The sequence below is a fragment of the Geotrypetes seraphini genome, chromosome 4 (genome assembly GCF_902459505.1).
Source record: "Geotrypetes seraphini chromosome 4, aGeoSer1.1, whole genome shotgun sequence".
Lineage (NCBI taxonomy): Eukaryota > Metazoa > Chordata > Amphibia > Gymnophiona > Dermophiidae > Geotrypetes > Geotrypetes seraphini.
The window spans coordinates 236,924,843-236,996,931 of NC_047087.1; the positions used below are offsets into that span (position 1 = coordinate 236,924,843).

Consider the following 72,089-nt stretch of genomic DNA (forward strand, 5'->3'; position numbering starts at 1 on the left):
TGCAACCAAACAGTTCCATCTGGGGGTGATAGGAGACAGTGACACCCAAAGTGTGTTCCTTATGTCATAGAAACATAGAAACATAGAAGATGACGGCAGAAAAGGGCTACAGCCCATCAAGTCTGCCCACTCTGCTTACCCACCCCCTGTCTATGCCCTAATGACCCAATTTCCTTATCTTGACCCTCGTAGGGATCCCACATGGGTATCCCATTTATTCTTAAAGTCTGGCACGCTGTCTGCATCGATCACCTGCACTGGAAGCTTGTTCCAATGATCAACCCCTCTCTCTGTGAAGAAATACTTTCTGGTGTCGCCATGAAATTTTACGCCCCTGAGTTTGAGCGGGTGCCCTCTTGTGGCCGAGGGTCCCTTGAGAAAGAAAATATCATCTTCCACTTCGACATGTCCCGTGAGGTACTTAAATGTTTCGATCATGTCTCCCCTCTCCCTACGTTCCTCGAGAGTGTAGAGCTGCAATTTATTCAGTCTCTCTTCGTACAAGAGACCCTTGAGCCCCGAGATCATCCTGGTGGCCGTCCGCTGAACCGATTCAATTCTGCGCACATCTTTACTGTAATGTGGCCTCCAGAATTGCACACAGTACTCCAGATGAGGTCTCACCATGGCCCTGTACAACGGCATTATGACTTCAGGCTTTCGGCTGACAAAACTTCTATTGATACAACCCAATATCTGCCTTGCCTTAGATGAAGCCTTCTCCACTTGATTGGCAGTTTTCATGTCTGCACTGATGATTACTCCTAAATCTCGTTCTGCTGAAGTCCTAGTTAAAGTTTCTCCGTTCAAGAAGTACGTCCTGCACGGATTTCCGCTTCCGAGGTGCATGACCTTACATTTCTTAGCATTGAAGCCTAGCTGCCAGGTTGAGGACCAACTTTCCAATGTAAGCAGGTCCTGCGCCATATAATTCTGTAAAATGCATTCACTTACTATATCACATAGTTTGGCGTCATCGGCGAATAGTGTTATTTTACCTTGAAGCCCTTGAGTCAGATCCCCTATGAATATGTTGAAAAGGAGTGGACCCAGGACCGAGCCCTGCGGCACTCCACTGGTCACCTCCGATGTTTTAGAGAGGGTACCATTAACCACCACCCTCTGAAGTCTGCCACACAGCCAATCATTGACCCATGCAGTTAGTGTCTCTCCTAACCTCATCGATTCCATCTTGCTTAGCAGCCTGTGGTGTGGGACACTGTCAAAAGCTTTACTGAAGTCCAGGTACACGACGTCCAAAGACTCTCCCAAGTCCAACTTTCTTGTTACCCAGTCAAAGAAGCTGATGAGATTGGATTGGCAGGACCTACTCTTGGTGAATCCATGCTGACTGGGATCCCGAAGATTCCCTTCATTCAAGATCGTGTCCAATTTTCTTTTATTTAGTGTTTCCATGAGTTTGCACACTATTGATGTGAGACTCACCGGTCTATAATTCGCAGCCTCTGCCCTGCAACCCTTTTTATGCAGAGGAACGACATTAGCTAATTTCCAGTCCAGGGGAACTTTCCCCTTACTTAGGGAGAGATTAAATAGCTCAGCCAACGGTTTCGCCAGGACATCGCTCAATTCTCTGAGCACTCTTGGGTGCAAATTGTCTGGTCCCATGGCTTTGTTCACCTTGAGTCTTGCCAGTTCACTGTAAACTTCACCTTGTGTGAACTCAAAATTCTGAAACGGGTCTTCTGTGCTTTGTGTTGCCTTCAACTGAAGACCGTGTCTCGGTGCCTCACAGGTGAAGACTGAGCAGAAGTATTCATTCAGTAGTTTGGCTTTATCGGAATCTGCTTCCACGTAACTTCCGTCCGGTCTTCTAAGGCGTACTAGCCCGCCTGTGTTCCTTTTTCTGTCACTAATATACCTGAAGAAGGATTTGTCCCCCTTTTTAATGTTTTTTGTCAGAATTTCTTCCATTCGAAGTTTTGCCTCCCTAACTGCCATTTTGACCGCTGTAGACCTGGTCCTATATTCTACCTTTGTCTTTCTTTTCTCCGTGCGCTTGTAGGAGAGAAACGCTGCATAAAACCCCGCTTCACAAAGATAGGATGTTGGAAATGAAAGCAGGGTTTTCAATGCTTTTGTGGCGATCTCAGGATATTCTACCTTAACTTTAATCTAGAACGTATGGAGATTTGAAGTTGTCTCAATATTCATTCCTACCAAAATATCTGGCCTTGGTCACACATGCAGAAGATAGATAACCCCTATGCAATTACAAGACCACAAACTGAAAGTACTAATATACACAGTTGAAACCATAAGATGCCAGTCTCTATATGCAGTATAACTGCAGAGAAACAGAAAGAAATTAATTTCTTCCTGAATAGTACAAAATATAGACTGCAGATATAAATTCTCAAAACTGACACATTTCAATCACTAAATTGAAAATAAAATCATTTTTCCTACCTTTGTTGTCTGGTGATTTTATTTTTCTAATCATCTTTTCCCAGTCTCTGTCTGTGCTCTTAACTGTGTTTCCAGGGCCTTCTTATCCATTTGCTGCTTTTCTCTCCTTCTTCACTTTCTGCCCTACATCTATCTTTATTAAAGAGGCATACAGGGATATATATGAATACTAGTCAGTGAAGTAATTGTGATAATAAGTGGGAGACTGACTATAGTAATAATAAATACCAGTGGGGAGAGAGCAAATGCCGCCTAGAAAAACGCTCAGAAAAAGTGAAACTCTGAAGGAGGGTGAATACCTCCCCTTGGTAAAAGAGTTTACCATCCAATCATTGCATTTACTTTGTGAAACATCACTCTCTGACCATTGGTAAAAACTTCAAAAGTTTAAATAAAGTTGCTTAATCGACAAAAATGTTCAAAATTGTCATATACAGGAAAATCTCTTGCTCAATGAAAGAAAAAATACCATGCACTTATCTGTGCAGACTTTAAAGTTTGTGGATGTAAGGGCTCTGGGGTCTCAACGTGGCCCCGTTTCGATAAACTGCTTCAGGAGACCCAATACTACACACTTGTATAATCGTATCTTTCCAAGAGATAATGATTTGTGAACAATCTGTGCTGCTTGTTGGCAACCTAGGAGCAAGGAAAAAGCACTGGGAAAAACTCACGTACCGTTTGCCTAAACTGAAAATTCCAAACGACGGAATTTTGAATTCCTCCGTCGTTTGGAATTTTCAGTTTAGGCAAACGGTACGTGAGTTTTTCCCAGTGCTTTTTCCTTGCTCCTAGGTTGCCAACAAGCAGCACAGATTGTTCACAACGCATTATATAAGTGAGTTTTTTGCGCTGTGACTGATAAATCATTTGTTGTTAATTTCAGATCATCTCTTGGAAAGATAAGATTTTCAGTTTAGGCAAATGGTACGTGAGTTTTTCCCAGTGCTTTTTCCTTGCTCCTAGGTTGCCAACAAGCAGCACAGATTGTTCACAACGCATTATATAAGTGAGTTTTTTGCGCTGTGACTGATAAATCATTTGTTGTTAATTTCAGATCATCTCTTGGAAAGATACGATTATACAAGTGTGTAGTATTGGGTCTCCTGAAGCAGTTTATCGAAACGGGGCCACGTTGAGACCCCAGAGCCCTTACATCCACAAACTTTAAAGTCTGCACAGATAAGTGCATGGTATTTTTTCTTTCATTGAGCAAGAGATTTTCCTGTGTATGACAATTTTGAACATTTTTGTCGATTAAGCAACTTTATTTAAACTTTTGAAGTTTTTACCAATGGTCAGAGAGTGATGTTTCACAAAGTAAATGCAATGATTGGATGGTAAACTCTTTTACCAAGGGGAGGTATTCACCCCCCTTCAGAGTTTCACTTTTTCTGAGCGTTTTTCTAGGCGGCATTTGCTCTCTCCCCACTGGTATTTATTATTACTATAGTCAGTCTACATCTATCTTTGGCATTAACTTTTATCATTCAATTTTCTTCCATTTTTCTGCTTTTTTCTCAAAAACTATCTACTTTTCCATGTCTTCCTTTCCCTTTCTATCTATCCATGTGTACCATCTCCTCCCTCTTTCTTCTTCTCTATTCCCATCTATTCATAAGAAGTATTTCTTCTATATCTCTCCCCTTCCCTCCCTGTGCACCATCTCCTCCCTTTCTCTCCCCTTCCTGTGGTCTGATATCTCTGTATTACTCCTTTCCCTCTCTCTCCTTCTCCCATGGTCTGACATCGCTGTATTTCTCCTTCCCCTTCCTATAGTCTGGCATCTTTATTCTCCCCTTCCCACAGTCTGACTTCTCTCTCCTCTCCCATGGTCTGACATCTCTCTCCTTCCCTTCTCCCCTTCCCATGGTCTAGTGTCTCTCTCCTCTCCTTCCAGCAGTCTGGCATATCTCTCTTCCCTCCTTCCTTAGTCTAGCATCTCTCTCCTTCCTTCTCTCTTCCATTTTTAGTGATATGATATTGCTCTCTCCCTCCTTCCATTACCCTTCTCTGGAATCTAACATATCTCCCCCCCCATGTAATATTTCTCCCTCCCTTCCTCCTTTCTGTCCCCCCTCCCAGATCAACAGTTTTCCCTCCTTTCCCTCCACCAATACAACATATTTTTTTTCTCTCTTCCTCCTGCATGCCACATCTCCTCTGGTCCTCATTCCATCCCCCAACCAACATATTTCCCTCTCCATCTATGAATTCAACTTTTCACTCTCTGCCCTCTCCCCTTCCCCTTCCCTCCTTTCTGCCCTCCCCATCCAATATCTCTCCCTCTCTCTCTATGAGTCCAACACTTTCTGTCTCCTATACACTTTCTCTCTCTCTCTCTCTCTCTCTCCTCTCCCTCTTCTCTTGAGTGTGACATTTCTCCCTCCTTCCTGCCTTTCCAGTCCATCTCTCCCTCTCTGTCTCCTTGTGCACTCTCTCTGCCCTGGCTCTTTTTACCCTGTCCCACGATCTACCTTCATTTGCTGCCCAAAGGACATCGCCAGTGGCAACCAATCATATACGCTACCCTGATGCCGGCACTGACATCTCTTCTCTATTGTGAGCCCCACCTCTGGTTCCCTCTGATGAAATGGAAGTTATATCTGAGAGGGTGAGCCACAGTAGTGAGAAGACACCAGTGCCAGTAGCAGGGCAGTGTATGAGACTGACTGCCAGCGATGTCCTTTGGGCTGCAAATGAAGGTAGGACCACCCCTGCTCCAGATGATGATCCCCTGTTCTGATGCCTTTGTTGCAAACTAATGTAAATAAAATTAAAATAGTCTTTCTGTGCGGCCCAGTTCAGCACAGCCCATAGCCCAGTACCAGTCCATAGCCCAATGGTTGGGGACCCCTGCCCTAATGTTTCTCCAGGCCATATGGTTACTTCAGTTTCTAAATATACTCAGGCTAAGGTGATCTTTAAATAATATTATGACTAGGTAGCGCCTTTTGTTCTTTTTTTTTCATTTTAATATATTGTAATTGAGTTTTTTGCCTCTATTTGTGTTGGTCCCCTCCCCCCCTTATCTTGTGGGTTTTAGAGGAATCATGTTTAATTTATTTGCACTGTATTACTGGTACTGGGATAGTTTTCAAATCACACAAGCCATGTGTACAGTTTTCTAGGGTAATGTTTCTTGGCCCAGTCCTCTGGGCACATTCAGCCAGTTGGGTTTTCAGATAGCTGTCCATGCACTGCTTCCTTTGTATACATCTCTCATGCATATGCATTGTGGATATCCTGAAAATCAATTGGCTGGGTATGCTCTGACGACTGGGGTAAAAAAAGCCCTGTTCTAGGGAATGCCAAAAAAGTGGGTTTGGATAAGCCTAATAAGCAAATTGATCACGGTGTGCTGAAAACTCCTTAGAAAAATATACATAAGGCATGTGGTATGTTTTGCTGTCAAAGAGTTTATGAAGGTATCACTCTTTGTAGAAAAGCTCAGTAGGAGCTAGGTTGCATGTACTTCTGATAAGAATTGTATTATTCCTGCATTAAAATGAACACTGACCTATCTGCTCAAGAAACATATGCCTGCATGATTTTGTTATAATATTTCATAAAAACAATATCATTGGCTCTTGCCAGCATAAACTCAACATTCTCACTGCACAAATATAGACCGCACCTTAGATAGGTAAAAATACAACCCCAGGGCCGAGGAAAAAATAATTTCACTGGCTCCTTGAGGTTCCATCTGTCTTATCTTGAAGATACCACAAGAATATAGCAGGTCAGACCAATGGCCCATTAAGCCTAGCCAGTCCAGTTCCCTTGAAAGTTTATAGCAGATCTTAAAAGGGAGATCCATTCTATGTTGCACTTTCTAAGAAGCAAGAGATTGCTTGCCTAGATTTTGCCCAAATTTTTTTTCAAACTTCAAGTTTCAAGTTTATTAAAAGTTTGTTGTACACGATAATGTCAAGTACTTCAATGCATATGACAATTTAAAATTAGGAGACAAAAAATTAAACAAATTATCCAAATAAACATACAATGTAATGTACAAATAATTACCGATACAAAAGGAGAGAGGGATGAACTACAATCTTTAAAGAAGATAAAGGTACATTTAGGGAAAAAACATCTGGAGGCTTATGGCTAAGCCTAAAGGAGAGGGTAAGGGATATTGTTTTTTTATTACAATTTCCTATATTACATATTCACAAACAGATACACTTGAATACAAGCTTTGACCACATCCTCTGGCAACAATTTCCACTTTAACTCTCTGTATTTTTCTTTTAACATGCAAGCCCTCCGGGGACAGAAAAATATCACATCAATAGCCTTTAGACTTGCAGATTTCTTATACATTCAGGTGCAGTAGATATTTTTCTGCTCCTGGATGGCTCACGATATTTAAAAAAAAAAATCATAAGGAGCTGAAGTGGGATTTCAACTTGGGTCCCCTGGTTCTCAGCCCATTGCTTTAACAATTAGGCTCTTACCTTTTGTGGCCGTTTTATAACATAGATATTTTTATGCTCTCACAAAGACATCTATGTCCCTTGTTTTCTCCTGTTCACAATTTGGACATCTCAGTTTGTAAAATTAGGGTTACCAGATGTCCGGGGTCTGGATGGCTTTTCAAAACCTGGCACTTTGTCCAAGATTTGAAAGGCCTCCTCAAATCGTGTCAAGCAAGGAGGAAATCCGTGCATGTGCCAAAGACCCAATATTTAAAGCGATTTAAATGGCTAGGAGAGGCTCCTTACTGTTTAAATCACACTTGCTCTAGGTTAACCATCTATATTCAATGGCATTTAATCAGGCAGTGCCACTGAATATTATTATTAAATAGCCAACCCCTAACCAGCAAAGTTAGGGGCGGGCCATGGGTAGAGATTAGGCAGAGCAGTGCCCTAGTCAGCTAGTGACAATGTAGAGGCTGCTAACTGGCAAGGTAAGTGCATAAAGTTAGAAAAGAAAAAGGCTAACTTTCTGTGCCAATTAATTGGGCACTGGTTTCAATATCGGCCAGTGCCCAATTAAACTCCCTTAATATTTTGTGAGACCCCTCCCAATCCCTGAAGAAAATAGAAAGCTGTCCCAGCCCCCCTTCCCTCTGTAGGCCCCAAGGCATACCTGGAGATGTCCATATGAATAGCTTTACTGGGTCAGACCAATGGTCCATCAGACCCAGGAGTCCGTCCTCATGTTGGCCAATCCAGGTCACCAGTACCTGGCAAAAACCCAAGGAGTAGCAACATTCCATGCTACTGATCCAGGGCAAGCAGTGGCTTCCCCCATGTCTTTTCTCAGAATATGGACTTTTCCTCCAGGAAATTGTCCAAACCTTTCTTAAAACCAGCTACGCTATCCGCTCTTACCATAACTTCTGGCAATGCGTTCCAGAGTTTAATTATTCTCTGAGTGAAAAAAAAATATTTCCTCCTATTGGTTTTAAAAGTATTTCCCTGTAACTTCATCGAGTGTTCCCTAGTCCTTGTAATTTTTGACGAAGTGTTAAAGCAATCCACTTCTACCTGTTCTACTCCACTCAGGATTTTGTAGACTTCAATCATATCTCCTCTCAGCCACCTCTTTTCCAAGCTGAAGAGCCCAGACCTTTTTAGTCTTTCCTCATACTAGAGGAGTTCCATACCATGAATCATCTTGGTCGCTCTTATACGAGCCTTGGCTGAATATCACCTGGGACCTGCATGAAACTTTGTAGCCACCACAAGAACAATTAGGCCAATATATTTGATGCCAGTGGCTGGATATGTCCTGGCACCGAACATCTGGAGCTAATTTAACCGGCAATAGTCAGTGTTTTAAAAAAATCTCTAACCGCTGCTGGTCCAAAAGTCTTCAACCATGATTTAAAACTTTTGAAAAGCACAGTTCAAGGATTAGTACAAGTGGAAGAACATTCTGAAATGATGAGGTAAGGTAAGTAAATTACTGTGTATTTGTGAACAGGCGATCTACTTTTTCATCTGTTCACTGACCAGTCTTGAACATCCCGAAAGGAGCGAGGTAACATTTTGCACTAGATATTCTTCTCTTAAATCTTTCTTTCTCTAATTATATTCTGGGCATTTTAATATTTTAAAGTACATTATCTAGCATGTCAGTCAAATGGCCAGTGGTCAATAACTAGCAAATATGACAACTATGTAAAATTTGGTTTGTTGTGCTACAAAGTTCAAGCAAGTAAGAAAGTGCACCTCAACATAAAAAAAGTTGAGAAGCACTGTTTTAGGGTGCTAAATATCCATGTGCTGGCCCTGGGTATACACCCCAGTTCTGGAAAAGAAGAGAAAAATGAAATTGCAGAGCTATTACTTGTCATCTATAACCTATCATTAAAATCTGCTACAGTCTTTGCGGATTGGAGGGTGGCCAGTGTAACACTAATTTTTATAAAGGGCTCCAGAGGTGATGTTGGAGACTATAAACCGAAGAGTCTGATATTGGTGCCAAGAAAAATGCTAGAAGCTATTTTGACAAACCAAATTATTGACCGTGTGGAGAGGCATTGCTTAATGAGGCAGAGCAAACATGAATTTAGCAAAGGGAGGTCTTGCATTACCAGTCTGCTAGGTTGTTTGTTTGGTTTTTTTTTTGCTTGTTTAATGTGTTAATAAGAGTGTGGATAAGGATGAGCATGCTGATACACAAGCACACACACACACACACACACTGTATATATTTATTTATTTTTAATATTTATAAACTACTTATAGCCTAAGTGGTTACTCAAATATATTTCCCTATCTGTCCCGGTGGGCTCACACTCTACATAATGTACCTGGGGCAATGGGGGATCAAGTGACTTGCCCATGGTCACAAGGAGCAACATGGGACTTGAATCCACAACCTCACAGTGTAGAAGCTGTAGCTCTAACCACTGTGCTGGAAGAAAGGGAGGAAAAGGAAACGTGCTACACACTGGAGGGGAGGGTGAGATGGTGTATGGGGAGAGAGTATGTTGGGTTGGGGGTGGGAAGGAGGGATGCCACTCAAGGGAAGAGGCAAGGACAGAGAGAAAGCATGCAGGAGGCAGTTGGGGAAGGGGGAGAGGGCAGAGAGTGAAAAGTTGGACTCATGGAGGGAGTGGGAGAGAGAGAAATGTTGGTTGGGGGAGGAAAGGAGGACCAGAGGAGAAGCATGCAGGAGGAAGAGAGAAAAAAATGTTGGCCTGGTGGAAAGGAGGGAGAAATGTTGGACTGGGAGGGGGGCCAGAAAGGAGGAAGGGAAAGGAGATGGACTGCAGAGGGCAGAAAGGAGGAAGAGAAAGAGAAATGTTACACGGGAGGGGGGGAGGAGAGATGGCTAAAGGAAGGGAAAGATACTAGACCAAGGAGTGGAAGGGAAGGAGGGGAGTCTGGTAGTGCTATAGAAATAATAATTGTAGTGGTAGTTGAGAGAGATGCTAGATTATGGGAAGGAGAGAGATGCCAGACTGGGCAGGGGGGAAAGGAAGGAGAGAGATGTCAGACTGGGGAGAGAGAAGGAGGGAAGGAGAGAGATGTCAGACCATGGAAATAGGGAGGGAAGGAGAGAAAGATAGGAAGGGAAGGTAAGACATGGAAAAGTAGATTTTCAGAAGAAAGCAGAAAAATGGAAATATTGAATGTTAAGTTAATGCCAAAGATGGATACAAAGTAGAAAGTGAAGAAGGAGAGAAAAACAGTCAGTGGATAAGAAGGCCCTGGAAACATAGTTAAAAGCACAGAAAAATAAAGTCACCAGACAACAAAGGTAGGGAAAATGATTTTATTTTCAATATAGTGATTGAAATGTGTCAGTTTTGAGAATTTATATCTGCTGTGTTTATTGTGTGTATATGAAAAATGAATGGAAAAAATTGCATTACAATTAGTAGAGGGGTAGGATCTGGGAAAGAGCTTGGGTGGATCTAGGGTGGAGTTTGGGAGGTCTGTGTTTGGGGGTACTCAGTTGATATTTGTTAGACTTCCCTGCGGGCACGCCCTACTGGCATTTAAGGGTGTCTAGAGGGCCTCTGCACATGCATGGATGTCAGTGTGATGATGTCACTCATGTGCATGATGTCATCACGGCGACATCCGCACATTTTTAGGTTCCTTGAGCCGTGGCCACTACCTTTAGTATGCCTCGGCTTGAAAAAGTTTGAGAGACACTGATATATACAGTACATATACATATACATATATACTGATAGATTTTCAAAGGCATTTGACAAAGTCCTTCATGAGAGACTCCTGAGAAAATTAAAAAAATCATGGGATAGGAGACCATGCCCCATTGTGAATTGAGAACTGATTAAAAGATATGAAACAGGGAGCAGGACTAAATGGCCAGTTTCTCAATGCAGAAAGGTAAATTGGGACCTGACCTGGAGCTAGTGGTTTTCAATCTATTTATAAATGATCTGGAAAAGAGAACAATGAGAATAAATTTGCAGATGATGCAAATTATCCAAAGTTTCTAAATCATAGAGCCTGGTAAGGCTAGGGAGGATATCTACATACCAGATTAATTTAACACCCCCTCCCCTTTTATCAAGCTGTGCTGCTGATCAGTGCATGCTAAATGCCAAGCCCGCCTAAAAGAATAGAATGGGCGACTTGGCATTTAGCTTGCGCTGCTTGGCAGCACAGCTTAATAAATGTGTGAGTGGGGGTGGGGGTGGGGTTTAGTAATCAAGGTGAGATGCAAGGCAGGTTTTTACCGCACCTTGATTTACCATGGGAGTCACCAACGTGTGGTATCTCAGTACCATCAGTTGGTAACTTCCAGGGTAAATGAAAAATGCTGCCTCACAGGCAGTGTTATTCCATCGCCCTGAGAGCATCAGGCCACTAAGCCACAGCCCAATGCTCCCTGGGTGCACGTTAAAGGAGCCAGCAACCGTAAGAAATAGCAGTGGTCAGAGTAATCTACAGACCACAGAGATATTTGGCTGGATGGTAAGCTGCAATAGCATAGTAGTGCTGTAAAGTTTAAAGACAGCCTAGTCCAATTTAAAGGGACCTTTTCTTCCTCTTTTTATGACATTGATACCATTGAACTCAGAAAACCTCAAATGTAAAATGCAATTAGCGCATCTTGATAAATTCTCCCCTAACTGGTTAACCCCCTCTTTTATCAAGCTGCACTAGAGGTTTTTAGCGTGGGCTGGCGAGGCAAATGAGTGTCAAATATTTACCGTGCCATCCCGTGCTAAAAACCTCTAGTGCAGTTTGATAAAAGGGATCTTAACTATTGCTGAATATCAGCAGATAGCCCTGCACAAGCAATTTCCTGTCCAGTTAAATTGCTTTAAATATTGACCCCATATTTTATTGACCTTACATCTAAAATTATACAGTCTCTGTCTCCACCACTTCTTCCGGGAGACTGTTCCATGCATCTACCTCACTTTCTGTAAAAAAAAAAAAAAAGTACTACTTCTGATTCCAAAACTTGAGGATCTAGTGGATGGCTGGCTAACAGTTAAGCTCCCTCCTCTAAACATCATTTTTAGTCCCTAAAGTTACAATTTTTCTCAACTCTCAGTTATCAAGGTTATATCTTTTAACAATGGCTTCTAATAAGCAGAAGTACTTGGAAACACAAGCAAAATCAGCAGGAAAAGTTAAAAGACTGAAAGAAGATCCACAAACTCCAAGTGGGTCTCCTCTGCCAATGGATGCCTTAGACATAATAGAGGTAATGGAAGGAATTAGAAACATCAATTTAAATATAAGTGAGATGAGGAAGGAGATGAATCTTATGAACAATAAATTGGATATAGTAAGTAATAGAATGGATAAAATTGAAAATAGAATGGAAAAGATTAAACAAATACAACAAGATCATAAAGAAGATCACAGTATAATAAAAGGAATGAAGGAAAATTGATAGATATGGAAAATAGATCCAGAAGGCAGAATTTAAGAATTTTTGGGTTAAAAGAAGGAGCTGAGGGGAAAAACATAGTAGCTTTTTTGGAGGAAGCAATACCAAAAATTCTATCTATTAAATTTAAAATGCCATTAGAGATAGAGAGAGCACACAGAATTGGAGGAAGAAAATCTCAAAATCAAGAAAGACCTAGACCAGTTATATTAAGATTACTAAGGCTTCAGCAGGTTCTAGAAATTTTAAAAGCAGCAAAAGAAACAAAAAATCCAGCATACAAAGATTCTACACTGATATTTGTACCAGATCTTGCCAAAGAAACTGTTCTGCTAAGGAAACAATTTTTACAACTGAGACAACCGTTAAGAGATATTGGAGCAAAAAATGGATTGTTGTATCTTGCTTTGCTGAGAATTACATATAAAGATAAAGTTCATCAATTTGATGATCCAGAAAAACTCAAAGAATTCCTTTCATCTCAAGAAACACCCATGAGTTAAAGAGTTTTTAATTGAGAAGAAAACTATTTCATATAGATTTTATTTATTACCTTAATCTGATGAACTATGAAAAATATAGATTTAACTAAACATTTAAAATATTTTTACTTGATACTAAGATGGATGCCACAACTGATTCCTAACTGAAATGGAACTAATGGAACAGTTTTAATTTACAATAGAGGAAGATTCTGCACTTGTAGAAAATTTAGATGATGTAGCTAATATATTCAAAATTTTACCTGACGTCAAGAGAATTTGGAGGTCAGAATTTTTCTGATGAGGCAATGCTGAGAATTTGATAGTAATCATGCTTTACTGGCCGTGGGTTGGGGAGACGGCTAAAGTGATGGCATCCTACATGCTACATGTGGCATCCTTCCTGACTCCACGGATATGATGTGTGACACTGACGTGGGCTGGCTGAATTGAAAGGTCAGTCTGTATGTGCATATACGGAGTCCCTGGGCCTCCCTCCCCAATGGCTTACCTGCGGCTTGGAATAAATCCACCACTGCAGAGTTCTTCAATAACGGTCGGTTGGATCATTAGAGGGGCCAGAGAGGATTGAGAAACTGAAGGGAAGGTCCTGCGACTGAAGTTTGTGAAGAGGCATCTGAACGGATGTCTGATCGTACATTTGGGAACGGAAGTCACAGACCTCTCAACGATGCATCTTCCGGGGCGAGCGCATTACTTCCTGGTAACGCCTTCATGGATTCTTACGGCAGAGAGGGAAACCTCAGTTTGGCTGGTGTGATCTACACCATTGCAAGGAGTTGAATTCTGCAACTACGGATTGTATCCTGCAGCTATGGGCTCAATTGGTGTAGAGGACATAGATGAGAGACGCTGCTTCTGTTGTCGGATGCTTTCCGTTGCCGGCGAGCGGGCGGGTCCCTGCATTGAAGAAGCCATGTGACATGGAACCGATGCTGGTTGGATGGACTAGCTGGGCGCTGTGCTCGGTGCAGAAGGGAGGGTGCAGATTTAGCAAAATGGCGCTGTGTGTTGAAGATCTTAGACTATACCCCTTCTCATCTTACCATCATAAAAATGCTAATGTGTTGACACGTTAGGCCAGCATTTCCCAGCAGCATGGCATTGTCCTCATTGTGGAGACCGAGGTGTTGCCTGATGGGGGTCATGATCTGAAGCGCTGACAGTATTTTACACAGAAGATCTTGGCTGCAGTCTAAAAGGCTCTGAGCGTTCAACATATTTACCTTGAGGGAACCTTATTGTAACCTCAACATGATGACCCTTGGTTATGCCTGCACTTAGGAATTTACTCATGAAGAGGTTGCTATGGTAGATGTCTCTGCCCTGCATCACATCATTCCCCCTGCAATTGGTGGAATTACTTTCCTATCTGGAAAACAAAGTGAGGAGGAGGCCACAATCCATCTGAATGCCATAAACAAGTGGCCTCTGCATAAGCCTTGGTCTCTTTCCTTTCATTTGGTCATGCCCTGCAGGCCTCTGATCTCATGATTTGGGCAGGCAAGAAAGAGAATGTTAAAACTGCACAAGAGGCTAACAGCCAATTTGCCCAGGACAAATATGTTCCAAGTGGACATGTTGGAGTTGTGGAATGGAGAATCCCTCTCTATTTCCAAATATGCCTATTGAATCATCCCCTCTGTGTTATCTTTTCCTCTGCACCTAAAGTGTAAATGTGTGTATATGTTATACTATCAAATATCTTTTCCATTTCACCACCTCTCTCCCCCCCCCCCCCCCCATTTGTTTAGTATACGTTATGAACTTTATGGGAATTTTTTAGGGAGAGGAACATGATCTCAATCAGAGTGCCTAGTCTTTGAGGATTAGGATGGTAAGCCAAATAAATTGATGACTTTTATGTACCTCCTGATTAATAATATCTTGAGAATAGATAATGTTAACATAGTTCTTAATATGTAGTAACTAAAGATTTTAATTTAAAAATAAGGGGAAATAGGTTTTTGATTATAAAATATCTAATTTACATTAGTTCAAAAAGTGATTACATTACAAATAAATTAAAGGGCATTCTTTTTTCAATAGTAAACGTACTTTTGTCCTAAATTATCTTAAATACTGACAAGGGAAATTTATATAGAGAATTCTTATATATTTTAGACAATTGATTTGCAGTAATGAACATAATGAATTATTTATGTTGTATGTTTGTATGTGGAAATGTATTCATATAAAATAATAGAAAGCTATGTTTTATTAAAAAGAGAAGGAAAAAATATATATTTAAATATGATTGATTTTTAAAGTATAAAAGAAATAAAGTAGATGTAAGGGGAAGGGATATGAAGGCCAGTCTGATTTTATGTCTTCAAGTTGTCGTAAAATAAAAAGGGAGGGTTTATGGGATGCCATAGGGAAGGGATTTGGAGATCTTAGAATTACAATATTTAATAGAATAAGGGGTTTTAGGGTTGTTAATCAGAATGAATTAAGGGGAAATGGATATATATTGAACAATTTTAAATATATTAAAACAAAGTATTTGATGTGGCTCAAGTGTATAGTAAGTAAATATCTTAATGGAGCTTAAATTATTCTCACTAAATGTTAATGGCTTCAACCATCCAATAAAAAGAAAGAAACACTTATTTAAAAACAAACAAAAACGTAGATATATGTTACATCCAAGAGGCTATAGAGTCTAAAAAATTAGAAGGGGATTGGGTTAAACATTGTTTTTTTGCCCCAGCTGTAGGGAAAAAGGCAGGTGTAGCAATTTTAATTAATAAAACTTGTAATGCTTTATTTAAAATGATTAATGCAGATCCTTCAGGACGATGGATACATGTAGACATGAGCATGGGAAATAATACCATGGCGCTATTCAATAAATATGCACCTAATTCGAATCAATTTGAATTTTTTAAATCTATATAACAATTGTTGTTACCACTGGCTGCTTCTAATTTAGTTGTGGCAGGGGATTTTAATATGGTTATGGATCCTTTATTGGACAAAAAACCTAGTAGAATTATGAAATCATTAGGCTTAGATAATTTGGTACAAAACTGTGATTTGAAAGATATATGGTGAATATTTCATTTCAATGCTCGGGAATTTTCATTTTGCTCCCAAGTTCATAAATCTTTTTCAAGAATAGATTATATTTTTGTTTCAAATTCCTTAGTACAACAAGTATCACAAGTCTCCATTGATCCAATTATTTTGTCTGATCATGGAGGGGTCTAGATTAAAATTAAAATAAGTGATCAAGATAATAGTAAACCTATATGGAGATTTGATAATACATTGCTTACAGAACCAAATATTATTGAGAAAATTCAGTCAAAAATAAATGATTATTTTCAAATTAATAATACTGAAGATATCTCTATAGAAACTATTTGGGATGCTTTTAAGGCAACTATAAGAGGTCAAATTATTTCTTTTTCGGCTTATACTAAAATACAAATTAAAAAACAATTTTCAAGTTTGGAACAAGATATTAAGGTTTTAGAATCAAAATTGATTGAGAAATGGGAATACTCTACATTACAAGATCTCTTGAAAGCCAAGGAAAATTATAATGAAATTTCTTCTAAACTGATAAGGAAAGACTTATTTTCTCAGCAGGCAATGTATTATAGAAATTCAAATAAGGCGGGAAGATTATTGGCAAATTATCTAAAAGCAAAAAAACAGAAAACGAAAATAGCGATGGTGAAAGATGAACAAGGGAATACTTATTCTCAAATATTCTTCTGAGCCTTATTCAGATAAAGAAAAGTAAGGATTAGAATTTTTAAATTTAATTAAGGGACCAAAAATTCCTGAGCATATAAAATAAAGCTTAGAAAAGCCAATATCACTAAAAGAATTACAAACAGCATTGAAGTCCCTTAGAGTTTGATCCGCTCCAGGTGGTGATGGTTTTACAGTAGAGGTCTACAAATCATTTCAAATTACCCTGTTACCATATCTGTTAAATTTATATCAGGTACAACTAACTACTGGTTGCATAAAGGGTAATATGGCAGAATCAGTTACTATAGTTTTACCAAAGCCAAATAGAAATCCCACGTTGGTTTCAAACTACAGGCCTATTTCCTTAATTAATGTGGATGGAAAACTTTTGGCTAAAACAATGGCTCTATGTTTAGCTAAAGCTCTCCCTTTTATTATTGGAATGCACTAGACAGGGTTTGTTGCTCAGAGACATTCTTCTGATAACATCAGGTTGGCTTTGCATATGTTAAATTTGTCAAAAGCCATTAATGATCTAGCCTTTTTTGTATCCTTGGATGCAGAGAAGGCTTTCGACTGAGTGGAATGGACCTTCATGTATCAAACAATTGAATGGTTTGGTATTAGATCGGGATTTATATAAATAATCCAAACATTGTAAAGCTCCCCTGTTGCTAGATTATATATTAATAATAATTCTTCAGAATGATTTTGTCTGAAGAGGGGGGTTAGACAAGGCTGTCCCTTATCTCCTCTGCTTTTTGATATTGTATTAGAACCCTTGTTATTAGCTATTCAGCAAGCAAAGGAGATACAGGGTATTCCTTATTCAGTTCGAGAATATAAAGTCTCTGCTTATGCAGATGATATTTTGCTTTATTTGAGAAATCCTGAGACAACTATTCCTACCTTACTTGAAATGATTGAGAAATTTGGAAAATTTTCAGGTTACAAAATAAATTGGAATAAATCTGAAGTTCTTCCACTTAATGTCTATTGTACAAAAGGATTATTCAATTCATTTCCCTTTGTCTGGAAAGACGAGGGAATAAAATATTTGGGCATATGGATAAAAAACACACTGGAAGAAACAAAATGAATGAAAAATGTTTATTATAGAAGGTTACAGAATTATGTGAGCAATGGAATCCTTTACATCTATCCTGGTGGGGGAAGAGTCCAAACTATCAAAATGATGATTTCTCCTGTGGTTTGTTACCAAATGGGTATGATACCAGTTTTTTTTCAGGGGTCTTTTTATAAAAAATTAAATAGTATTCTTACCAAATTTATTTGGCTGGGTATACTTGCTAGAGTCACCTTAGTATCTCTACAAAAACCAATTGCAGAGGGAGGGGTAAATTTTCCAAATTTTTATAGGTATCATCAGTCCTATATTATGCGCCAGGGTATGTATTGGGTCCTCCCAGAACTCATGGAAAAGCTCCCAGATTGGCTGAGGTTGGAATGTCAGCTCCTGTTTCCTCTGAGGCTGTGTCATGTTCTTAGCATCAAAATGCCTAGGTTGTATAAAGAAAACAAAATATTAACAGATACATGGAAAACTATAAGATATATTAATAATTTAACACCTATTCCAATACAAAATTCTACAAATCAAACTATATGGCTTAACTCCAAGATCCAAATTGGCGGATTTAAGGTCGTCTGGAAGCATTGGATAATAGCAGGGATATGTATTTTAGAAGATATTATATCTAATGGTAAACTGCTTGATTTTTCACAGTTGCAACATAAATTTTGTCTTGATAAATTGCAAAGTTATAAATGATTGCAACTGAAGCAGGCCATTCAGGCGGGGTTCCTTGAATGGAAAAATCTTAATAATCAATATAGTTTAGAGTTCTTATGCTTTCAGGCGGACTTTCTGGGGCACCAGGCCGCACAGTGATACAAATTAATATCTGGATTAATTATTAAAAAACCAAAGAATGGTCTTAGAGACATTTGGAGTATTGAGATTAAGTATCCAATTACTGCATTTCAGTGGCCACGCATTTGGTCTTGGAGAATGAGATGTACAGTGTCTGCATCTATGAGACAAACATGGTTTTTCCTGTTGCATAGAGTCTTCTGGACCCCTGTTCGTTTAAAAAAATTAGATAGCTCTAAATCTGATAGATGCTGGCATTGTCATCATGAAGCAGGGACTTTAGACCATTTATTATTCTACTGTCCATTTATTATGGAATTTTGGAAATCAATTTGGAGCCAGATAAATTGCTTATTAGAAAATCATGTGGCTTTAACATATGACACAGTATTATTCGGCATGGCAATAAGGGCCAAGAGCCAAATATCCTCTAATAATAATAAACTATTGCTCATTTTGACAGGGGTTGCCATACAACAAATAATACATAATTGGGAAAAGTTGGAATAGACTGAACATTAGTTTTTGGTAGAATTCAGTATGCCATATTTATAAAATGGAAAGAGCATTAGCCATTCAAAAAGGGAATTTTAATAAATTTCAGGATGTGTGGAGGCCATTATCAGAATATTGTAAAGAATAAGTATATATTTTTCTTCCCTGTTAAGTACAAATGAAAAATAGGGCGGGGGGAGGGGGGATTTTATTATTGAAGACAATGATTTTATGAAATATAAAATGTAGGGAGGGAGGGGGATACATTTAATATGATAAAGATCAATGGTATAATCTCAAGTGAATTATCTATGTTACAATGTTAATATCAATATTGATGTACTTTATGTAAGTTATAAAATGAATAAAGATTTTTTTTTTTTTTTAAGTACTTCCTTTGATTACTCTATCACCTCCTAACTTCATCCTATGCCCTCTCATTCCACAGCTTTCTTTCAGTTGAAAGAAACTCGACTCATGCACATTTACGCCACTTAGGTATTTAAATGTCTCTATCATATCTCTCCTCTCCCGCCTTTCCTCTAAAGTATACATATTGAATTCTTTAGGTCTGTCCCTATATGCCTTATGATGAAGACCACGCACCATTTTAGTAGTCTTCCTCTGGACATACTCCATCCTTTTTATATCTTTCTGAAGGTGTGGTCTCCAGAATTGTACACAATATTCTAAATGAGGTCTCACCAGAGTCTTATACAGGGGCATCAATACCCCCTTTTTCCTACTGCCCATACCTCTTCCAATGCACCCTAGCATCCTTCTAACTTTCGACGTCACCTTTCCAACCTGTTTGGCCACCTTAAGATCATCAGATACAATCAAACCCAAGAAGGTGTAAAACTGGTCTGAACAAAAGTCAGTGCTTAACTGGCCAAGTGCTGACTCCATCTCCAGAACACCCCAAAATAACCAGGTTTGAATTGGGTACTAACCAGAGATTTTCAGGTGCACTATCCCAGTTAAGTGTAGGAACCATTTTGAATGCAAGCAGAATCTTTCTCACTGTTCACCACATATTAGATTCTCCACTTACTCACAATTATAGGACCCTCATGGACCCCTGAAGAAGACTTTTTGGCTAAACGTGGACCGTATTGGGTCCTGCGCCCCAACACGGACCACGTTTTTTATGTGGATTACTTTAGTGTACTTTGGAACTTTGACATTTACAAATAAAGTCTTTTTAAGGAACATCGTCACTCCACAGAGTTTCTTTTGCTTACCAGAGACCATTAACCATGAAGTGGGATTACTCAGTCAGCACTGCATTCCTGATGCAGTCCATGTAGAATAAAACAGGGGATAAAGTTAGGCTTCTCCCTCCAAAGCAAGGCAATTTTAGCAGTCTCCAGGCATTATCCAAATACTGAAATAAAAGCACACTTTATAGCTAATCTTGCTGCAAGTGTAAACCTATACGGTCAGCCTGCTATTTCTACATGAGGAAACATTCTAACTTGTTACCATTTAATATTTCTGGTTTCATTTTTCAATATTTCCTTTACATGGATTTAGAAGAAAAACATTTCAGCTCAACAAAACACGTATCATTTATTTTTCCCACACACTTCATTACACTGAGCCACACGCTGGCGAGATTGCTTTGGAAAAATGTAAAAAAAAACAGCAAGTTAAATTATGTGTCAAGGAAGCCTTTTCTCAAAAAGAACAGACCCAGAGTATTTTGAACTTCAGAAATCAGATTACCAAGTTAACCAGCCACCCTTTTTTATTTTTATTTTTTTACAAAATTGCGGCTAGCGTTTTTAGCGCCAGTCAGGGCGGTAACAGCTCCGATGCTCACAGAATTCCTGTGAGTGTTGGAGCTGTTAACGCCATGGCCAGTGCTAAAAACCGTGCTGTAAAAGTTAGGGGGGGGGAGGTAAATGAACAATACCCCTGATATGCATACGATAACCTAAATGAACAGATGTTTATTCCAAATGATGGACTCTGCCACTATACATTCAACCGAAGTATTTCAGAATGAAGACCCCTTATTCTCTAGCATGCTTGAATTTTGATTTATGAAGCCAAAGTAAATGACTTTCTCTGCCAAACATAAAACAAAATAAAATCCTCTGCAAATCCATTTTTTTTTTCCATCTCATTTTTAAAAGTGTCTGAAAAGAACATGTGCTGTACAGTCCTCTAGAAGTGTTCCTTAGAAGTATATTTACATTTGGAAGGAACAATTTCAGATAGAAAAAGGCACACTTACACAATCAGTCAGAATGATAGAAGACATCATGATTCATGTGTGGACCATTATTATATGTGGTGAGCCACAAAGAAAACTAAATATCACTCTTTAACTGGTAAAATAAGTATTGTGCTTTCTCTCACCAGATGATTAGAGCAAATTCCTGGATCTGCAACTATAAATTAAATCTGCAGCCTCTTTCAATTTGGCTAACAGAATTGAGGTGGGATAGATGGGGGCAAGCTTGTTTCTAATAATTCCTTAGATTCTTGTGAATGGAGAGAAAGACAATCGGGATCATCAGACTTTAAGTTTATCAGCACCAGTCCCAGGGCAAAGACAAATACAAAACACCACTTTGGGGTAGTTCAGAAGTAGTGACGTATTAAGGGAGGGCAGTCCACCCCAGTCGCCATGTTGGTGGGGGCACGGCACCCCCTCCTCCACTCCGCCAACGCCTCTTCCCACTCCTCCCCTCGCCACGCGCGCACCCCCTTCCCTTCCCCAATACCTCTAGTGGCTCACTGCAGCAAGCAACAATTTTAATGTGCTCCTCGCGACCGTGTCATCTCTCTCGCTGAGGAAGTGGCATCAGCGGGAGAGACAAAGGGGTTGCAAGGAGCACGTTGAAGTTCTTGTTATTCATGGTGGTGAACAACTAGAGGGATGGGGAAGAAAGAATTTCAAGTTGCTGGCTATATGTGGGTGTGGGGGGGGGGGAAATGGGGGTTCAGAAAAGGCCACAGTCTCTTTATCAGCCTCCCGAGAACAACAAATCTCATGCTACCAAAATTCAACAATGACATCCACCAAAGGTGCAAAAGAAACAAGCATGGGTTTTCAAATTTCAGTGGAAACACTTCTCCCTTTTAAGCCTACTTCCCCCTTCTTATAAAGTTCAAAAGCATTCTCTCACTCGGCAGCATGTTTAATTAGTTTCACTACGTAGTTGCAGCTGATTGCAGAGAGAAGCACAAGCAATTTGGGGCTTCACAAAAAAAAAATATATATGAACAACACTGTTCTTCCAATTCTTTTTCTCTTACAAACTTTGCTTTCCAGGGGTTTAGGAAAGGTGAAGGAGAAGGTCCCACCCTCTTGGCATATACTGGCCAAGTCTTCCCATCGACCTTCCAGACAAACAGAAATAGTAACACAGCAACAGAAAACAAGAACATCAACAGTCACTGAGTTTCTTTTACATAGAGTTCCAACTCCAGTTGTTCGGTTGTTTTAGTATCCAAGTCTTCAACTGAAGCAGCTTCAAGAAAATCATAACTAATTTCCATCTCCGGCTCAAGGCTCTGAAGGCTCATAAGGAACAGACAGGAGTTCCTCTTCTTTTCTTTGAAGTCTCAGGGACTGCCAGATATACCTCTGGTTGGGCTTTAGATTTATTTATTTAAAAGATTTTGAAGCCGCTTAAACCTAAGCGGCTTACAAAATACAAAAATAATCGTCATATTACAAACATACAGATAGACAAATGCATCAAAAGTATGCACAACTGGGATCATAACTCAGGAAAAAAAGATAGTTACAGGCTTCAAGGTAAAATAACACTATTCGCCGATGACGCCAAACTATGTAATATAGTAAGTGAATGCAGTTTACAGAATTATATGGCGCAGGACCTGCTTACATTGGAAAGTTGGTCCTCAACCTGGCAGCTAGGCTTCAATGCTAAGAAATGTAAGGTCATGCACCTCGGAAGCGGAAATCCATGCAGGACGTACTTCTTGAACGGAGAAACTTTAACTAGGACTTCAGCAGAATGAGATTTAGGAGTAATCATCAGTGCAGACATGAAAACTGCCAATCAAGTGGAGAAGGCTTCATCTAAGGCAAGGCAGATATTGGGTTGTATCAATAGAAGTTTCGTCAGCCGAAAGCCTGAAGTCATAATGCCGTTGTACAGGGCCATAGTGAGACCTCATCTGGAGTACTGTGTGCAATTCTGGAGGCCACATTACAGTAAAGATGTGCACAGAATTGAATTGGTTCAACGGACGGCCACCAGGATGATCTAGGGGCTCAAGGGTCTCTCGTACGAAGAGAGACTGAACAAATTGCAGCTCTACACTCTTGAGGAACGTAGGAAGAGGGGAGACATGATCGAAACATTTAAGTACCTCACGGGACGTGTCGAAGTGGAAGATGATATTTTCTTTCTCAAGGGACCCTCGGCCACAAGAGGGCACCCGCTCAAACTCAGGGGCGGAAAATTTCATGGCGACACCAGAAAGTATTTCTTCACAGAGAGAGTGGTTGATCATTGGAACAAGCTTCCAGTGCAGGTGATCGAGGCAGACAGCGTGCCAGACTTTAAGAATAAATGGGATACCCATGTGGGATCCCTACGAGGGTCAAGATAAGGAAATTGGGTCATTAGGGCATAGACAGGGGGTGGGTAAGCAGAGTGGGCAGACTTGATGGGCTGTAGCCCTTTTCTGCCATCATCTTCTTCTTCTATGAGAGACTGATGAGCTTCCTGTGTCATTTCCTGGGGAAAGGAGTTAGAGACTATGCACAATGTTTCCGGGTCACTCAGGAAGTTGTCTATTAGTTGCTCTTCTGAAGATTAACTTTAGCTTGTATAGCTGCTACTTTGTGCTCTCTCAGGGATTTAACTACAGATTTCTCAAGTAAGGAGCTCTGTCTGGGTCTTCTCCAGCAGGTTTCCAAGGATCAAGAGGAGCTTCTAGGAGACTACAATTAATCCAAAATACCGCAATAAAAATCATAACAAATTCAAAAAACATATGATCATGTAACGCCGCTCCAGAAAAATGCACACTGGCCACCAATACCTCATCGTATCTCATACAAAATTGCACTATTATCATTCAAGATCCGTCAGACAAACCTTCCTACTTTCCTAGATAGAATGTTGATACCACATATACTACATTCGACCGATCCCTACATTCGATCCCTACGAACGATCCCTACGTTCAGCCGATCAAAATCTCCTCTCTGCACCCTCCTTAAAGATCATCGGCACCAGATGGAGCGAGATCTTTTCTGTCATAACACCACAGTTATGGAACTCACTCCCAGGCTATATTAGAGAAGAATCTATAGTAGACAAGTTTAAGAGTTCCTTGAAAACCTTTCTTTATAAAGATGCCTTCGAAAATTAAAAACTTCATATGTAGATAATCTTACCACTGGAATACCTTTTCATTATTTTATTTTTAAAAAATGACCTACTGCTTTCTTGCTTTCTTCCTTTAATGTCGCCTTTATCTAAAATTATTTTAGTTCTACCCCTTCTCCTTTTGTTTCTGTGTGTTTGGCTTTAGAATTTGTCCTTGTCAGTATAATTATGAGTTTATGCTACCCCTTATTTTAATACATGTAATTCGCTTTGAAATATTATAAGTGTTTGTATCAAATTTTAAATTAACTTAGGGGGTCTCTGAAAGGGATAAGCATCTTCATCTCTTATGCTTTGCTTTGACCAACTGAATTTAATAACACATAATTGAAAAAGTACTCAATATGCCATCCCTGGCTTCTCTTGAAAATCATGTTTGCTTAGATACAGATTATTTCATGTTTCCATTTTTAGCATTGCTTGATTGATTTATATATACATATACCGTATTATCTCGTGTATAATGTGCTGCCATGTATAATGCGCACCCTGACTTTTAAAAAATAACATAATACAAAAAACTGTATACCTATGTATAATATACAGGCATAATTGTTGATGTCCCTTTAATGTAAACGTGGTACAGCATAAGCTATATATGTTAAATCTTTGACAAGTGCTTTGATTACTGGATAGGGAATTTAAATTCAGAACACATTGAACTACCTGTAAGTATTAGATATGAGTTCTAGACATTATATTCTATAAATTACAAACGTTAATGTAATACCATAGGTAATTCAACACCTTATGACCAAGCCCAGTTATCATGGAGTGTATACCTCTGTATAATACGCACCCAGAGTTTGACATTTCTTTGGATGGAAAATAAATGCGCATTATACACGAGATAATACGGTGTATATATATATATATATATATAAAGTACATAATATTATGGCTTGCTTTAACAAATTTCATCAATGTTGATCTTTCTTAAACATAATTAATTTAAAACCATAGAATACTCAATTCAAATTATACTGAAAGCATTGTATATGTGGAGAAGACGGAAAATATTATCACAGTCTGGATATCCAGTATCCAAATAACAGGAACTTCAAAAAAATGTATTATTTGCTTACTATGCTGTACATTTGCCATATTAAGTTTTTGAAATCACATCCAAATACTTACTTGTAATGCTAAAGTTGGACTGAACTTCAACATTAAATTTAAATTTGATATTATGATGTAATATGTTCTCTTCTAAATATGTGCTTTGTATATACAAGACAAGTGATTATTTAGAACAAAACAAATATATATATACTGTATATATATAGGAGATATAAGTTTGTATGCTCAACCACTGCTTTTCCAACAATGATACTGGTGATTTCTCATGATGTAACTAAACCTAAGAATATGTGTAATATTCCATGTATCTTATACTTTGCATACTCAAAGGAGCATATCTAGCTAGAATCACAGAAAAAGATCAAATTGTCTGTCTCCTGGCTCCTTTAGTAGAACTGCATATGATCTTATTCTTAAGCCTCCTTTCTTTTTACCGCTGCTCTAAAGCCACAGCTGTTATTAAAAAAAATATCACCCCAAAGCTTTCATTGTGTTTGTCCAAGTCATATCCATTCTCAGCACGTGAATCAATGCCTGTATCAGACCAGATTAGTACAATGCTACTCCATCTATTCAAGAAGGTATCTCCTACTTTAAATGAGAATTCAAAAGGGGATCTTAATTGGCTTTGCTTTTCATGTTTTTTTAACTGCCAGCTGAACTATTTAATAAGCAAATTTGGTAGTACTATTGTTTTAAGAGTAAGTTGTTTTACTGATGTTCATAAATTTTGGGTTCCTCATGCACTACTTATATTTGTTTATATATATACAGTATATATATATACATATTTATATATATATATATATACATATATATATATGTGTGTGTGTGTGTATATATATATGTATATATATATGTGTGGGTGTGTATATATATATATATATATATATATATATATATATATTTGAAAAATCTAAAATGCATACCGTTCACTTTTATAAATAGTAATTTTGCCTGTTCCAAAATGGAAGCCGTGTCCTTTCATAAAAGTAACACACTGTAGAGTTCCTCACATGCTACAGACTTACTGCCTGCTCATTACTTTTGTGAAAAGGAAATGAATGGCTTATCCCATTGCAGGTAGCAACCAGAAGTTTGGGCCAAAGCCCAAACTCTTGTATAATTTATGGTTCATCAATTTCCCTTGAGTCTTTAACTTCCATTTCAGCTGCCACTGCCTCAACTGTTCAAAAGAGAGAACACACAAAGATAAAGTGGTGTTGATTGCTTCAACGCAGCACAAATTTGAAGGCCTCTCTGTTCAGTCCACTTTTATTCTGTATTCCTCTAAAGTTACAGATAGGTAACAACATATTTATAAAATCTTCCAGCTATAATGTGCAGAGCCTACTGGCCAGTAACAATAAATCCTTACAATAAGTCTCTGATCCTATAAGAAAATCTCACCAGATTTTCTTCTCAGATATACACAAGCATTTATTAATGGCATGTAGCACATTATTTATAGATTAGACCTGGAGGATATGAAGATTTTAACAGGAAACAGCATGAAACATTAGATCTGTTGTTTGCAATTTTTTTTTTTCTTTTTGAATAGCAGCTTTAGATAGATGAAACCTAGATAGGTTTTATTCCAAGCTGTGGCTTGAGCTAATAAAATAAAAACCTCTTTACTTGGCAAGGACTTTAATTAGCGGAAATTTCCACACTAGGGCTAACATTCTGCTTGAGCAGAGATTGCATAGCTCTTGCTTGTAGGTGCCTTAGAGATGCCATTGATTGGCCATATTCAGGATGAAGGAATGATGTGACCCAATCTTAATTTGAATTCCTTCCCCAAACACACTTTATTTCATCATCGGCACTGCATAAAAGAGTCAATGCACTTGCAGCTTAAAGACTTTTTGAATGCCTGCTGCTGTGCAATAAAATAAGGCGAGAAATATTAGCTATCCCTGATTGATTCTTCAATTCTTGACTAACAATGTCAAAGTATCAGTGTCCTCCACATTTTAGTGCAGGTTAGAGACTGATACAAAGTGTTGGCTAGAACAGAAGACTGGAGCAAGCTGAAGGGGAGAGTGAGTTTAATAGGACACTGGCCCAAATAGCCCAGCTTGTTAGTACCTCCTGCTGGCTCTTCCTCCCTTTCACAGGGCCCTGATTGTATGGAAACACTTCAGACAAAAAACACAACCGAGGAAAGGTTAGATCCCGCCCCAAACGGAGGTCATGATCATGCTGCCATGAAAAGCATCAAAAGATGGCCTTGATTATTTAAGAGTAAAAGATTAATTGGCATCTTTAAACGTTTACAGTCTTAAATTTTAACACAACATTTGTATCGGCAAAATGTAGTCCATCAGATTGAGATTATAGCCAGAGTATCTACTTAAATTTATATTCGGCAAGGTTTCAAGGTTTGGTTTAGAATAGAAATTGTGCTAATTAAAATTTGATATAGACCTCTCCCCAAAATATATAAACATCTGGCGAGGGTTTTTTTTCTCATTTATTTGTTTATATACTGAATTGTGGCGTCCAACAATACGATACCTCCTAACTCGGAAAACCTGAATAATGAAATATTAATACAAACATTAATGTTTGACTCAAAATATAAAAGCATTTTAATAGGATCTAGGATTTTCGTGCTAGTATGTAAACATTGTTGAGCTGAAGCTCTTTTATTCCTGTGCACTGTTTTATAGTACAAGCAAAAAAAATCCACCAACATGTTGAATTTAAATGATGAAATTTCATTGACAGGTTATCAAATGATTACTGGTTCAACTTAGACCAAGTGAAAGAGCATTGTACTCAAAGAGCCCCCTTTATCAAACTGCAGTAGAGCTTTGTACTATGGGCCAGTGACGTAAATGCTTCAACTCTCATTCGATTCCTATGAGCATTGGAGCATTTACTTTGCCGGCACATGGTAAAAAAAACTCTACCACGGTTTGATAAAAGGGACCCAAAGGGATTTGTGATGTTTTTAAAACAAAGAGATGTACCTGACTTTTTTAATGGAGAGTAATTATTTAATAACATATGCTACACTATTTAATAAACTCTTTTTTTTTTTTTAACAGGCAGAAATTAAACTTTCAGCTAAAATTTAATTCCAACTTTTCTGGAATAGTAATTCCTGGGTTTTCATCAATGAGGGTTGTTTGAAAAGTTTGATAAAAAAAAAAAAAAAAAGGAAGTTAAATGTATGAGGGAGTGCTGAAAAGTTCTCAGCCCAACCAATGATCTGAAACAATGTCAAAACAGAGAATTTTTGTTTCTGCAAATTGGTACATAACAAAATAAGATAACACTCTTTTCAGCTATGGTAGTAAAATAATGCTCAGAATTTAGGAAGCTGGTCAGTTGGGCTTAGTCCAGCAAGTTTCCAGGTTGGGTATTTTTTTCGTATCATAGGAAAAATAGCAGATGAAAAAACTGGAAACTCACCGAACTAAGGGTTCCTTTTATGAAGGTGTGCTAGCGTTTTTAGCACGTGCTACAGTGCCGTGTGTTGTAACCCTGCGCTACATGCAAACTACTAATGCCAGCTGCATGGAGGTGTTAGCGTCTAGCGTACAGGGCATTGTAGCACGCGCTAAAACCACTGGGCGCACCTGGATGGAGGATATGTGGTTTAACTTGCTTTTTTACCAAACTTTTCAAACCACCTTCCTAGTAGTTAAAAGTTAACTTCTTTTGAGCTATTCTGGAAATAACAACATTTTACGAGAAGATCTGGTCAGTTATCACTTCAGGGAGCATTTTAATAACTTCTATTTACCGAGAAAGTTAGTGTTTTATTTTTATTAAAGGACTTTGCATTCTTTCCTTGTTAATGTTTTCAGGCCTCCCTCTTTTAATTTTACATCTCAAAGCAGCTTCTAACTATAATAAAAACCACGGGATAATTCCTCCTTTAATTTATGGATCTAACTAATGAAATGTCCCTAAACCATGATTTAGTTCTAGTTAATTTTAGATCTTTGGCATTATTAAGGGACACCCCATGGAGATGCATGCAGTTAATGTTACTTATATTTTATTAAATTCTCTTTAAAAATCCAAGAAATAATTTTATGAGTGATATTTTTTAATATATATTGAAATTATTACATTAATCTATGGGACTGATAGTACTATATTACCATCATGTGTTTGACTTTTTTCAGCTTTGCGATTTCTGTTTAGTGCCACATAAGGTGGCATTTATCTCACATACTCCCTCCTCCTTTTTACAAAGCTGCGCTGGTGGCTGTATAGCAAAAGCCCTGCAGCCCTTCAAATTTCTATGTACTTTGGGGCAGTTACTGCAGCGGCAGCTGCGCGTGACTTTGTAAAAGGGGAGGGGGAGTGAATATTTTCTGAAAATTCATATAAAAATAGTGCCAATGCCACGGTAAACCAGTGCTCCTCCTGTGCCACCCTAATTAATATTTTTTTATCCCGTGATATGTTTTGGGTCAGTGACTACACTTTCCAGATCATATTAAGCCGAAGGGAGCAAAGGTAGACAAAATCCACCTCTGATGTCAGGATAGGTACCAGGTGGTGCTGAAAAGTTCTCAGCTCAACCAACCAGTTTCCTAAATTCTGAGCTGAAGAGGATGTTATGTTATTTCGTTAAAGTGCCAATTTGCAGAAACAAAATTCTGTTTTTGGACATTGTTTCAGATCATGGATTGAACCATATCCTCGTCATTCTCTGAGAACCTTTCGGCACTCCCTCGTAAAACTCCCCAGTTAAAAGCATTTTTTAAAATTATTTTTGTAATATGATTAGCACTGTTATATGCGAAGGCTTGTGTGCATCTTTGTTAAAGTGATTCCGTTTGTCATCCTTCTGCACCTTTTGTTAATTCAAACTGACGCAGTATTGCTGTTGGCATTGCAACTTTTATCATTTAAGCATTGTTACGGTACTTGACAGTCCCTCTGTATAGAATACGAGTCTTTGTTATGACGTTTCACAAAATGACAATATTCCATCATTGTGTTCTATTGGCCTAAGTGGCGCCCACTGCAAAAAAAACTCTCCACCCCCCCCCCCCCCCGAGTACCAAAGTTTACCTTAACCAGGACTTGCAGCAGTATCAACTCTTCTCCTCTCCAGAGTGGGAAAGTAGGCGTTCGCCCATTGGCTGCAGCCTCAGGGCTGCTAGACTTTGATTGGCGAAGGTGATTTTCCCCTAGAACGCGGAGATGACTATGGGAGGAGCAAGGGCGGAGCGTCCTTGGATTTGCCCCCGCCTCCCTCTCTCCCTAGTGTGCTTTCACGGTTCCTTCCGAAGGCAGACGGTGCCGTGCTGCGGTGCGAAATCTGCAACGGCGCTCACTTGTGTTCCGTGATTCCTTCCCTCATGGCTGTTGTCATCCTTCTGCTGTACCTGACACTGCTCGTTGGCTGCAGCCCTACGTGCGATGCTGCATCCGGCACCTTCGACCGGGACATCGTCTCTCTGCACATGATGAAACTGTACGAGACATACAACCGGGAGGGCAGCCGGCCCCGAGAAAGCAACACCGTGCGCAGCTTCCGGGCTCAACTGGGTAAGAGAGAGAGACGCTCTGAATACAACTGGCAGTGGGGGCTGTTAATGACAGGGTTTAGTACACCCATGATGTACAGACTACAGATTAAAAATGATCATAACGTGTGTCACACTTGCAGTCATACTTATCTAACTGCTGCCACTAGTCACGGTGCATAAAAAGTATGGTTTGTGAATTGATGCTTGCAGAAAAGCTGAACCAATGAATTAATTTCCTGCTGTACAGTATTCGGGTTACATATAAGGTAGCGAGCATTACACGTGTAGTCTGGACTGGACTGCACTTATGTAGTATGGATGCAGTGGCCATTCTAACACTTATGCACTCTCATTGCTTTCTGTAGCACATAAGTAAAACATGGGCATTGTATAATATAGATATAATGACAAATGATGGGTGTATTTCAGAAAGATAGAAATTGAGCTGTTTTGAGCACGTCGGAGTTGAGTACTGACATTTTAATTAATTAGCTAAGAGACTCCCGTGCAGAAAAGAGTACTGTATTCTTTAGTTTGAACATCCTTTGTTTTTTATTTTTGCATCTAAAAATGGCATTTGGAAGTTTTAATGAAAACAGGCTTCGCTGAAAACGGGGTTACTTTCTAACACTGAGTTCATATAGTACCACGATATAAACATCGGGGAACTTTGTGATAAGAACAGCGCCATCTGCAGGTTTTGTTGAAGTGAAAACGCTGCTCTACCTTGTTAGTGGACTTTAGTTCTGCTGCTCGTTCTGTTCAGCAATTGGTGGTTATATTTCATGGTTTTCTTTAATCATCTATTGTACAGTGGAATGAAAAAAAGTTTACATTCTGCTATTGAACTAATTTACACCACCATTATCTTTTATAAGGTGCATTATCTCAGAGCGGCCTGAAAGATTAAAGCTTTGCCAAGACACCTTGATAGAACAGCTTGTTCTACTGAAGTGGTGAAAGCACAACTATTGATTTTTATACAGTAAATGTACAAAACTGCTGATTGAGTGCTGCACATAAGCAAAAATGAACAATTGTAAAAGAGACCCAAGTACAGCTCAGCAGGATGTGCCAATTTTCCTGTTTCAATTTGCGCATCTTGCAGGAGAAAGCAACCACATAAAAATGGTAAATGAGTTCTCTCAGAACTTGCGCATAATTTAAATGAATAGTTGATTCCACTGTGAGTAAACACCTTTTGAAAGCTGTTTTTACTTTAAATTTCTTTCTAGTTTCACGGTGAGTTTAAAATTAACTTTACTAACTCTTGCGAGCCTGAGTCAATAACACTTTTTAGTAAGCAGCATTTAAGTGTAAATATTTACCTTTGAACACTAAGATATTTGAACTGAGCAAAGTATATTTCCCATTGTATTAATTTTATCAGGTGCCCTTCTCAATCTAAGTTAGATTAGTAAGTTTTAATGGAATCTTAGCAAGCTGTGGCACTTCCTAATGGATAGCATGGACTAATGCCATTAAAGCATGCTTTTAGTAAACAAGTTCTATGATTAGCTTTTGCAACCACATATGTCAAGTAATGACCTTGAAGAGGAATATGACCAGCTTGATGGTGGGACCTTAGATCCTCCTGCTTCCTCCTTGTAAAATTCTGGATATATACTTCACTGAATAGTGACTGTTGTAACCAGATAAATACAAGATAGTACTGTATTGTACTTCTGTATCCTACACACAGAAAAATAAGCATCTCATTTTCAGGGCCAGCCCTGGAAATATGTGGACTATGTTCACCTAGGACAACAGCACACTCCCTCTTTCCCCTACTTCCTGAAATTGCTCCACTGCTCTTTCTCTCCAGGAAACAAAGAGGCAAGAGGGTTCAACACAAGCACTGTTGCATCCTGTTCCACCACCTCTGAAAGAAAGTTCTGTGTCAGAGGAGAGCAAGACCCAGCAGCACTTGTGTGGGCCTGTTTCTCATGGCCCTACATCAGCATTGAATCCTATTGCTTCTTTGGTGTTGGTAGAGTGAAGGCTGTGGCAGTAGCAGGAGGAAGGGGAAAAGGGAAGATGACATGTTAATGGGTAGGTAGTAGGGAAAGAAAGAGGAGATTCTGGTCTGTGGGAGAGGGTGTTGGCACAAGAAGGGGAGATGCTGGACTGGAGGGGATAGAGACAGGAAAGGGAAATGCTGGACTGGAAGGGATAGAGACAAGAAGGAGAGATGCTGGATTGGCAGTGGGGACAGGATACTGGATTTGGGGGGTAGTGAGAAGAAGTGGAAATACTGAATTAAGAGGTAAGGACAAGAAAGGAAGATGCTGGTCTGTGGAGGATATGAACAGGAAGGGAAGATGTTGGAGTGATGGTAGGAACAGGAGAGACGCTGTACTGGAGGTATAGGGACAAGAAAGAGATGCTGAACTGTGGGGGATAGGGACAGGAAGGAAAAATGCTGGATTGAGGGGGTGGGGAAGAGGAGATGCTGGATTGGAGGGGGGCAAGGGAAAGGAAATGGAGATGCATGACTGGGGGTTATGGGCAGGAAGGGGACATGCCAGATTGTGGGAACAGGGTAAGGACAAAAATGGGAGATGCTGGACTGGAGAATGTCAAGAAGGGGAGATGCTGGACTGTTGCAGATGTGTGGGTGTAGGGGCGGGAGGAGAAGATGCTAGAGTGTGGGTATGGGGACGGGAAGGAGATATGCTAGAATGTGGCAGGAGGGGGATTAGGAAGGGAAAAGTGATATACTGGACTATTGGAAAGTAGGGAAGGAGAGATGAGAGATACTGGGTTATGGGATATTAGTAGTATGAGCCTTAAGCTACCCTGGCATTTTTGGCAGTGAGCCTTTGACTTAAGGTTTGCCTAGGGTGTTGGATAGTCAGTGAATAGAATTCTACATGAAAATTATTTTATAACACACTAGCTGATGACCCGGCGTTGCACGGGTATTTAATTATAGCAATAACACTGTAAATGGATTCAAATAAAGATACTTTATAGTGGTGAATGAAATTATTTTTTTACAGCTTAATAAAAAGTACAATATTCAAATTATAATGTGAAATATTTGACAAAATGAATACAATACAACTAACGCAAAACGTGATTATAAACAACATTTTTAGTTTCACCTCCTGGAGCAAGAACATATAAATTCTTGGGTGAACCCACCCTTGAGCAAGCAACATAGAGTTATGGGCCGCGAGACCTCCAGAACATATCACCCCAGGTAGTGAGGGATCTGCATACCAAGTTTCGTTCAAATCGGTCAAGCCGTTTTTGAATTACTGTGAGAATGGCAGCTTTTTACATTTTTTCCATTGACATGAATGGGTGAAATCTGAATTTCTATTTGTAGCTCCGCCCATGTGTGCAGGTAGGCCGCGAGACCCCCAGAACATATCACCCCAGGTAGTGAGGGATCTGCATACCAAGTTTCGTTCAAATCGGTCAAGCCGTTTTTGAATTACTGTGAGAATGGCAGCTTTTTACATTTTTTCCATTGACATGAATGGGTGAAATCTGAATTTATGTTTGTTGCTCCGCCCACGTGTGCAGGTGGGCCGCGAGACCCCCAGAACATATCATCCCAGGTAGTGAGGGATCTGCATACCAAGTTTCGTTCAAATCGTTCGGGTGAAATATGATTTTCTGTTTGTAGCTCCGCCCACGTGTGCAGGTGGGCCGCGAGACCCCCAGAACATATCACCCCAGGTAGTGAGGGATCTGCATACCAAGTTTCGTTCAAATCGGTCAAGCCGTTTTTGAATTACAGGGAGAAAGGCAGCTTTTTACATTTTTTCCATTGACATGAATGGGTGAAATCTGATTTTCTGTTTGTAGCTCTGCCCACGTGTGCAGGTGGGCCGCGAGACCCCCAGAACATATCACCCCAGGTAGTGAGGGATCTGCATACCAAGTTTCGTTCAAATCGGTCAAGCCGTTTTTGAATAACTGTGAGAATGGCAGCTTTTTACATTTTTTCCATTGACATGAATGGGTGAAATCTGAATTTATGTTTGTAGCTCCACCCACGTGTGCAGGTGGGCCGCGAGACCCCCAGAACATATCACCCCAGGTAGTGAGGGATCTGCATACCAAGTTTCGTTCAAATCGGTCAAGCCGTTTTTGAATAACTGTGAGAATGGCAGCTTTTTACATTTTTTCCATTGACATGAATGGGTGAAATCTGAATTTATGTTTGTAGCTCCGCCCACATGTGCAGGTGGGCTGCGAGACCCCCAGAACAGATCACCCCAGGTAGTGAGGGATCTGCATTCCAAGTTTCGTTCAAATCGGTCAAGCCGTTTTTGAATTACTGTGAGAATGGCAGCTTTTTACATTTTTTCCATTGACATGAATGGGTGAAATCTGATTTTATGTTTGTAGCTCCGCCCACGTGTGCAGGTGGGCCGCGAGACCCCCAGAACATATCATCCCAGGTAGTGAGGGATCTGCATACCAAGTTTCGTTCAAATCGGTCGGGTGAAATCTGATTTTCTGTTTGTAGCTCCGCCCACGTGTGCAGGTGGGCCGCGAGACCCCCAGAACATATCACCCCAGGTAGTGAGGGATCTGCATACCAAGTTTCGTTCAAATCGGTCAAGCCGTTTTTGAATTACAGGGAGAAAGGCAGCTTTTTACATTTTTTCCATTGACATGAATGGGTGAAATCTGATTTTCTGTTTGTAGCTCCGCCCACGTGTGCAGGTGGGCCGCGAGACCCCCAGAACATATCACCCCAGGTAGTGAGGGATCTGCATACCAAGTTTCGTTCAAATCGGTCAAGCCGTTTTTGAATAACTGTGAGAATGGCAGCTTTTTACATTTTTTCCATTGACATGAATGGGTGAAATCTGAATTTATGTTTGTAGCTCCGCCCACGTGTGCAGGTGGGCTGTGAGACCCCCAGAACAGATCACCCCAGGTAGTGAGGGATCTGCATACCAAGTTTCGTTCAAATCGGTCAAGCCGTTTTTGAATTACTGTGAGAATGGCAGCTTTTTACATTTTTTCCATTGACATGAATGGGTGAAATCTGATTTTATGTTTGTAGCTCCGCCCACATGTGCAGGTGGGCCGCGAGACCCCCAGAACATATCACCCCAGGTAGTGAGGGATCTGCATACCAAGTTTCGTTCAAATCGGTCAAGCCATTTTTGCATGATCGCGGCACATACACACACACATACATACATACATACCTCCGATTTTATATATATAGATTGGAATATTACTATAGAATATTATTCAAATAGTATTTTCAATTTTTGCACTCTAAAGCTCTCCTCTCAAAGAAGCTATTCAGTTCAATAATACTACCCTAGTTTCTGTATAGTAATGTGTTCCAGTACCTTAACTAATCTTAAACCCCATGCCTATACAAGCAAGGAAATTATAGGAAGTTATATATAGGAAGATTTTTTTCTGAACTGCTAGCAAAATATGATTCACTTATATTTTCTGGTTAATGAGATCTTTTGCTCATTTTCTTCTGAACCATGGAAAGGAATTTTCACTCTTGAAAATAATTCAAGAAATTTTTTGTTAACTTAATAGTCAGGTGGTATTGTATATATCTTTTTATGTTTGTATTTGTAAAATTTTTATTGCTGTTTAAAAATGTCAAAAAATATAGACAAGCAACAGAACCTGTGCTACTGAAGGAAAAGACAGTCCCTAAAGCACAGAAAATCAACAGTGCCACAGTGTGTGTGCACGCACACACACATACTAACACAGCAAGGAAGTGACACATGGAGGGGCATTTTCGATAGGATGTCTAAGTCCAACTTTAAATGTTTTCCAGAAGTGTCCATTTTCAAAAATGCTGGATGTCCAAATTTTTTTTTTTTTTTTGGAAAGTCGTCTTGGCCACAAGTTTAAAACATTCCTCAAGACATTACTCTTTAAAGATGCTTATCAACATCCCAACTGAAATCCCAAATAAAAACAAGACAACAAAATCGCTTCCAGGAAGCGATACCCCATTTTTTCCTTTCGTTTTATCCTCCCCTCCTTTCCTCATTTTATTTTTATTTATACAATGTAATTTAAAAACCCTCCCATCCCTTTTCTTTCCTTTTGTCTCATATCCTTCGTAATCAACTCTTTGTATCTACATTATCCCCCCTATTTTTATTTTGTTTTTTTTTATATACAACTTTTTAAATAATTTTTATCTCTTATTATTGTAAACCGACCAGATACTTGTGATGGTCGGTATATCAAAATTTTAATAAACTTGAAACCTCAAGACATCTAACTTTATTCCCCATTTTCATCCAAGTTGAAAATGTCCAAATGCCAACAGAACATTGATTGGGGTACATTAGAAGGCACTGCTATGAACTTCACATAAACAGTGCCAGAAATACATCTCATCATAACCCACTTATGTGTGCTGAGCCCTCCAAAACTCCCCCAAAACCTACTATACCCATTTGTCCACTATCCCAATAGCCCTTATGGATGCAGGTGGCACCTATATGGTAGTATAGTAGGATTTTAGTTGGCTCACACTTTCTACCATAAATGTAGTGATTAGAGTGGCTTATGGTTCATTAGGCCACCCACCTGACTACTTAAGACACTTGTGTGATGCTCTACTAGACTTTTCCATAAGAAATGCTGCTGTTCTAGAGTCAGGTATGTACTGTTTCATTCAAATTTAGGGGTGGTCGGGGGTCAGTGACCAGTGGGGGAGTGTATGGGGCTCCTTATTTAACCCCTCCAGTAGTCATCTGGTCAGTTGGGGTACCATTTTGGCACTTAGGCGCTTCTCAAACAGGTCTAGTTGAAAACGTCTAAGTTCTGTCTAGGATGTCCTGGGAAAGGTTTGACTATAACTGCAGAATGTCCAAGCCCACCCAAAGCCCACCCATTCCCTGCCCATGGTACACCTACTAACACGCCCATTTCTGCTCTGGACACACAGCGGGTAAGAAGTCCTGCTAAACATCCAGAAAGTCAGTTGTGAAGATGTCCACTTGGACATTTTGACTAGTAAGACGTCCAAGTACCAGTTTATACTGTCTTGTAGACATCTGTCTTTTATGAAAATGAGCCCCTAACGTTTGTACTTCAACAGCAGTTGCATACCAAAATGGGGGGGGGGGGAATGGCAGGTACATGTATAAATGCACTTAGGTGCTAGTCTATAACTTAGCACATAACTGCAAGAGGGGGGGGGGCCCTCACAAGGGAAAGGCATAGGGATGTCACTAAGCAATGTGCAACTTATAGAATACTGTCAGATTGTGAGCCTGCTAGGGACAGAGATAAAACCTGCTTATATTTATTTATTTATTCAATTTTCTATACCATTCTCTGTGTACAGCGCTGTGTAAGCCTAGTAGCGTTATAGAAATGATTAATAGTAGTAGTAGCAATAGTTGCATTAAGAGGATGTCACTTATAGGTACACACATTTATGCCTGCTATTGGCATGATGTAAGTGGTTACAACTAAATGTTGGCATGTAATTACCAACTTAATGCGAGTATTCCATAAGAGGTTTGGCATGCAGTTTGTCACTGTAGAATGGCACCTGACTTTTACCGCTCTTTATAGAATTCTCTCCTCTGCCAGGCAATATGTGGGAAACCTGTGTGGTAGAAGGTATCGGGTGTTTTGCTGGAGTTTGGATGGATAAAGGTAGCAGTTCCTCTCTGTATGATTGCTTGGGATATAGGGTAGCTAATGCAGTGACGGAACCCTTGTGTGTGTGTGTGAAAATTGAAGCGTCCTTAGTCATTACTCCTATACTTGCTGGCCTATAGACATAAACGCATAAGAACATACAAGTTTCCCTACCGGGTCAGACCAAAGGTCCTTCTAGCCCAGTATTCTGTTTACAGCAGTAGCCAGTCAAGGTCACAAGAATCTGTAGGATATCAACAAGATTCTATTGCTCTTTAACCTCAGGGATAAGCTGTGGCTTTCACCAGCTCTACAAGGGTGTGCTGAAAAGTTCTCAACCCAACCAACCAACTTCCTAGATTCTGAGCGTTATTTTGCCACTGTAGTTGAAAAGAGTGTTAACTTATTTCATTAAGTGCTAATTTGCAGAAACAAAATTCTATGTTTTGACATTGTTTCAGATCATTGATTGCACCATATCCACATCATTCTCTCATAGGTTGGGCTGACAACTTTTCAGCAAGCCCTCATACCTTAATACCATAATACCGTATATACTCGAATATATGTTCATCCGAATATGAAGCGAGTTACCCTTTTTCCCCCCAAAAGGAGGAAAAAAGTTGACACGAATATAAGATGGGGGAGGGGGTGTTAAAATTCATGTGTCCTGCCAGGATCTATGCCCTGCCCCCCCCTTACACCCTTCCCTGCCAGGCTCTGCACTCAGCCCCCTCCCTCCCTGTCAAGCTCTCTACCTTGACCCCACTCCCTCCCTGCCAGACTCTGCATCTAGCCTGCCCAGGCTCTGCACCCAGTCCCCCTCCCTGCCCTATACCATATCCCCCATCTCTTCCGATGTCCTGCAGGCCTCCACCAGGCCTTCCGTATGATCAGGTGGGCCCGTCTCCTGGTTGATTCTGACCATTTTTATTACCTCCTTCCCGCCTCCCTCCCCCCCACCCCCCACGTACACTTTTGATTCCCTGGTGGTCCAGCAGTGTACCGGGCAGGAGCGAGCTTTCCATGTTTCTGCCCCGTGATGAGCTGCTTACTGAATGGCTGCGTGAGTTCTCATGAGTCCTGCAGATTACAAATTTACAAACATAAAATTTGGCAAACCCCCCTTCCCCCCAAAAAAAAATTACACATATCACAGCTTAATGAAATTTCCAGAGTAAATGGCAATGCACAGATCAATCAGAAAGAAACCTCTCTTTGATGGTAATTCAGGAGATACTCCTGATAAGCACATTTAGCTCACTTAACCCCCACCCTACCCTCTTTTACAAAAGTGTAGCGCCAGCCGTGGCAGTTACAGCTTCAACACTCATAGAATTCATACGAGCTCTGAAGCTGCTACCGCCATGGCTGGAGCTAATAAACACGTTATGGTTTTGTGAAAAAGGGGAGAGGGTGTTAATGCGAAAAAAGGATTACTGCTCTGTGATAACCCCCTGTAGAAATCAATCCATCAATTCTCTTGTTTTATCTTCAGAAAAGAGGAACATATTAAAGTCTGAGAAATTGGCTGATCAGTAAACCAGTTTTCAATTTATAAAGGTGAAAGCTAGAAAACCACTAAAAGTTCTTCCTGTCAACTCTTTACAAAATAATGTAGTGGTAAAAATTCCAAGATATTTCATAAAATGAACATTCAAAAAGTCAACTGTCGACTAGTGCAGTGTTTTTCAACCTTTTTTGGGCAAAGGCACACTTGTTTCATGAAAAAAATCACGAGGCACACCACCATTAGAAAAGGTTAAAAAATTTAACTGTGCCTATATTGACTATATATAAATATATAGGAATCAAATAAACACAAAGAAAGTATTTTATAATGCTGCCACCGCCACTGGGGAATAGGCTGCCACTGCCGCCATTGGGAACAGGCCGGCACCGAGTTCTCCCTGCTTCTCTTCCCCGCAGGGCCGACCAACTCTCGCCACCCGTCGTCAATTCTAACGTCGGAGAGGATGTTCTAGGCCAGCCAGGCAGCGATTGGCTGGCCCAGAACGTCCTCTCCGATGTCAGAATTGACGCGAGTGGCGAGAGTTGGCCAGCCCCACAGGGAAAAGCAGGGAGAACTTGGCGCCGGCCTGTTCCCGATGGAGGCGTTGGCACTCAAGTGGCTAAAGAGCCGCAGTTTGCCGGCCTAGGGACAACACTGGAGGGTGGCCAGCTGTGCACCCCCTTGGGACGTAATCCCGGGGTGGGGCAGACCCCCCCACCCTGGTATGCCACTATCTGTACCTCACTCCCTCCCTATGACCAAAAATTCTCCTTTCTTCTATTCCCCGTGTACACAACCATCTCTTTCCCTCCCTTCCTCTCTCCAAAGTCCATGCCTTCTGTGTCCAAACACTCATTCCCTCCCCCACCTCAGCATCTCTTTCCCTCCCTTCCTCTCTCCCAAGTCCATTTCTTCTGTGTCCAAAAACGCATTCCCTCCCCCACCTCAGCATCTCTTTCCCTCCCTTCCTCTCTCCCAAGTCCATGCCTTCTGTGTCCAAAAACCCATTCCCTCCCCCACCTCAGCATCTCTTTCCCTCCCTTTCTCTCTCCCAAGTCCATTTCTTCTGTGTCCAAAAACGCATTCCCTCCCCCACCTCAGCATCTCTTTCCCTCCCTTCCTCTCTCCCAAGTCCATTTCTTCTGTGTCCAAAAACGCATTCCCTTCCCCACCTCAGCATCTCTTTCCCTCCCTTCCTCTCTCCCAAGTTCATGCCTTGTGTCCAAAACGCACTCCCTCCCCCCTTTTGTGTTCCGTGTTTGCCTCCCAGCCCATCTTTGCAACTTTCTCAGCAAAACGAAGCTCAAGCCGCAAGGCTTGTCTTCTGCTTCCTGCCTGCCCTGCCGCGCACAAATAGCCGAACGGAAGTATTCTCCGACGTCAGCGCTGACGTCGGAGGGCAGGCTTTGCTTAAGCCCTCCCTCCGACGTCAGCGCTGACATCGGGGAACGCTTGCGATCGGCTATATGTTAGCTGCAGGGCAGGCAGGAACAGAAGACGAGCCTCGCGGCTCGAGATGTATTGAACTCCGCGGGTCCCCCGTCCAGCTCTCTCCTGTCCACGTGGGGCGGACCGCCCCTCTCCCTAGACTGGTGGTACTGCCCTGATGGCGGCCCTGACCGTACGGCACACCAGGCAACATCTCGCGGCACACTAGTGTGCCGCGGAACAGCGGTTGAAAAACACTGGACTAGTGACATCGAAAACCACAAGCTATCATTTTTCTCACTCAATGGAATTACATAGAAATACTTTTAAACAAACAGAAGGAAATATTTGTGTACACAAAGACCAAAGCTCTGCAACTTGTTGCCAGTGGATGTGGTAACAGCAGTTAGCATGTGTGAGTTTAAAAAAAGGTTTGGATAGATTCCTGGAGGAAAGGTCCATAGTCTGCTATTGAGATATGAGGGGCTGCTGTAAAGTTCTCAGCCCAACCAACCAACCCAGCCACTGTAGCTGAAAAGATCATTATGTTATTTTGTTAAGTGCCAATTTGCAGAAACAAAATTCTGTGTTTTTTGACATTGTTTCATATCATTGATTGAACTATATCCACGTCATTCTCTTCTTGGTTGGGCTAACATAAGAACATAAGAAAAGCCTTACTGGGTCAGACCAATGGTCCATTGCCCAGTAGCCCGTTCTCACGGTGGCCAATCCAAGTCATGGTGGCCAAAACCCAAGGTGTAGCAATATTCCATGCTACCAATACAGGACAAGCAGTGGCTGCCCCCATGTCTTTCTCAATAACAGACTATGGACTTTTCCTTCAGGAACTTGTCCAAACCTTTCTTAAAACCAGCTACGCTATCCGCTTTTTCCATATCCTCTGGCAACGTGTTCCAGAGCTTAACTATTCTCTGAGTGAAAAAAAATTTCCTCCTATTGGTTTTAAAAGTATTTTCGTGTAACTTCATCGAGTGTCCCCCTAGGTTTGTAATTTTTGACGGAGCGAAAAATCAATCCACTTGTACCCGTTCTACTCCACTCAGGATTGCAGCATTTCTCACCCCCCCCTTTGCCTGTGCAGCATTTCTACCCTCCTCCCTGCCCTGTGCAGCAGCAATGTTTCTATGCCCCCTCCCTTCCCTATGCAGCAGCAACATTTCTATGCCCCCCCTTCCCTGTGCAGCAACAATATTTCCCTGCCCAGCATTTCTGGCCGGTTCCCCTGATCAAAGCTGCAGACGTCTACACCTCATGCAATCTGCGGCTGCGTCGGAAGCCTTCTCTCTGACATCGTGACTTCAGAGGGAACGCTTCTGATGCAGCCGCAAATCGCGCAAGGAGCCAACGCCCGTGACTTTGAGCAGGGGAGCCAGCCAGAAGCTGAAGAACCACCGGAGTGAGCACCTGTGGACACTCCTGTTTACTGCTGCTGCTGTTGGTTAAGGAAAGCGGCAGAATAGGGAGGGTGGCCGGCTGTGCACCCCCTTGGGGCGTGAATCTGGGGCGGTCCGCCCCCCCTGCCCCCCACTTGGTATGCCACTGGAGACAGGTAGGATTCTGATGATGGACCTGGGGGAGGGAAAAATAGAGAGAGATTTTATAGATCTTTAGCAAAGGGGGGGAAAGAGAGGGGTAGAGATGGCTGGTCTGAAGGTAGAGAGGGAAGAGAGAGATGGAGGAGACTTGTGGACCAATGAAAGGAAGGGAGAGAGATGCTGGACCAAAATGTATGGGTAGGGTAAGGATTGCCAGAGCAAGAGAGGAGATAGGGTAGAAGCTGGACAGAGGGAGGGACAGGGATACAGAGAAGAGATGTTGGCATGGAGGGAGCCTAGGGATATGGACACAGTGGCATTGCTGGACACAAGGGGAGGGTTAGGGAAACAGAGGAGGATGCTGAACATGGAGGGAGGATAGAAACAGAGACACTATGCTTATATATTAGCTCCTCATATGAAAACAATTTTTGAAATGATTATATTTAAAGGCACAGAAGATCGGCAGCAAGTGCGCTTACACTTCCTGTCTTGCGGTAAGCCAATGGTAGATGAGCTTTACAGTTAGTGAAAAGGTCCCTAAAGAACCATCCATCACCACAGAAATTGACTGTTGGTAACAAAACTGAAACTTTCTTGACTATGATAATTAAAAACGGCGATCTTTAGTGGTACTGATCACTGAGTTTATGGCGTAACTAAAATAGAGATGCCTGTAGTACAGAGTAATCCTTTGTAAGGCTGATGTGCAAAGAGGAAACATTTTCTTTTTTGTAAATGAGGTATCCTGCAGAGTGTTGTTTACTCTGAAAATCTTCCAGGTTTTTAAAATCAATTTTCTGCATGAAGCTCCATACACTAAACTGTTTTCAATTTCTCTTTCAGAAATAGTTGACCAGAAGCCTTTCTATCGTTTTAATTTAACATCCATCCAAGAATCAGAAATGGTCTTGACAGCAACATTTCACTTTTATACTGACAAACGCTCCAGACACCGAGATGTATCCTGCAAACGCTCCAGGAACTCATCCTGCCGTCTTCTCCATTTCCCACAGACTCCACAGCTCAACCTCATCTTTCGAAGCATCACACAGAATTCTGATTTGGGTCTCATTAAGGACAACATTACTGTTTTTCCTCAGCGTAGAGGCACTTGGCATGTGAAAGATATCTCACACATCATAAAGGAGTCCAAAGTCAAAGGGGAGCTTTTAATTCTTGCAGAGATTGATTATGGAAAGAAATCGGAGAGTGTCCATGGGCGGGTCATGCATAGCCATTTACCATACATTCTGGTCTTTGCTAATGACCTTGCAATTTCAGAACCCAACAGCGTTGCTCTAACTTTGCAGAGATACGATCCATTACTGGCTAGTGGGGGTGATCCAATTCATAATTCCAATGCATCTTCTGACACTCGTGTGAAGAGGGATGCCTACAATAAAAGCCCCATCTACAACAATGAATTACCAGAAACAGATCACAGTAACTACAACAAGCATGAATTGTGGGAAAGCTCCTACAAGTCTCTGAAGCCTAAAATATCTCGAAAAGCAAGGAGGAAAAAAGGGCAGGAGAACACTGATTCATTAAGTAAATCTCAAGTTTTACATTTTGACGAGAAAACAATGAAAAAGGCAAGGAGGAGACAGTGGAATGAGCCCAGGATTTGTTATAGAAGATACCTGAAAGTTGACTTTGCTGACATTGGCTGGAGTGAATGGATTATATCACCAAAATCTTTTGATGCCTATTATTGTGCTGGGTCTTGCGAATTTCCAATGCCTAAGGTAAGACATGCTCTGTATATGCAGCAGATATAATTATATAAACAGATCATGACACATATCTGCTGAACTGGAACGTACGCAGGTAGGGCTAGTCTCAGTTAGGGCGCTGGTCTTTGACCAGAGGGCCGCCACATGAGCGGATTGCTGGTCACGATGGACAGGAGTGCTGCTGGACAGGGGGGAGGTAAAAGGAAGGGAGAAGGGCTACTGCTGGACAGGAGGAGCAGGGAAGGGGTGCTGCTGGACAGGGGGAGGAGAAAGTAAGGGAGAAGGGCTACTGTTGGATAGGGGGAGCAGGAAAGAGGTGTTGATGGACAGGGGGAGGTAAAAGGAAGGGATAAGGGCTACTGCTGGACAGGGAGAGCAGGGAAGGGGTGCTATTGGACAGGAGGAAGAGACAGAAAGAAAGAAAGAAAGACAGACAGTGTGCAGGGAGAGAGACAGAAAGAAAAAAGACAGACAGACAGGGGGTTTGGGAGAGAGACAGAAAGAAAGACAGACATAAAGAAAGAAAGAGGGCAGCGAGAGAGAAAGAAAGAAAGACAGACATACAGAAAGAAAGAAAGAAATGCCTAAGTCTACACATCTATTCTAGCACCCGTTAATGTAACAGGCTAAAAAACTAGTGTGTAAATAATATGGCATCAGGCAGAAATTTCAAGCTAGCATGGGGGGTACATGGTTTGGCAGGTCAAAAATCTATGTGTGTATTCCCCATTTAAAAAGAGAATACACATACATGGGGAAAGCAAAACTCATCACCAATTATGCACCAGCTCAGAGACACACACAGATTTCTTAAGTGTTCATTTTGGCCATGGTTTTTACATGAGGGATTAAGGGAGTCATTTTCCTTACTACTACTACTACTATTAATTATTTCTACAGTGCTACAAGATGTACACAGCACTGTACAGAGTCACAAAGGAGACAGTTCCTGCTCAAAAGAGCTTACAATCTAAATAGACTTCATTAATCCCACATTGCTTATTTCTGCCTGCAAAATGAAAATATATAAAAGTTGTGGTGTTACTACTTAATTGGTAACCAAATAAGCACAGGTTGGGATGTTTATACTCAAAAAAGAACTTTTCTGAAATACCTCAGCCCCACCACTCCACCGCTATAATAGTTTTCTAAGCGGGAGATTTATGTGGTGCCTCATCATTGGTAGATCTACCAATGATGAGGCACCACATAAATCTCCCGCTTAGAAAACTATTATAGCGGTGGAGTGGTGGGGCTGAGGTATTTCAGAAAAGTTCTTTTTTGAGTATAAACATCCCAACCTGTGCTTATTTGGTTACATATGATACTGGGTTGGCTACATTTCTAATCGATACTGGTTCTGAGGGAACTACTTAATTGGTAGCACTTATATGTATAGGTTTAAAATTTTCCATCTACACGTGGAAGTGGTGCCACTTGGATATGGAAGTTGCAAAATGAGTACTTTTACATAGAAGCTGCAAATTTTGTGCCGCAGCTGCTCTGTGGTATGTGGCTACAAGTTCACATACACTGCAGCGTATCTTTATACGCTCTGTATATGGCAGAATGTTTTCTAAAATAATTCTTGAACTGAGCATTTCCTAATCTGGATGTCTCAAGTCCAGTCTCAGGGCTAGATGCACAAAGCACAGCCGTTAATACCATGCGGGTCGCTGTTGGCTGATTTTTTGGCCGATTTCCAAACAGCGATCCATGCTCAAAAGGCTTCCCATGCAAATGAGTTGAGTCAGATGTCTGCCCTAATCCTGCCCCACCAGCCATTGGAAAACTGACTCAACATATGGGCAGAGAATCCCGAACAGCTGAGCTGCAGGGAAAGCCCTGAAGCAGCCTTCTGTCACTCAGTTGTTCCGGGCCTCACCCTCTCCCCCCCAGATGGCAGTCCCCCCCATGACCCTAGTATCAAAAAACTGACAGTTGGGATGCCCATTAGGGAATGACAGGGTGACAAAATTCATCACCGTTCCCGTCCCCACGGATAACCGCGGGAAACCATCTTCATGTCATTCTTTAAGGAGAGAGGGAAGAATCAGAGTATGAATGGGTACAGCCTCTGACCCTCAAGCCTTACATTGAAGAATGCTGATGTAGAAGGATTGAGGTTGAAATAGACACTGAAGAATGACAGGGTCTATTTTCTTTTTTTTTTTTGTGACTGTGCAGCACTGCATGCATCTGGTATCATTACAGAAATAATTAATGGTAGTAGGAGGTAGATCTTTTATATCTTCTTCCGTAAAGATTGAAGCAAAGAATTCATTCAGTCTCTCTGCTGTGGCCTTATCCTCTGAGTGCTTCTTTTGCTCCTTGATGATCCAGCAGTCCCACAGATTCCCTCACAGGTTTTCTGCTCCTGATGTGCCTGAAAAAGTTGTTACTATGAGTTTTTGTCTCTGTGGCAAGTTTCTTTTCATATTTTCTTTTAGCCTTCCTTATCAATGCTTTGCAGCTAACTTGCCAGTGTTTATGTTCCTTATTATTTTCTTCATTCAGAACCTTTTTCCATACTTCAAGGGATGTTATTCTGACTAATAGCCTCTTTCACTTCACCTTTTAACCATGCCGGCTGTCGTTTGCTCTTCTTTCCATCTTTGTTAATGCATGAAATACATCTGGTCTGGGTTTGCACAATGGTATTGTTACATAAGAGCTACCATACTGGAACAGCCGCAGGTCCATCAAGTCTAGTATCCTGTTTCCAACAGTGGCCAACCCAGGTCACAAGTACCTGGCAAGATCCCAAAAGAGTAAAACAGATTTTATGCTAGAAATAAGCATCCATCTTTTTAAACACAGAGGATCTCTAATTGGAAAACAAATGGTATAAAGAACTAAGGCTGGTACTGGACAGACTTATACGGTTTGTTTCCCATATATGGTGATTTGTTGTAGGGTGGGCTGGGGAGCGCATCAATGGGAATTCCACTAACTTGGAACATGAGGACGTTACTGGCCAGACTTTACAGTAGATATCCTGCAAACAACGGGATGGTTGGATAGGCTGGAGTGAGCTTAGATGGCAACTTCAGCAGTTGGAACCTAGGATAATACCAGGTGGACTTTAGTCTATGGCCTAGAAATATCAAAGAAGAGGCAAGTTAATTTAATCGTGTATTTTTAATGAGAATAACTAATGGGCAAACTGGATGGACCGTTCAGGTCTTTATCTGCCGTCATTTACTATGTTATTCTTCATCTTTCCAAAAGCAGCATGGAGAAAACTGCAAGGACTAGTTTTGGGTGTTGTAGTAACAGCAGCATATGAATGAGCATAGAGGCTGTGCAAAAATATTTATTTAGTTGGTTCACACCTTTTCAATTGAAGCTCAAGGCTTGATACAGTAGATATTTTCCTGTCTATGGAGGGCTCACAATTTAAGGGCTCCTTTTACGAAGGTGCGCTAGCGTTTTTGCGCACACACCGGATTAGCGCGCGCTAGTAGAAAAACTACCGCCTGCTCAAGAGGAGGCGGTAGCGGCTAGCCCATGCGGCATTTTAGCGCGCACTATTCCACGCATTAAGGCCCTAATGCACCTTCGTAAAAGGAGCCCTAAGTTTGTACCTGAGATCATGAAGATCACAAGAAGCTGAAGTGGGATTTGAACTGGGCTCACTAGTCCACCTCTCACTGCTCTTACCAGTGGGCTACTCTTCCGCTGCCTCAAATGGAGTAGCTTGGCAGTTAGAATGAAGGGCAGAGGTGATAAGACAGAGGTGATAAGGTGATAAGACAGAGTACAATTCTGGGGTTCAAAAAGGGACTGGATGACTTCCTGGAAGCGAAGGGGATTACAGGGTACAGATAGAGTTACCTTACAGGACATTGAGCGAATAGGGTATGGATATTTTAGGTTAGGTAGGGAACACTTTCAGGTCATGGACCTGGGGGGCCGCCGCGGGAGCGGACTGCCGGGCACGATGGACCCCTGGTCTGACCCAGCAGAGGCAGTGCTTATGTTCTTATGTTCTTAACCAGGGAAGCTGAAAAAGTCATTTTCACCAGAGGAACCCCAAGGAGGTAATGTGCCTGAGGTATAAAATTTCTTAAATTTACATATCAAAGAGGCTTCACAAATGAAAGAAGCAATATAAATATTTGCAAGGCAATATTCAGCAACCATGGTCAACATTTTTGTAAATGCTGGGTACAGTGGTAAAAAATGTCTGGATGTTCTGCATCGCTGTCTGCATAGTGGCTGGCACTGAATTTCGAGACAAGGCAGTCTCTACCAGAACTTGTCCAGAAAGTGGCAATATTGGGGCCCAGATGCACTAAAGCCAGCAATCGTCACAAAACCTGTTTTGATAGCTTTAGCAACAATCGCATTTGCCGACCCGATGCAGAAAATGGTTCATCGCATGGTTTTCTGCACAATCGCTCATTTTCCGACCCGACCATGCAAATAAGCTCATTAATATTGAAATGCCATTTAAACTAGTAGAGCGATTGCTGTTCTAACATGGCTTCCCAATGCACAAAAAAGTGATCTCTTTTAGTGATCCAAAAAAAGTGACTGGTCAAGACCAGTTACTTACCTGTCCAACCATAGTTTAGCTCTTTTTTTTTTTTTAATGGGCACAGAGGCTGTGGGTCCCTCCCTGTGCATCACATGATGCACTGAAGAGGGAAGGCTCGCCATGTTGGATCAATGGGCCTTGAAGGTGGAGGGACCTTGCTTCTCTACTACATCCAATGTCGAAAAAAGGAACCTGGGAAGGGGTTGGGGCAGCATCCGATGTAACGAGTGAGTGGGCATCCCTCCTGCCTTTTGGGGAGGGGATTGTTCGGGGGGCCTCCGTTGACAGAAGGGAGTGGGCATCCCTCCTGCCAATTTTCTCCTGTACAGGGGTGGGTTGGCAAGGCAGGAAGGAAGTGGGCATCCCTCCTGTCTATTTTCTCTCACACGGAGGGGGATTGGCATGGCAGGAGGGAGTGGGCATCCTTCCTACAATGGGGGGAGGTGAATGGCATGAGGGAATGGGCATCCTTCCTGCCAATTTTCACTAGCACAAGGGGGGAAGGATTCTCAGTGCTGCGTTCATAGAAACATAGAAGATGACGGCAGAAAAGGGCTACAGCCCATCAAGTCTGCCCACTCTGTCTATCCACCCCCTGTCTATGCCCTAATGACCCAATTTTCTTATCTTGACCCTCGTAGGGATCCCACATGGGTATCCCATTTATTCTTAAAGTCTGGCACACTGTCTGCCTCGGTCACCTGCACTGGAAGCTTGTTCCAATGATCAACCACTCTCTCTGTGAAGAAATATTTTCTGGTGTCGCCATGAAATTTTCCGCCCCTGAGTTTGAGGGGTGCCCTCTTGTGGCCGAGGGGCCCTTGAGAAAGAAAATATCATATTCCACTTCGACACATCCCATGAGGTACTTAAATGTTTCGATCATGTCTCCCCTCTCCCTATGTTCCTCGAGAGTGTAGAGTTGCAATTTATTCAGTCTCTCTTCGTACGAGAGACCCTTGAGCCCCGAGATCATCCTGGTGGCCGTCCGCTGAACCGATTCAATTCTGCGCACATCTTTACTGTAATGTGGCCTCCAGAATTGCACATAGTACTCCAGATGAGGTCTCACCATGGCCCTGTACAATGGCATTATGACTTCAGGCTTTCGGCTGACGAAACTTCTATTGATACAACCCAATATCTGCCTTGCCTTAGATGAAGCCTTCTCCACTTGATTGGCAGTTTTCATGTCTGCACTGATGATTACTCCTAAGACCCTCACCTAGGAAGTGACATCAGAAGAAGAGCCAACACTGGCACAAGCAGCAAGTTGGGGTTGCTGCTCATGCCGGGAATGTTAAAGAGGTACGGGAGAAGGGAATGGGCACACACTTGGCAGGAGGGGGTGAGGGGTGGAGAAGAGGGTGCCCCAGGTGCCTCTCACCCTTGCTTTACCACTACAAACTCAGGAAAGTGGGGACGTAGTTGAGGAGGTATAGAACAGCCCTTCTCATCCCTCTCACAGATATGCATCTAGCCAGTTGGGTTTTCAACTTTTCAGGCATACTGTAGTGAATATGCTTGTGATGGATTTGCATACAATGGGTCTCCACTACAGTACACCCCTCAAATTCACCGGGGTTCCATTCCAGGAACCCCCGCGAATCTCACAAAAACCACAAATGCAATTTTTTGCCTGTCAAAAGGCAGGGGAGGCAGGAGAGGGCAGCTGGAGCGCCAGCGGTGAAGAAAATCACTCACAGTCTGCTCCGACCACCTCTTCCTGTAGCAAAGTTGGGCTACACCAATCAGGAGCTGCTTTGACTCGCAGCTCCTGATTGATGTAGCCCAACTTTACTACGGGAAGAGGTGGTTGGAGCAGACCACGAATGAGTGAGTTCGCAATTCGCGAACCGCGAATTCACGGGGGAACACTGTATATGTAATTGTATCTCATGCATGTGCCATTAGGAGAGGATTGAGGAAACATTGTACCATCTTTCTGGCTCAAATTCACAACAACACCAAAAACTTCCACAGGAAACTGGGAAAAGCCCAAAACAAAGAAAAACTGTGGAAATGATGTTCTTTTTCCCCAAAAAATATTTTATTAAAATTTAAATAGAGCATTACAAATAATACTAATGCAATCTAACTAAATAAGAAAATAAGTAAATCAATGATCAGGATTGTCATAAAACAATGAAAACAGAAAAATTACTCCTTCATATTCTTGATGTTCTTGATTAAAGTTTTAGTAACAAATGTTTGTCACGGATAAAAGTGATGCAGGCAATAAAAAAATTAGTCCAAATGATAAACAGCAACGCCTGGTGGTGCAGACCTGACACGGTCTGTGTTTCGGTTGAAAAACCTTCCTCTGAGGCCGATGGAAATAGGTGATTCCTGAATGCATCGGATCCCAGAGAAAGGTTTCTCAACCTATGAAGAACGTGTGTTAGTAAAACATTTAATCAGTAACGTTTTCACAGTTTTTGACCATCCTTCTGGCTTCCAGACACTAGTGCAAAAATATGTACAATCCAGGCAGTAGGCAACTGTAGCCTACTAAATGTTGAGTACATCTGACCACCCCAACTTCCCCATCATTTGGGCCCTAAGAATTTGTCTAGTTTGTTTATGCCACTGTTTCCCATGTTGGTCCTGGAGTACTTTCTTGCAAGTCAGGTTTTCAGGATCTCCACAATGAATATGCTTGAGATGATTTGCACACACTGCTTCCGTTGCTTGCAAATCTCTTAAATGAATATCCATTGTGGATATCCTGAAAACTGACTAGTAAGGGGGTACTCCAGGACCAACTTGAGAAACACTGTGCCTTAATCTGACTCTGAATAGAATAAAGGGATGGGGATCAGCATTAAGTACTAGTAATGACAGCAAGTTCTCCCCACCAACAAACTCCCACCACACCAAGCCCCTCAAATGAAACTCTAGTGGTCTAGTGGGCCTTCCCACTCTCCAACCCCCCCCCCATCCCTTTTTTAGAAGACTGGCAGGAGAGATGCTCACTCCCTCCTGCTGTCAGGCCTGCCTCTTCAAAATGGTGGGCTTTCCCCTTCTCGGTGCATCCTGGGATGTATTGGGAGGGGCCTAAGGTCCTGATTGACCCAGGCATCTAAGGCCCCTCCCAAGGCCACTAGGGGGAGGGGTCAGGTGCCTGGGCCAATCAGAGCCTTATGGGCCTCCCTAGTGCATCCCTAGTGGACCTCCCACCCTGGGGGGTGGGTCCACTAGTCCACCAAGCTTGTTTTTGAGATATGTGGGGGGGGGGAAATCAGGGTCATTCCTGTCAGTGCTTGAGCCAGTCAGTGCTCAGACACTGACAGGAAAGTAAAGCTATGACATTTTAGACCCTGCCAGTAAATATCGGCTCAAATGGAGGGGCATTTCTTTTTGAGAACTGCCTGGAGAGCTCATTTTAATATTAATGACCTCATTGTACTACATTTGCATAGTACTATGAGGCTGCTAGAAAGCAAGGAAAAGACCAAGGTGAGCCATTTTGATAATCAGGTGCTAAAATAGGTGCATTTAACAATGGTTTAGCGCCATCGCTAAATGCACAGTGACTTTAGAGAATCTGGGTATCAGTTCCAATACTGTAGCTCACATTAATGCAGGTTACTAAATGCAGCCCCCAATTTGCAGATAAAACAATTAACTGAGGAATGTTTCTCTGCTGCCTGTTATGTTAGCAAAGTAAACAAATTATGAATATTGAATTTTATTCCAGGTTGTTCGGCCATCAAACCACGCTACAATCCAAAGCATTGTAAAGGCAGTAGGAATTGTTCCTGGCATCCCTGAACCCTGCTGTGTTCCAGATAAAATGAACCCCCTCAGCGTGCTTTTCTTGGACGAGAACAGAAACGTGGTTTTAAAGATATATCCCAACATGTCAGTGGAGACCTGTGCCTGCCGATAAGTCTGCCGACTCTGAATATCAACTGCAAAATACTCTCTCTTGTTACATACGGAATGCTGTTAATAGGAAGGAAACAAAAAACAGTAACCATTTGTGAGTGTCTCAGCATTTTCTTCTGCAGAACTATGCAGAGATTGAAATCTTAACCTTCTGCCCTTGAAAGGTCTGCTCTGCCTAAACCTTTTTTCAGGCAGCTTAATTTTTTTTTTCCTGATGTATTTTTCTACAGTGAAAATACAGGAGGCTTATCATGCCCGCCTCCTCTTTAAGACTAGGAAATGACACCTAAATTGCAGGTGTGGGAGATCTTTCCCAAACAATCTCACTTATATTAGAGGCCCTTTGACTATTCTGCATTAAGGGCTCCTTTTACTAAGCTGCGATAGCGGTTTTAGCGCGCGCTTAGCGCGTGCAGAATTGCCGCAGGCGCTAGACGCTAACGCCAGCATTGAGCTGGCGTTGGTTTCAGCCGCGTAGCATGAGGTTAGCATGCGCTAATTTTCTGCACGCGCTAAAAACGCTAGCGCAGCTTAGTAAAAGAGGGGGTAAGTGCCACGTATGCTTAATGTAAGAAAAATGGCCTAACACGGCATGCGTTAAAGTTTTGCCATTTGCGCGTGCTAACTAAGCAGTATTTCTTCTCTTATTTTATTTTTTCGCAGGGGTTATGTCAGGAGTAGGAAAATGGGTATGAAAGTGCTACTCAGCTAGCATAGGTTAACTGAATAACACTGACAGCACAGGAGCCCTTTGCGCTACCAAAATAGGAGGAGTGGACTAGTGGTCAAAACCCCTGCCTCACCACCCTGAGGTTGTGGGTTCAATCCCTGTGCCACTCCCTGTGACCCTGGGCAAGTCACTTAATCTTCCTTAGTTAGATTGCGAGCCCACCAGAACAGATAGGGAGAGTTCCTGAATGTAAACCACTTCAAATAGAAGCAGTATATAAGAAAAACAAAAGGCTCCTGAATTTATATATGTTTTTTTCATTGGTTGTGCACCAATGCTAACATTCGAGCACAGCCAGAAGACATAATTCAAAAAGGCCAAATTTATGCCTTCGTTGGAAATGGACTTAGCACATTAAAAAGTTTTGCGTTAGGAAGCGCTAAGCCCATTTTCTAGAGCAGCTTAGTAAAAAAAAGGACCCCTTAGTTCATCAGAGTAATAACATAGGAAGTGATGTTAGGATTTTGGCGTTTTAGCGTTCATGTTTTTTTTCACATAAATCCAGTAATTTCCCCAAGGTCCCACTACCCTTTTACCATGTACGTCACTTTTTGTGTGTATGCTATAAATTAGCGCCAAACTAAAGAGCTTAAATGTATATTTTTGTACACAGTACACTTTTATATCTCCACGTTGGTTTTGATTTTTAAACATATACATTGTATCACAAAAATATGAGCTTACTGTCTTAGGGGTCCTTTTACTAAGTTGCACTAATGGATTTAGTGCGCATTCTCGAAATGCGCATCCCGATTTCAGGCGGCGATAGGTGTCCTACCACCGTCTGGCAGCTAATTGGGACGCACATTTTTAGAAAAAATTGAGTGAGGACTGACACCTACATTGTAGATGTCTGTAGTATGCTTATGGAGACGAATAGGGACATTTACAGAGACGCTCAGGGAGGCGTGGTTGTGGTTTAACCCAGAAGAAGCCTTGGGCATGCTTAAGCATCCCTACATGTTTCCATAGGCATGAGACAGATGCCTTAAATGCTAAATGGTGGCCTACCTTTAAGGCGTATGTTCAGCGATGTAGATGTGATTCTCTTTAGGATGCTAATGCATGATTCATACATGATCGGCAGCCACCTCTTAGGCGTCCACCAAGATTGGCATCCTATAGAAAATCAGACCCTGAATGCTAAGAGACTCATATATATAAAATGGGCTTCTTAGGATTTAGCACCCGCTAATTGTTGGCGTGCGCTAAATCCATTAGCATATCTTAGTAAAAGGATCCCTTAGTTCAGTGTATCACAAACTGTGTGCTGTGGCACACTAGTGTGCTGCCCGAGATTCCAGGTGTGCTGCGGGAGGAGGATAGGCGCCAGCTGAATGCCTACAGGACAAGCCTCTCACGGCGAGAGGTACATCCTGTGGGCAGTCAGCCGGCGCCAGTGCCTGTCTTCTCTGCGCCTCTTCCCTTCCCTCCACTGGTGGCTCAGGGCCCTGCCTTGAGGGCCTTCGCTCATGCTCATATATTGATGTGATGACATCACGCATGCACGCGACATCATCGCGTTGATGTCCCCACACTTCCAGATGCCCTTGAGCCGTGGCCACCATGTTCAGTGTGCCGCAGCTTCGCAAAGTTTACGAGACACTGCCTTAGTCAATATGTTGCGGATTTAATTTCAGGTTACTAAGCTTACTTGTATATCCTTTGAGTAACAGAAATGATTTAATATGGTTAAATACTGAAATGAGATAACAAAGAATTATATTTTTGTAAGTTAAACTTTATGGATTTAAAGAAAAAGACAACTACAATTTGTCCAAAGACTGCTGCATATAAAATAACTCACGCCAGCTTTTACAAAGCTACGGTAGAGGTTTCTACCGCAGGCCGGCAAGGTAAATGCTCCGACGCTCATAGAATTACTTTGAGCATTTACCTCGCTGGCCTGCGGTAGAAACCTCTACCACAGCTTTATAAAAGGAAACCTCAGTTTCCAAATAAAGGGTCCATGTTACTAAAGGGCATTAAGCCCTAAAACGTCCCTGGCATAAGGAAAACAGGCTACTGCAAAATGTGTTAAAAGAGTTTTGCAGTATTTTGCTTCTTTGCGCTTGTTAACTGGCATGTTAGCTATTTTTAAAAAAAATACTTTGGGGTGGGGGTGGTGGAGCACGCCATGGGCAGAGAATAAGCGTGGAAATATTAACTGGTTGGCATATTCATATTAGCCTGTGCTACTTCCAGAGTTAAAGTAACGGCATTTACCACCTCCTAAACAGGAGGCAGTAAGGGCTCCTGCATTAACTTTTTACAAGTACCTCACTCTAATGTGAAATAAAAATTTTAAAAAAAGGAAACTTCCATGTTAAATCTGGGCTTACTGAACAGGAAAGTCCCACGTGGTAATGTTTTAAGCTCAGATTTCAGCACACTTTCGAAAAAGGGGCCTCAAATGGCAATCATTCCAATTTGACATAATAGTCAGGATATTATAAGCTCTGTAAAATGTACAGTTGGATCTATGGCAACTTGGTTGGCTGGGGAAGTGGGCCATTATTTCCTCAGGAATGCCATGCCTTCGCCTTCATGCATTGAATAGTTTAGTAGGTTCTTATTATCTGCTTCCATGTCTAAAAAAAAAAAAAATGTTGACACAGTGAAATATATCTAATTTATATTTTTTGTAATAGCAGTCCCCCTAGCTAATTGGATTTTTCTTCTATGCCCTGTCCAGGTTTAAAGACCTTTTTATTTTGACTTGGGGCTAGACCATGTAAATGCCCCTTCCAGCAAGGTTGTTGCGTAAATGCTGGATATTTCAGTTCTGTGCCTCGACTGCAAGTTAATTGCTTGTGGAAGTGGAAGAGACAAAGGTCTACATTTCTGCACAGGATTGAGTTAGGAGCCCCTGCCAGTCTTGAGATCTAGTGCCATTGGCAATGAAACCTAACATGAAAGGGGTCTTGTGTTTCAAATGCCTGTACGCAGTTGATTTTATTGTTACCAAAAAAGAAACTTCCTTGAGGTTTTAGTAAAACACTGATGTATTGTTCAGAATTTGTCATCTACTTGTTTTGGGTTCTTTTTCCCCCCTCTGTTTTATATCTGGTTTCATTACAGTTGTGAATAATTTTAATATGAATATTTATATATTTTACATTCTAATTCTCTTTTGAAAGTGTTGCTCAAAGTAAAATTATCTAAAACAATATTTATATTGTATTAATTCATTAAAAATATGGATTTTTTTTTTCCATGTAAAATTATTCTGTTCCTTCTGTTTTACATGTAGTTTGCATTTAATAACATGGATATAAATAGGGATCTTTGGCTTCACAAGTTTTGTTTAATCTTGGGGGGCCCTTTTACTAAAGTGCATTAAGCACGTCACACATGGTTAATGCACAAATACACCACGTCAAGGGGTTTTGCAGTATTTTGCTCAAGTACCTGAATAAATTCATGTAAACCATTCTGAGCTCCCCTGGGAGAATGATATAGAAAATTGAATGAATTGATCAAGTTGTAAACCATGTACAGTGGTACCTCGTAATCCGAACGCCCCAGAAATCAAACAACTCGGAATCCGAACTTAAAAAAAAAAAAAAAAAATTTTTGCTCCGGAATCCAAACGCTGCTTTGGTATCCAAATAAACTGGAAGGGTTGCTCAGCCCAAAGCTTCCCCTCTGACGCAGCTTCCTGTTTCCGCCTGGGAAGGAAGCTTTGGGCTGAGCACCGTTTACAGTTCCCGTTGCCGATCTTGCTGCCTATGTCGGTGGGGGACCCGATATTGCTGTCTCTGCCTGGGGGGTGCTTGATCTTGCTGTCTATGCCGGTTGGGGTGCCCAATCTTGCTGAGTTTGTGGGACCAAGGAACGGATTAATTCAGTTTCTATTATTTTCAATGGGAAAAATTGTCTTGGAACTTGAACGTTTTGGAACTCAAATGGGGTTCTGGAACGGATTAAGGTCGGATTCCAAAGTACCACTGTATTACTTTATTTTCCAGAATGTTTCTGTTAGGGGACTTGGCATGGATGTGGAATGGATGAGTAAGATGATCCAGGGAGTGTGCTGCACTTATCACATGCTAACTAGCCAATGCACTGTTAACATGGGTCCACTTACTACCTCCTAAACTAGAAGAACTAAGGGCCAGATTCGGTAAATGGCACCCACATTTGGGTGACAAAAAAATCAGCCTGCAGAGCTGTTCTAAAAAGGGCGCTCCAGGTTGAGTGCCTTTTATAGAATAGTGTGTAACACTGATTCTTGCTCCCAAATTTGAATGCCAGACTTATGCCTGTTGAAACCAGCTGTAATTCCTGGTGCCCAGTTTGAGTGAGTGTTTGCACTATGTGCAAATTTCCACAATATCCTTGACCCGCTTATACCCCTCCAAAGACATGCCTCCTTTTGGGTTGCACATCATCCTGATTTCTAACTCTAGGCAATTTGCTGAGAATTACCCCCTTAACATACATAACTTACAAGGGCGTGCTGAAAAGTTTTCAGTCCAAGCAGTTTCCTAAATTCTGAACATTATTTGTAGCTGAAAAGAGTGTTATTTTATTTTGCAAAATGCCAGTTTGCAGAATCTTAATGCTATGTTTTGACATAGCTTCAGGTTATTGGCCTACAGCCTGGCCACCCTGAGTAGGCTTGCTCTTACCATCAAAAGCTAAGCACAGTCAGGCCTGGCTAGTACCTGGAAGGCAGTTTGCAGTTGAAGGGCATAGCCAGGGGGCATTTTGAGGTGTATTTCATCCTCGGAATGAAGGGACTTGTTTGGCATGTACATAGGAAGCTTGATCGTCACGTAGCCTGGCGCCATGTCATGCAAGGATTTGAACACTAGCATCAGGTCCTTGAAGACACAACATTTGGCTGCGGGCAGCCAGTGAGCTAATGAAAGTGCCTGGTAGACAGGGTCGCAGGGATAGAGGTTAGTCGAGTCCCAACATACATAGGGATGGATGTAGTTGCAGTGTTCTTTGCGAATCCAAAGGAGTTCTGTTTTGGAGGCATTTTAGTTGTAATTTGTTGACAGACATCCAGTTTTTTATTTCCAAGAGGCAGTTTAGGAGTTTCGTGATCTGGGCATCATGGGTAGGTATAGTTGGATGTCATCCACAAAGGAGTGAATCTGTATTTGGTATTTGTGGGCTATGTCTAGGACAGGTCCAATGTAGAGATTGAATAATAGGAGGGATAGTAGAACTCCCTGCAGAACACCATATTTTTTCAGTTTCGATAGTGCATCATTGAGCAGTTCACTCAATTATTAAGGAAGGAGGTCAATAGTGTCAAATGCCATGCTGAAATCCAGAAGCACATCGTTAACCTTATCCATGAGTTTCCAGCAGTCATTGATGATGTCGAGAAGGACAGTTTCAGTACTGTAGACTTTCCTGAATCCCAGTTGGAAGGTGGATAGGGCTCCTTGTTCGTCGATGAAAGAGTGCAATTGGTTTAACACTGTTTTTTCAAGGATCTTGAAGTTGAAGGGTAGGTTGGAGACAGGTCTAAATTTGCCAGGCATATTAGGGTCGAGCGTGAGTTTTTTCAAGATCGGTCTGATGACCGCTAACTTCCAGTTTGCGAGCACTTTGCCTGTTTGCAGAGAGGAGTTGATGAGAGGAAGGATGGAGTCTACAAAGGCATCTTTCACAGCCACTAGGAGGCTTGGTGGGCAGGGGTCTAGGTTTGAGCCAGATGGGCGGATATTGTCTAGTATCTCGGAGATGTGGTCACGGGAGACAGTTTCAAAGTGAGTTAAGATTCCCAGTTGTAGTTTTAATTTTCTTGTCTGAGTCAAGGGGGAATGATGTCTGTAGTGCAGTGGAGTCAAGGTGAGACCGTATTTTGTCTTCTTTGTCAACGAAGTAGTCTGAGAGCGGTTTGCTGTTGAGTTTGATGTTAAGGCATCGGTTGTCTCCTTGCGATGTTATGAGTATCTTTTTTGTTAGTTTATCTTTTTTGTTTGTTTATTTAAAGACATCAGGATATACAACCAGACAATCAAAATACCAACAAATATATTAATTCTTTTCTTTTTTTTTCTTGCTTTTCTCCCCTGCACAATTATTTGTGGTCTAAGGAAGGATACCTTTTTCTTAAATGTTAATTTTTTTTCCTTATTTTTCTTGTGAAATAGTCCTACTGTATTTCATTAACAAGAAGTGGTTCTTGTAATAAATTTGTTAAATTGATTTAAAAAAAAAAAAAATACTGGCGCTAATGACGGGCATGATGCAGCTGTGGAAACTATCTCTAAAGGTGTTCTAGAAGTCAATACATACTTTTTAGAAATCCATGTTTCAAGTCAGAAGGTGACCTAAGTAGAGAGAGACATAGCTAAATTGAAATGAATGCAGCTTTAACAGGAAACAGTTTGTATGAGGACTCCTGGAGTCTGTTCAGTGGCTAACAGATTTGCCAAGTCTAGAGTCTGGAAAGAGCAGGTAATTAGAGTGTCAATGAGAAAAGTCTGGAAGAGAGCTAGCTCACAATTTACAATTTCACACTGATTAAACAGTTCTTAGAAAAATAATGCATACTTTTTAGAAATCCATTTCTTCAAATCAGAGAAGGTGACCCAAGTAGAGAGAGAGATATAGCTAGATTGAAATGAATGTAGATTTAACAGGAAACAGTTTGTATGAAGAAGCTGTCAACTAAGTGAGTGTCCAAATGTTTGAATGATGACAAGAAATGACATTGAGTGGACACATCCAAGTTGATTTTGCAGCATTTTCAGCGAGTTGTTGCCAACTTTTTGGAACAACCAGTTACTGTTGATGAAACATGGTTACAGCACTATGATTCTGAGAAAAAAACAACAGTTCATGCACTCAGGTTCTCCAAGGCCAAGGAAATTCAACACCCATAAGTCAGCAGGAATGATCTTGTCCACAGTGTTTTGGGATCAGGAAGGTATTATAATCTTCCAAAGGACAAAGCAGTTAATGCAGAATACTACTGTAACTTGCTATGCCGATAAAAGGAGACATTAAAAGAAAAAAGGAGAGGGAAGCTGCAGAAAGGAGTTCTATTTTTGTAAGACAATGCACCTGCTTATAAGGCTGGCAAAACGATAGCCGTTTTGACGCATTTGGGGTTTCAGTGCATATACCATCCACCATACTCACCAGATCTTGCTCAGACTATTTTCTGTTTCCAAACCTTAAAAAGAGTTTGAAAGGGCAACAATTTTTGAGTGATTCAGTTGCAGGAGCAGATCATTATTTCAGTGACCAGATATCGGAGTTATTTCAGCCAAAGGGGGGTAACACTAACTATTAGGGTGTAGGGTGTCCTAATTTATTCCTCAGAGCACACATTTTTGTGGATATATTTTGTTTCATGAGTAAATCAAGGAAAAAAAATTTTGTTTACATCATTTTTAGTTTTTTGTTTACATTGTTTGTTTACATTTTTGTTTACATTGTTTTTTTGTTTACATCATTTTTTTGTTTACATCACTTTCTTTTCCAGATATAAAAAAATATATATTTGACATCGATATGTCAACATTTCTTAAGAAAGAACTGAATATTTCATGGGTTGTCCTAATTTTTTTCACATGACTATATGGGTGTGCACTGAAAATAACCCAGAAAATGTGTGTATGCCATAAAGGTATAAATGCAAGCACGTATGTAATTTTTCAATTCTATAAATGTACACACAGTATTTATAGAATACTGTCATCCACTTGTGTAACTTATTTAATTAGTCCTTAATCGGTGCTTAACTGGAGATAACTAACAATAACTTGCCTTCTCTAATTTGAAGTTATTTATGGGAGTTATTCCTCTATTCTTACAGTGGCATGCAAATTGTCTAGCGCATAACTGTAGGTTTACCAGATGTCCGGGTTTCCCCGGACATGTCTTCCTTTGTCCGGATTTTGAAAATCTTCCTCAAATTGCACGAACTTCCTCCCTGCTTGACAAGAGCAGGCAGTGGGGGGGGGCTAGGGCGGGACTGGGGGCGGGATTAGGATATTACTGGGCGGGCCTGGGAGCAGGTCTATAGGTCTGGATTTTCCGACTGGAAAATCTGGCAACTCTACATAACTGCAAAGGGGCCATTTAGCATAGGAGGGGCACACTTTCTAGAATGCCCTCATTTGGAAATTTGGCTCTGATATACTTTGGCACTCAATGCTATTTCTAAAGGGAGCGTCAGGATGAGCACTCTTTATAAAATAGTATTGAGCTCCGAATTCAGGGCTCAACTGTGGGCGTGAGGACTCCTGGACACAAATTGGCTGCAGATCCCCGTTATGCTGTAACACTGCGTGCATCTTTTGTGAACGCCCCTGACCTGCCCATGCCCCTCCTATGGCTACACCCCTTTCAAGTGGTACACGGTCCAATTTAAGCATCCATTGTTATAGAACATAGATCGGTACACAAATCATAATTAGTGTCAATCAAGTGCTTGTTAGCTCCATTAATTAAATCATTAGAGCACATTAATTATTTTGGGCACTGATCTGGGATCTGGGCGCGATTATGGGTGCTAAAAATTTGGTGACATTTATAGAATCTGAGGGTTAGTAGATAACATTTACATCTAACATAGAACAAGCATACATGGTCACACCTTGCTTTAGGTGTGTCATTGCTAACAGATGCTAGTATTCTATAAAATTCTGAGAAGGCCTTTATACTTAAATTTGCTGTTAATGGAATATTGGCCTAGCACTCAGATTTCTGGCACCCAAATTTGGGCAACCTTTATAAAAGTGCTCCTTATATGAATAGTTTCATTTTGAAAATTCACAGAGGGAAAGTTATGCTTGCACTATTGACGTACATGAATGGTTACAAAAAAATGACCATTTATTGTGCAGAAACACAGCAAAGAACTATATGATGTGGGTGGGGAGGGAGGTGATGAGATATTAATGGTTAACAAACAGCAAACAGGAGAGGAATCAAACAAGCGATCCCACATGAAAATCCAAAGGTTACCAAACAGCGAAACAAATCAGTTGAGACAAATGCTGAAGAAGATAAGTAATAGAAAGAAGAATGTGAAAAGACCTCTGAATAAACCATGGAGAAGACTCATATGCAGAACTGTGTGCAGCTTGGAAGTGAACTTTTCGAGCCTTTGGTAGAAACAGTCCATAGGACATTTATGAATTTTATCTAGTTTTTTTCTCCTTTTGAGTAACGGGGGCTAAATTGCTTGAATCCTAACCTATGATTTATCTTTTCTGCCAGAAAAACTCTTAATTTCTTATTAATTTATGTGAACCTTTACCAATAAATATCTCTAGATTTAAATAATTTAATCTTGATGGTTTCCACAGTGTTTCATTAATCTGGAACTGACTTTCCAATGTGTTAGTCATTCCTATGTTTAAAACAATAGGGATATGCACAACAATGGTTTTTTCCCCACACACATGTGTTTTTAAAGGTGTACCTTGTATGCATGATCAAACATTTTGTATATGCAAACTGATTGCACACAGGCTAGTTCGTAAGTATACACTTGCACAAGCAGTTTGCTTCCACAAAATGTATTGCCGTAGTTGCCCAAATGATTTAAGTGCATTCTGACAAATGCATAACTCCCCCTCCCCCCCCGTCTTTTTGCTCATATGGTATATGCAAGGGTATGGAAATTTTATAATAGGATACCTAGGTTTAGAGGGCACAAAGGCACATCTTTTCACCCAATTTTATAAAGACATTTATTTATTTTTCAAAATTTATATCCTGCATAATCTAACAACCCTTGGGAGCTTACAATAAAAACATACGTAATATGAAAGCAACAACAATAAAATATTGATAGATAAATCAATAACTGCATAATATCTTCAGTTAACTTTGTTCCATGTCATCTCCAAAGGTTAAGGGCTCCTTTTACCTAAGCTGCGATAGCGGTTTTAGTGTGCGCAGAATTGCTGCAGGCGCTAGACACACCAGCATTGAACTGGCGTTAGTTCTAGCCATGTAGCGCGGGTTTAGCATGCGCTAAAATCCTGCGTGTGCTAAAAACGCTATCGCAGCTTAGTAAAAGGAGCCCTAAATCTAGCAATTACTTCTATTTCCCAGATCTCACTACTCATGGTCATTTTCATAATATGAGTGTATGTTTTTCTAAAATACTAGAAAACAAAAAGGGAGACCCAATGTTCCACAGTAAAAACAATCCAGAGATAAAAACAACAGACTGTGGATGTGGATGTTCTGAAAGATGATTTTTATTTGCTCTTCACAATAAAAATACAAATAAAAGTCTGAGTGAGTAAAACACGTATGATTGTCCTGGCAGACCCTACACGGTCCATGTTTCGGTGAGACTGCCTTCCTCAGGGGTCCGGATGATGTAGGGTATAAAGATAAATGGCCTCTTTTACAAAGCCGCGCTAGCGGCCCCGAAGCCCATAGAGATTTAAAGGGCTTCGGGGCTATTGCCTTTGTAAAAGAGGCTGAAAAATATGAGCAAAACAATACACGTGTCTTTCAGCATAAAACCTGAAAATGGCTTAAGACAAGCAGAGTGGCGCGTAAAATCACACTAATTCAGACTTTTATTTGTATTTTTATTGTGAAGAGCGAATAAAAATCATCTTTCAGAACATCCACATCCATAGTCTGTTGTTTTTATTTGTAAAATTCTAGCACATCTCCTGCAGAAATCATGCCGGGATTGAAGCTGTGATAAAATGGCCATATTTGCAAATCTGTTATAAAAATACACACATAAACCACAACTCTGTCCATATTCCACCCAGACTGTGCCCTAAGCATGCCTATTACACACGCACATACTATCAATCCAAAAAAGCCACACACATACACACCCCAATATTCAGCTGATGACAGTCAGTGGGGCTAAATTAGCCCCTAATCAATGCTAGACCATGCCCGGGCACCGGCACAGAATATTGGGAGCTAAATGTGGGCAGGCTAGGTGCCAGAGCTTATGCGGGCTCAGCCAATTTTCAGCTGGGGCCCCCATACGATTTCAGCCTGTCTTTCCCACTTAAATTGCGTTGAATATTGGCCCAAAAGAAAATATCGTACAACATATTCATAACCAATACGTCTCAGAAATATAAGTGCCTGACTGCTAAAAATTAAAAGTGGAAGCTCCTCAGAATTGGGACATCAACTTCTCCGTTTCAAACTCGCTGCCATGTAACACCTTTCATATTAAATTCCATCACTGGGGCTGACCATTTGATTGTGCCATATGAAGTGCTCAAAGTGCCATGTGTCCCAACTAAGGGGCCCTTTTACTAAGCTGTGCTAGGCACTTACATACTCCTGATGCAGCAAAAAATGGAGTACTGTGGGACATGCTCAGGTGTCCTATGGTAACTTAAAAATTTGTGTGTGCTACAATATTTTTCTAATTATTATTTTTTTGAAGGGGTGTGTCAGAGGTGGAAAATTCCTGCACCTACCAGTAGGTGCCTGTACATTACCACACAGTAACTGGATAACACAGGAGCCCTTATCATCTTCAAAATATGTAGCGGTAAGTGCTCAGATCATAATTTTAAAAAAATGGTTGCACAGAAATGGCAATATTAGCACATGATCAGAAAAAAATACAAAAAGGACAAGAATATGAACAATATTAATTCAATAAACAAACAAACTAATATTCTCTTCTATAAGGATTCAACCTTGTCAAGTGTATGGAAAAGTGGAGAAAAAAGGCCTCAGTGTCTGTTCAATCCAAGCAAGCCTGAAGTAGTCAAACGAGCACACCTTAATCACAGGCCAAAAAAACTGCACTATTGTCCCCAAGCCATCTCAATAATGGCCCCCTTTTCTGATCCATGTGTAAAGATACATGGATAAATTTAAATTAATGAAATTAGCACCAATAATTGATTATTGACACCCAATGATCAATGCTAACTGGCTCATTTGTCAATTAAATTGCACACACAAATTACGAGGGGGTGCTAAAAAGTTCTCAGCCCAAGCGAGAAGACAATGACGTGGATATGATTCAGTCAATGATCGAAAAAAATGTCAGAAGCATAGAATTTTATTTATGCAAATTGGCACTTAACAAAATAAGATAACACTCTTTTCGGCTGCAGTGGCAAAATAATGCTCAGAATTTAGGAAGTTGAGTGGTTGGTTGGGCTGAGAACTTTTCAGTACTCCCTCGTAGCTGTGTTCCCAAATTTGTACACACAATTTTGAGCACCCAATATGAGCTAGGGTGTATATGTTTACCATAATAAATAAATTATAAACCCTCAAAAATGCGCACAGTACCCACAACCTCAATATTATAAAGTAACATTTATCAGTAGTGAATTCAGTTCGTATTATAGAAAAACAAATCTGTTTTGGAGATCCTGTTCTGAAAATTTGAACTCTTCATTTGAGAAAAGTTGAAACTGAGGTTACCAATAGCATAGTGAAATAACAGTCTAGCTGCAAAGGAGTTGTCTAAAACAGTGTTTTTCAACCGCTGTTCCGCGGCACACTAGTGTGCCGCGAGATGTTGCCTGGTGTGCCGTACGGTCAGGGCCGCCATCAGGGCAGTACCACCAGTCTAGGGAGAGGGGCGGTCCGCCCCACGTGGACAGGAGAGAGCTGGACGGGGGACCCGCGGAGTTCAATACATCTCGAGCCGCAAGGCTCGTCTTCTGTTCCTGCCTGCCCTGCAGCTAACATATAGCCGATCGCAAGCGTTCCCCGATGTCAGCGCTGACGTCGGAGGGAGGGCTTAAGCAAAGCCTGCCCTCCGACGTCAGCGCTGACGTCGGAGAATACTTCCGTTCGGCTATTTGTGCGCGGCAGGGCAGGCAGGAAGCAGAAGACAAGCCTCGCGGCTTGAGCTTCGTTTTGCTGAGAAAGTTGCAAAGATGGGCTGGGAGGCAAACACGGAACACAAAAGGGGGGAGAGAGTGCGTTTTGGACACAAGGCATGAACTTGGGAGAGAGGAAGGGAGGGAAATAGATGCTGAGGTGGGGGAGGGAATGCGTTTTTGGACACAGAAGAAATGGACTTGGGAGAGAGGAAGGGAGGGAAAGAGATGCTGAGGTGGGGGAGGGAATGCGTTTTTGGACACAGAAGAAATGGACTTGGGAGAGAGGAAGGGAGGGAAAGAGATGCTGAGGTGGGGGAGGGAATGCGTTTTTGGACACAGAAGAAATGGACTTGGGAGAGAGGAAGGGAGGGAAAGAGATGCTGAGGTGGGGGAGGGAATGAGTGTTTGGACACAGAAGGCATGGACTTTGGAGAGAGGAAGGGAGGGAAAGAGATGGTTGTGTACACGGGGAATAGAAGAAAGGAGAATTTTTGGTCATAGGGAGGGAGTGAGGTACAGATAGTGGCATACCAGGGTGGGGGGGGCGGTCTGCCCCACCCCGGGTTTACATCCCAAGGGTGTGCACAGCTGCCACCCTCCAGTGTTGTCCCTAGGCCGGCAAACTGCGGCTCTTTAGTCACTTGAGTGCCACCGCCGCCATCGGGAACAGGCCGGCGCCAAGTTCTCCCTGCTTTTCCCTGTGGGGCCGGCCAACTCTCGCCACTCGCGTCAATTCTGACGTCGGAGAGGACGTTCTGGGCCAGCCAATCGCTGCCTGGCTGGCCTAGAACGTCCTCTCCGACGTTAGAATTGACGACGGGTGGCGAGAGTTGGTCGGCCCTGCGGGGAAGAGAAGCAGGGAGAACTCGGTGCCGGCCTGTTCCCGATGGCGGCAGTGGCAGCCTATTCCCCAGTGGCGGTGGCAGCATTATAAAATACTTTTTGTGTTTATTTGATTCCTATATATTTATATATAGTCAATATAGGCACAGTTAAATTTTTTAACTTTTTCTAATGGTGGTGTGCATCGTGATTTTTTTCATGAAACAAGTGTGCCTTTGCCCAAAAAAGGTTGAAAAACACTGGTCTAAAATACATACTTTCTATTACAAGTTTGAAAATCAGGGCCTATTTAGCAAGCATTTTGCCCACAGACACAAACCCCCTCATTCTATAATTTTAGCGCCTCAATGTAAGCACCATGGGCACTCTAGAACAGTGGTTCCCAACCTTGTCCTGGAGGACTACCGAGCCATTCAGGTTTTCAGGATAGCCCTAATGAATATGCATGAGAGAGATCTGCATATAATGGAGGTGCCAGGCATACAAATCTGCTCCATGCATACTCATTAGGGGTATCCTGAAAACCCAACTGGCCTGGTGATCCTCCAGGACAGGGTTGGGAACCACTGGGCAAGAACATTAACACTTAGGCGAGTAAGTGAAAACATACACATGTAAGTGCTACATGTGCACTATAAACGGCGCCTTAACTTAGGTGCCAGTAGGTGCCTAACTTAAGAGGGAAACACCATTTCAAATGCTACTTAAATAAAATTTCAAGGCGCCTACCAGCACCTAAACAAACGGCGTTGGAATCACGACTCTGGAGGCACCTACCAGCACCTAGTGCCACTTTAGGCGTGGCTAACACCAGAAGTGGTGCTAGACGCTGGTAGGCATCTCCGAAGGCACGATTCACGTCAAAGGTAGGCACCAGAAATGTAGGCCTTAAAAACTCTGGCCTACATTTCTAGTGCGTACCTTTGCTGGAGACACTATTCTCTAAATGGCGCCATCACACGATTGACGTGCGATTGGCGTCCACTTTTAAGGCAGCCGCAGACAACAGCGCTGAGAATCTGGACTTCAGTGCTCTCCTATAAATGATGTGCAACTTGCTTATCCTACCAAAATTTATAGGAGAGAGTATGATAAATCACTGAATAATTAATCACTACATATTCTATATATTCACTGGAACCCCTCTCCCAAGCCCATCCAGCAGGGACAGAAAGTCAAAGCCCAACAAAAATAGCAAAGAGGAAAGAAAAACCTCAGTTGATCTTCATGGGTTAGAAAAAGCTCCCATTTTATTACATATCAACTTGAGTACCTGAATAAATTCCTGTAAACCGTTCTGAGCTCCCCTGGGAGAATAGTACAGAAAATTGAGTGAACAGATAAATAAATAATCCAATTTTTAAAAAATCCTGCAATGTTCAACTTGTAAATCCCTGGATATCAGCCTTTAAGGAGAGAATCAGTTCCACTCTGATATTCATACACAATTCCATTCAAAATATAGGGCTTCTTTTACAAAGCCACGCTAGCGGTTTTAGCACACGAACCAGACTAGCGCACGCTATAGCATGTGCTAGCCGAAAATCTACCACCTGCTCAAAAGGAGGTGGTAGCGGCTAGTGCAAGCAGCAATTTAGCGCATGCTATTCCGCGTGTTAAGGCCTTAGCGCGGCTTTGTAAAGGAGCCCATAATGTTCAGTTCCCAATTCATATATACTAGCAAGGATCAAAATAGAACAACAGGGAGCCACGTAGCTGTAAACTTCAAAGCACATGCCAGTCTATCAACTTCATAATCCTCTCTGGTGCACTACCGTGTCCCACCACCCGATAGGGAATCATGTAGAAAGATTTATGGTCCACTAATCAGTTACATAAACAAATACGTGCCTGTTAGTATTCTAGGGAAAACCGTAATATCTCATCCAGGTTCAGCTTTCTTTGCCTACTTACACGATACCAGACCCAGGCTAATGAGAAATACTTTTATTATGAAAATAGAAAAATATACTTCATAAGCCAGCAGCAATAAATAATTATTGTTCACCAAATATCCGATTGCTTATATGAAACTCAGTACATAATTATCACAACACACTTGCTAGATAAATAAGTAAACTAATTCTTACACTCTAAATAATTCCTTATAATAATAATTCCTGATTAGCAGCAACTATTACAGGTTATCACCAAGAGTAGCTTCACTTCTCCTTATCCCGAACCACAATAGGATTCATTTATCTGACCCCCAGCTGATAAGATAATAGAATTCTGTATTCTCACCATCCAATTAGGCCTTGGCACAAAATCAGGTGAAAGGGAAGACGTCTTCTACTCAGCACTGAAGATAAGAATTCTTTTGGTTCCGGAACAAGAGTTCGTCAGCCACTGGAGAGGCTGTAACTTATGTTGGCAGCAAAGGTTTCCTTTATGTGATATGAAAACCAGGTCTGGATAAAAGTTCTGTTCCTTCACTCCCTGGAAGAGAGCTAATCACAAAAAGTAACTTCTCAGGTCTTAATTATTATAAAAGAAGTGCATGGAGAACACCTATGATAAGATGCGAGTTCACCCACATCCTAACACAGACTAAATTATAATTAACACCTTTTCACTTGAATCTCATCAGATGACCTCTCCGGACCAATCCAGAAACAGAACATAGATGAATAGCCTTTCTGAATTGAGTCTCGTACAATCTGGGAGACAGAGGCGCCTTCATTAGATAAGAAACACAGGAGCAATTCCTCTCCCAAGATTCACACAGGCTAAGCATAGAGGCATAACTGGATGTCCTTGACTAGAATACTAGAATGCATCAGGCAGAAACAGCAAAGATGTGTTCTTCTTTCTCTTCTTGCTAGGTTCAGGCTGAAATGATTTCTTGCAAATAATGGTTCAGGCTTGATGATGTCAGAGAGGCCTAACCTTCAGGTGCAAATAAGAAAACACCCCTACAATCACGGTTTTGCCAAAAAGCTGCATCAGGGGTTTGTCCTCTTCCTTCCAATCAAGAATATCTCAGCTCAAACACAAGTTGCTAGCACCATATCTCAGCTCAAACATGGTGCTAGCAACTTGTGTATCCCCCAAATCCTATATATGGTGCCTACAAAAATCAGCGCTGACCAGAGTGTTGCTTAGAGCAATTCAATAAAAATGCATTCACTATATATAGAATCTCACTTAGCGCTCATGTACATGACTAATTCATTTAGGTCAGACCTAAATATCTGCACATAAGTTGTGTGTGGGTCGGGCATATTCCACAACTCTTAGGAATGCCCAAGATCCACACATGCTCCTCCTAAGCCATGCCCCTTTTCGAGATTCACCCACTAGAATTTATGCACATCACTTTATAGAATGTGCTTAGAAAGTTGTGCGTATAACTTCTAACTAGAGCCAATTATTACTTGTTAATTGCCACGAACCTTCCCCGCACTCTTATCACATGTACTCGATATCCCTACATTGTGACTTTATGTAACCAAAGACTTCATTGTTATTCTTTTCCGCGAACTGTCCAGCTCTTCTTGTTGTTAACCACCTTGGACTACTATGGCTTTGGCGGTATATAAAAATAAATTATTATTATTATTATGTATCATTGCTGATTAACATGAGCTGTGTCTGCAAATCAGCAGTGTGCACCGATTTGCACATGCAAATTTGGTCGTACTAAACAGAATCTGGCCCTTGACACTTAAATGCCAGGGGCAGACACATGTGCAAAGCACAGATAGCGGATAGACTGGGCTCCCAGTTACATGCTAAAGTGCCATATTTAGGTGTGCTCATGCTATTGACATTGTTTAATTGTAAGCACATAGATGCCAGTATTCTGCAACAAAATCTTGGCACCCAGATACCATTATGTAGGGTTACCAGATGTCTGGATTTCCACAGACATGTCCTCCTTTTGAGGACATGTCCGGGGATCCAGACGGCTTTTCAAAACCCGGCACTTTGTCCGAGTTTTGAAATGCTTCTGGCAACGTGCGACGTCGGGACAGCATGCGCGGATGCAACACGGCGATGTCACGAGCATGCGTGCGATGCCATCGCATCACACCAGTGCATGCACGAATGCTGCCCGACGTTGCTCATTGCTCATGGGGTGGGGCCAAGGGGCGGAACGTGATGGGGGCGGCCTGAGCTGGGCGGGACCATGGGTCCTGATTTTCCATCTGGAAAATCTGGTAACCCTATCATCATAGAAATAGCATTCTACATGCTGCATCTAGGCACCTAAGTTTGATCACTTTAGTAAATAAGCCCTTTGATTAGCTCAAAGGGAGACCATCACAGATGCAGAACATTTTGCTGAGTTGCAAACACCCTAAGTAATAGCCTAGATTTGTAATACTTTAGCTTCTCATGTTCAGTAAACATACACAAGTACCCTGTTTCCCTGAAAATAAGACCTATCCCGAAAATAAGCTCTAGCATGATTTTTAAAGATGCTCCTAATATAAGCCCTATCCCCAAAATAAGCCCTAGTTAAGATTGACCCCTGAAGACCCCACACATGCTTATATCCCTGATACTCCCTGACTCCATCCCTGACACTAGCGCTGCCTGATTTGCTGAAAAAATTGGACTCATTGATTCAGCAACCCCCACCCTTCTGCTTTAGGAGGCCTAA

General features: G+C 41.4%; 1 protein-coding gene across 1 annotated transcript; it reads left to right on the forward strand.

The window, feature by feature from the left end:
- Positions 1-30,629: 30,629 nt before the first annotated feature.
- GDF10 (growth differentiation factor 10) lies at positions 30,630-57,033 on the forward strand. Its single transcript, XM_033940053.1, has 3 exons — positions 30,630-30,860; positions 43,805-44,709; positions 52,941-57,033. Exons 1-3 carry the CDS (start codon positions 30,671-30,673, stop codon positions 53,130-53,132), a joined length of 1,287 nt encoding a protein of 428 aa, XP_033795944.1. The 5' UTR covers positions 30,630-30,670; the 3' UTR covers positions 53,133-57,033.
- The last annotated feature ends 15,056 nt before the right edge of the window (positions 57,034-72,089 follow it).

Excerpts from the sequence above, each read along its gene's own strand:
- GDF10 (XM_033940053.1), top strand. The coding sequence starts at position 30,671 with ATGGCTGTTGTCATCCTTCTGCTGTACCTGACACTGCTCGTTGGCTGC. Across the intron at positions 30,861-43,804 it reads CAGCTTCCGGGCTCAACTGG|AAATAGTTGACCAGAAGCCT; the intron begins GTAAGAGAGAGA and ends TTTCTCTTTCAG. Across the intron at positions 44,710-52,940 it reads GCGAATTTCCAATGCCTAAG|GTTGTTCGGCCATCAAACCA; the intron begins GTAAGACATGCT and ends ATTTTATTCCAG.